Source organism: Triticum urartu, chromosome 1A, assembly GCF_056163025.1.
Source record: "Triticum urartu cultivar PI428250 chromosome 1A, HENAU_Tu73, whole genome shotgun sequence".
Classification (NCBI taxonomy): Eukaryota; Viridiplantae; Streptophyta; class Magnoliopsida; order Poales; family Poaceae; genus Triticum; species Triticum urartu.
In genome coordinates this window covers 315,659,695-315,731,783 of record NC_141873.1, presented here as the reverse complement: position 1 = coordinate 315,731,783, position 72,089 = coordinate 315,659,695, and the positions used below count along the sequence as shown (strand labels likewise).

The following is a 72,089-nucleotide window of genomic DNA, read 5'->3' as shown; positions in this document are numbered from 1 at the left end:
AAGATGGGCGGCGCGCCGGCACAACGCCACCCCGATCCCCGTCAGGAGCTGACGAGCGCAGCCTGACAAGATCGGGAGTGGCAAGGCTGCGAAGGAGGAAGATGCGCGGAGCACCTCAGCAACCCCCTGGTCACCGCTTCCAGGACTAAACGGGAAACTCCAGCACAGGCACCGATAGAGGAGGATGCCGGGGCCCAGCCAGAAGACCCCTGGGGCAAGCAGAGGCGCCAGGGGGGCAAGCATTTTCCCGACAGCCGGAAGAAACGATGATGACAACACCGGGAAAAGGGGGAAGAGCCAAACAGACGGGCAGCAGGTCACCAGTACGAGACGAACACGTCGATGCAATCATGCTCCTACTAGACGGTCTGCCTTCCGCCTTGTCCTTCTCCCTGGCTTCGTCTTCATCAACACCGTTCTAGGGGAAGGCCAGAACTCCAGCACAACGCCTTACCCAGGGAGACGGCGAGCGGCAAAGACGGCCCGGGGGCTTGAGGCACACCGCTCCCCACCTTAGCGGGCAGGAAGGCGCGCCTCTCGTCGACATCAGTCCCAAGACTTCCGGAAGGGGCAGTGCTGGTATTACCAACGGTCTCCAGCCCTGCCTCCCAGCCGAGCCTCGAAGGAACCAAGAGATTTGCCACAATAAGGAGCAGGCTCACTCCCTGAGCGCCAGCACCAGCGTTTGGCAACACTAGCCCAACCAAGAGCCCGGAGCTAGCCCTGGCTCTCCTCTTCAGCATATCCAATGAGAAGCAGACGACAGAAGAGGAGGAATGCGAGGATAAGTGGATCCACCCTCCTTCACCCCTCCCTTTTATAGGCAATCCGGGGAGGGGAGCCGCTCCCTCAAACGGACGACCACCGTCCTCCTCCTCCAATTCAAGATGACCGGGCCCTCGCCTTGATACTCTCCGTTACCTACCCCGCGCAATGCATGCAACATACATGGCTAAGGATAAGGGCATGGTGGGAAGAGTGAATTGGCAGTTTCTACCCCGTGCGTTGAAGTCATTCACGGGCCATTACTAGAGCGGCCCCACCACTATTGGCTTTGCACGACGCGCGAAGAAACCGAAAACTGGCCCAGAATCAAGGCTAATGAAGAAGCAAAGAAGACCTCAAGAGACCAACCTCTTTAGCAACCCTGCATGTGCACTTATTAGGCCCTACCCTGACGACGCTCGGCAACACGTTCGGGGCAGGCCCGGAGGCTTCTGTCGGTGCAACAAATCCTGGGTCTGTGGCCCAGACTGTGCATAGGCATGGGAACAAGATTGAAGCACCAGCCCAAGCCAGAGTTGAAGGAGCTAAGATATTCGAAGGACCAACATACAGATCAGAGGGACCAGGACTGAGCCAGAGAAGCAAGATACCACCAAGAGAAAGGCCTCCTTTGCCGGGCAGGCGAGCCCGGCAAAGGGCAAGGCCACGCCCAGAAGACGACAACCAAGGCGTCCCGGCAGGGCCTGCCGGGACTCGTGGAGACGAGACCACCTCACCAACCACTCCACCACGACCCACATCATCGATCAGTGTGGTGTCAAGCCGTAGAATGACTAAGTGGCAGCCATTCGCCACATGGCAGCCTCTCTTTACAGGAAAAACCCACAGATGACACCCATCTTGCGACGTGTCAAGCAAGCAGGCATGGAGCTGGCAAGATGGCCCGGCAAGCCTTGCCGGGCAACCAACAATGTGACGTTGAGTAGTGCATTTAATGCGCCCTGTCAGCCCGCGGAGTTAGGTATGATAGCACTGTTTGCTATCTTATCCGTGCATAATGACTACTTTGCCACTGTGGTAACCCCTTGATCTATAAAAGGAGGCCCATGGCAATCGTAGACGATGTTAGAAGGTTGGATAACTCTCACCCTCATACGCGTGTAGCCACTATCGCCCTGAGGCAACCCCTGCCGGGCAAGTGTACTACGCTCCACCACCACCTTTCCACCATAAATCCACCAAAGCAGGGGTAGGGTTTTACGCCTCACGGCGGCCCAAACCTGGGTAAAATTGCCTGTGTGATCTCTGTCGTGCTGCCCCACGCTCGTCTGCTCTTTGTGCAACGCGACGTCCCCCTGCCGAACTAGCAAGGGGCCTTCTGGTCCCATAGGTGGTCGTGGTTTCCCGGGAGACATGCGAGGGAAAGTTCCTTATTGCTATTCTAAATGAAATTAATGATTAGTTTTGAAAAGTAGACTATTGTGTGCTACCGTCTTTATTTTTGTCTTTTAAGGGCTTGTTGAGTTGTGCCATCAGTAGAACTTTTTCATACTTTGTCTGCTAGCTTGGCGTGTGTATGTGCAGTGTGAACATTTGTTGGACCTTGTGGCTCTGGTGTTAAGCCGAGCGAAAACCTTTTTCAATAAAAGTAGACAACTGTCACAAGTTCAACTATGTTACATTGATTGAGATGAAAATGGTTAGAGTACTACCAAATGTTGATATGAAAGTTGATCATCATATCAAGTCAAAAGTGAGATTTTTTTAAGAAGCAACTTTCACATGTTCTTGAAATTATGCAAAATGGCACTAGACTTGGTTGCGACGACTGGATGAAGATAATAACCGGAGATACATAGAAATGTTTCTTGAAATTATGCAAAATGGCACTAGATTTGGTTGTGACGACGGGATGAAGATAATAACCGGAAATACATAGGAATGTGTTGGTTGTGCAAATGTACTTTGTGTTATGTTAATTATGCAAAGAAGCTGCTCTATTTCATTGTTCATGCATTACAAGGTAGTTTCTAATTGATATTCATGCTCCTTTTCTAGTCCCGTGAGGGAGCAGGTCCGGTACACATGAATTATATGGTTAACTAATTATGTGAGGTTTATGCTAGTTATTTAGCTAAAAGAGGTAGTACATAAGGTCCTAAAGAAAAACAAATGACAAAAGGTGAATCAACTATGGATGCAAAACCTACTAGCCAACCAGTCAAGAGGAATCCCCCTAAAGCATACACTCATATGGTAATTAGAAGAGAGCTACGCCCCAAAAGCCCCCCCCCCCCATGCCCCCAAAAAACTACTAGCCCTAGCCTCCCATGTCACATCAGGCGACTAAGGAGGCCTCCTCGCCACACAGGAAAGACCTTGCTCTCGACGCCCCACCCACCTGCCGCCGTCAGAGGAGGCCACCGGGCCCGCATCCTCACGTCCCACTATCCTTCATCCCTATCTTGCCAATCCACAAAAGGCGTCCGAACTCAGGTCTTAGCTACAACTGTCCCAGCTGGCATCTCCGTGTTGAGTTGCGACAATGAATATGCTGGACGACCCCTCCACCTCAAGCCTAGGTTGCGGCTGCTCGGCTGCTCCATACCAGGTCATGCGATGGCTTTGGTATCCCTGCTGACATGTAATCGGTTGGATGTGGGAATGGCTGTGTTCGCTCGTTGGCCCATGGAGTGGCTGCAGCGTGGTGCGCAGGTGTGGGGAATGATCGGATCTGGCCTCCTCATGTACAACAGCTACGGTGGCCGGGCGTGCGTCATGGTTGTGGTCGATGGTCTTCAAAGGGTGGTGGTTGGCTGAACGCAGCTCTGATCCGCTCGGGGCCTTCAGCAGCATCGATGAGATTGTGCAGTGACGGCGGTTGTCTAGCCCGACGCATGTAGTTGCTGGGATCATGGAAAGTGGTGGCAACAACACATAACGGACTTCAATGGTGGTGCTTCTCAAGTGCCCAATCTCGAGATCCAAGGTGAAAACCTTAGACTGGCCCAAGATGGTTATACCTAGCAATGGCGATGTTCTTGCATCATAACCTTGTTGAAGGCATTGCTCAGATATGCTCGGACTGGTTCTTCAGGGTGAAAACTTAGAATTTGGCCTTTGGCGGTCGGATCCGGCAATGGCAACGTTTGAGCATTGTTTCCTTCCTAAAGGCATAGTTGTTGAAGAACATCCTTGTGCTTGTGCTATCATGAAATGGTTGGTGCGGATATGGTCATTGTTTTAGTTTGTTAGGTTTTTTTCTTGCTTAGGCATAGCATTGATCTTATATGAGTCTGCTATTTGCCAACGGGTTTTGTGTGTGTTGGTGTTGATTTTGTACATCCTAGTTATGCAAAGGTCGGGTGTGTACTCATTGTGTTTGCATCCATTTGATGCTCATCTCGAGTCCATAAAATCCATCTTTTATCGAAATAGCACACCATCATGATGATGCAATTGAGTCGTATCTTTAAATGTGCCTAACAAAATTGCAAAGTTCTGGGAAACAAAGCACGAGAATGCAAAAATCATGAATAGTTTACAAAAGGTGTTCATGAATGAACCTAACATTTCACGATCAAACATCGACCAACATAATCATGTTACTTGATGCATTGTAGAATCTGAAAGGACTCGTTGTTGAAAAATTAGTCATAATTACTCGATGCTTCCTAATTTTTAAGACCTCACAATCAATCAAGGTCTCCAGTTTAAAATTGGCTCGTCTGATTTTGACCCAATCAACAATTTTACAATGAGCACTCTCACTCATCCTTTTAATTCACTATGCTTCCTAACTTTCAAGATCTCCCATTTGATTGAGGAATAAATTTTGGATTAGGTTCACATTTTGACCGGGTTAACGACTTTCCAAACCAATTGGCGACAATTGGTATATAAAACATATCAATCTCATGCATTGTAACGCCCTCGATGCGGCTATATCTCCCACGTGTTGAAGCACGACTTAGAGGCATAACCGCATTGAAAGCAATGTCGCAAGTGAGGTAATCTTCACACAACCCATGTAATACATAAGGGAAAAACTTACATAATTGGCTTACAATCGCCACTTCACACAATACATGAATAAAGCATTACATCATCCAAATACAATCAAGGTCCGACTACGGAACCAAAATAAAAGAAGAACCCCAAATGCGACAAGGTCCCCGATCGACCCCAACCGGGCTCCACTACTGATCAACTAGAACGAAACAACATAAAGGACAAGATCTTCATCGAGCTCCTCCTTGAGCTTGGTTGCGTCATCTGCACGGTTCAATGGCACCTGCAAGCTGGTTTTGGAAGTATCTGTGAGTCACGGGGACTCAGCAATCTCGCACCCTCGCGATCAAGACTATTTAAGCTTATAGGAAAGACAAGGTAATATGTGGAGCTGCAGCAAGCGACTAGCATATATGGTGGCTAAACATACGCAAATGAGAGTGAGAAGAGAAGGCAAAACACGATCGTGAAACTATGATCAAGAAGTGATCCTAGAACAACCTACGTCAAACATTACTCCAACACCGTGTTCACTTCCCGGACTCCGCCGAGAAGAGACCATCACGGTAACACACGCGGTTGATGCATTTTAATTAAGGTCAACTTCAGGTTTTCTACAACCGGACATTAACAAATTCCCATCTATCCATAACCGCGGGCACGGCTTTCGAAAGTTCAAATCCCTGCAGGGGTGTCCCAACTTAGCCCATCACAAGCTCTCACGGTCAACGAAGGATATTCCTTCTAGCGGGAAGACCTGATCAGACTCGGAATCCCGGTTACAAGACTTTTCGACAAGGTAAAACTAAACCAGCAACACCGCCCGAATGTGCCGACAAATCCCGATAGGAGCTGCACATATCTCTTTCTCAGGGCACACTCAGATTGTCTTAGGTACGGGTAGGCCAGCCCAGAGTTGCCCCTGGTGGCCACCGGCAGCTGACAGGTTGGACCAACACTCAGAGGAGCACTGGCCCAGGGGGGTTAAAATAATGATGACCCTTGAGTCTGCAGAACCCAAGGGAAAGAAAAGGCTAGATGGCGAATGGTAAAACCAATGTTGGGCATTGCTGGAGGAATTTTATTCAAGGCGAACTGTCAAGGGGTTCCCATTATTACCAACCGTGTAAGGAACGCAAAATCCGGGAACATAACACCGATATGACGGAAACTAGGGCGACAAGAGTGGAACAAAACACCAGGCATAAGGCCGAGCCTTCCACCCTTTACCAAGTATATAGATGCATTAATTAAATAAGAGATATTGTGATATCCCAACAAGTAAACATGTTCCAACAAGGAACAACATCTCCATGTTCCAACAAGGAACAAACTTCAATCTTCACCTGCAACTAACAACGCTATAAGAGAGGCTGAGCAAAGCGGTAACATAGCCAAACAACGGTTTGCTAGGACAAGGTGGGTTAGAGGCTTGGTTCAATAATATGGGAGGCATGATAAGCAAGTGGTAGGTATCGCAACATAGGCATAGCAAAAGAGCGAGCAACTAAGCAAGCAAAGATAGAAGTGATTTCGAGGGTATGATCATCTTGCCTGAAATCCCGCAAGGAAGAAGAACGAGTCCATGAAGAAGACAAACTGATGTAGTCGAACGGTTCCTCACAAACGCGACGTTATCGGAACCAACCCGAAGAAGCCACACCGGAAAGAAGCAAACAATCATGGTAAACAACCACCACATAAGCATGGCATGATGCACAAACAATTATGATGCATGTCCGGTTTAATGAAGCATGGCATGGCAAAGTGCACAAACAACACTACAAGTTAAGTGGAGGTCAATATGCAACGGGTTGCATATTGACGGAGCACCACATGACTTATTTAGTTCTCTCTCAGTTATGTACCCAACAATATTAAATGTTGTTAAGCATGTCAAGAGGTGAAACATAAAGGAATTATCTATCTAAACAATTTTAAATGGGGCCGGATATAACAAACAACAAATCTGGTAAATCCCCATATGCCTTAGTAATTTATTGCAACAACAATTTAAACATTTTAATTGTTGTTATCATGATGCGGATGACATGAACAAGTTTATGCAATTTTATGAAAAAGTTGGCATGAGCATTATGAAGCATTTGTCACCGTGGTGGAAAGGAAAAGGGGTGCCACGGCAACAGTAACGAAAACGGTGCCACGGCAATGTTCCGGTTCCGGTAACTCGATTGAGATACCGATGCAAAGGAGAAGTGTGCGGATGCGTGCAGAAGATGGTGGGGCGCTCCCGGATTCCAGGTGTCCCACGAGTTGGCGACAAGGAAACGAGTGACAATGGACACGGTGCAGACACGAGCATCTCAAACATCGCAAGCATTCGTTCACGGACGTCGTCTCGAGGTTATACCTTCGAAGCGTGCAAGCGGGACAGATTCAAGTTCATAGAGGAAGTAGGCGTTCTCGCGACGGTAGAGGTTCTCACAAACTTGGCGACGGTAGTGGTACATGTTTATTGTTGCACGAGTTTCCATAGACGTTCATGTCATCGGTGTCATGGTAGTCGTATTCGAGGTGGTCTTGGTGAAACCAAGGCCGACGGTGTACTTGGCGTAATCCGAGTCGACGGTAGTTGTATACGGCAATCTTGGTCGAACTTGGAGAGACCTCGGTAGTCGTTCCCGTTTGTCTTGGTACTTTTGGCGCCATCTTGGTCTTGGCGACGGTAGTGATACTACTATGTAGACAGCCCCGGAACTTGATGCATCACCCTATGTAGTTGTACTCGGTGTCCTCGGGGTATTGGCGATAGTCATACTCGAACCGGTTCTTGACGAATCCTGGACGGTCTTGGTGGTTCTGGAGCAGGGCTAGCGCAAAGGCGAACGAGGCCGCTGGGACTTGAGGTATGTGTGACGTGCGGCTGCTGGCGAAAGGGACCCACACCGACGTGGTCAACGCGGGCTCGCGTGGCCTCCTGCGGGACTTGGCGAACAAAACAGAAACAGGGCAGCGACGACGCGGCTCCTGCGGTGGAGGTCAGCACCGATGGTGACGGGGCACCGGAGTTGGGTCCGGCCGTGACCTCGCCGGATCTTGGGACAAACAACGGAGGCGGAGGACTTGGAGCTTCGGACGTCGGCGCAACTGGAGCACGGGGAGGTGAAGCAGGCGGGAGCAGAGGAGAGGTAGAGGCGCCGGGCTCCGGCGACAGGATGGACGATGGCGATGGGGTCAGCGCGGGACGCCGGACCGAAGAGCGGGCGTCGCTCGGCGGCAGGGCCGGCGCTGGACGTGGCTGCCGGAGGGAGATCGGGCGCGGGCGTTGGAGACGGGTGCTCGCGGCAGGAGGGGATCGGATCGAGGCGCGATGGAAGGAGGGGCCGGCGCGGGATCCGGGCAGCAGAGGGAGGAGGCCACGGATCGAGAGAAAGGGTTCGAGGGGAGATCGAGGACATGGGAGTCGGACGGCGCGACCATGCGGTGCTCTCCTGGCGGCGCTGGGAGGAACGAAAAAGGAGGAGGGGTTCGAGGGGAGATGTGGGTCGAGGCTAGGTTAACAGGGCGGGATGGGCCTGGGGCGACTGGGCCTTAGAGCCAGCCCAATTGCTGCTGGTGCTGGGCTGCATTGCTGCCGCTAGAGCTGGGCTCTCCCTTCCCCCCTTATTCCTTCTATTCACAATTTCCTCAAACAGAGAATAAGTGGGAAAAGCTCAAAGATAAAGCGAAGGCGTGAGAGAGATATGAGAATGTATCTGGAGTCCTTGCATTATGCACAATTTGAAAAAAAAGGACTTGGCAAATATTATAGATAGAAAAATAATTCAAGTTTGAATTAAATTCAAACTTGAGCCATTTTTAAACCCTACCAAAACAAGTCCAAAGGATCTGAAAATTGGAGGAAGTGGTCCTGGCACGGTCTAGAATTTATAGGAAAAGAATGGACACTAAAAGAGAAGGGGAAAATGGGACTAGCAAAAGACAGGAAATATAAGGAAAAGAGAAGGAGATGATGCATGGGACGAAGGCATGGGGAAAATATTTTGCAAGTGTGTCAAGGTAATTCCACACGAATGGAATATTTTATATAGCTCCCTACTATCGGGAGGGTATGTTATAAAGAGAAGTCACTCTTCCCTCGATTTAAATGGATCGAAGATTCACACAAATTATTTAGTTGAGATGCAAAAGATTATGACATGATGATATGATAACAAGATGCAATGCAAAAAAAATTTAAAAGAGCAGGCACAAATGAAAACACACGGAGAAACCCGGAACATAAGAAAGTCTTCTCGAGCATCGGTCTCGGGGCGTCACATGCATCCTCTCACCACCAAGAAAGAAAAGCAACACCATGTGATACTGTAGCACCAATATAGTACATGCAATCACCGACGTAGAAAATTTCACCACATAAATGTGGATTGGTTAGCACTTAACATAGAATACACTGTGAAAGGCTCATCAAACACCACATTATAAATAGAGAGAAAACACACTCCACCATCTCCCTCACTAATCAAACCAAATATTCCCTCAATTTCAAAATATAAGGTGTTTGAAAAGTCAAATTCCTTTTACTTTGATCAAATTTAGAGCCAAAAATATCAACATCCATAATACTAAATATATATAATATGAAATTATTTCATGATGAATCTAATGACGCCGATTTGATAGTATGAATATTGATATATTTCTCTACATATTTGATTAAACTTAAAGAGGTTTGATTTTTCAAAAAAAATACACATGATATGTTGGAATAGAGGGAGCAATTTTTTTATGAAAATCCAACAACACCAACGACACAACAAAGCGCATCCACCCCTTCTTGTTGGTGTTGACGCTTGAAAAGACAGTGTTTTCTCTCAAGATGTGTGATGATTACGAAGTGTTATTTGTTCGAGACGTGTGATGACTACAGGGTGTTATTTGTTTGTTGAGATCAAGTCAACAAATAAACAAACGAATGTCCAAATTTAAAATTCTAGCTACATTGGTAGCGTGCATTTTTAATTCAAGAATGGTAGTAGTTCAGTAATTGTATTGATTTTGAGCACATCGCTTCACACATTTGCATTACATCGAATTATTTTTCTACCAAGTTATGCATTAGATTACGAGATGTAGTTGAAACAAAGCTTTGAACTCGATTTGCACTTCATCCTTTAGCGAGAAAAACAGGCCAAGGATTCAATCCAGCCACATGTTCCCGTACGAATTATTTTTCTACTGTGGCCAATTGTGCTTCCCTAAGATTGCCCAACACACTGCAGGCTTGCTTCTTTGCAATACCACCCACCGTATAGCTTCAAATCATGTCTGACTTTTTTTTTGAGAATGTTATTTCAATTTGCAAAGAGAGCCTTGGCTCAATGGTTGGGCATGCGGTTGTGCAGCCTAACGATCCGAGTTCAATTTCTAAAATTGACAGGTGATGCACAGGGGTTTTCCCCATTATTGAGGATCAGGTTTAATGTGTGGTGGAACCACTCATAAAAAAATATCTTGATACTCATTTAAAAAAAATCTGAGGACCATGTTTATCTTGGTACTCATACTAAAAATGATCGTATGCATCCTTAGTTGGTGCAGAGGCTGGGGAAGTGAAATTCTCCCCTATTTTTAAGAGATCCCATCCCGTCCCGTACGTCTCCCTCCCGAGCCGCCACCCGCGTGGGCGACCGGGAGGCCCCAGATCCCATCGTCGCCGAACCTCCCCCACTCCTCCTCTTCCTCCCTCGCCGCCGTCCAAGGGCGCGGCCAGGCGAAGCCTAGCCGTCGCCGGCGGCGGCGGGGACTCGGGCCCTCTCGCTCGGGTGGGGCTGGCGCGGGCCGGTCGCCACGGCGGGTGGTGGCGGCGCCGGTGACGTCAATTCCCTGTGGCAGGAGGCCTTGCGATCTGGTGCGTCGCGGCCGCCAGGGACGGCGGCGGCGTGACCGGATCGGTTCACGGCGGCGTGGCCGGATTGATCGCTGGTCAATCGTCGGCACGGTGGTGGGTGCGACTCGTCGGCAGCTGGGCAGATCCGCAGGATTCTACCCTTGTCTGGCCCTTGACAGCGCGGACAACTACGGGGGAAACCCTATATCTCCTTGGGATCGAGCGATGGCGGCGCTTTTGCGGCGTGGTCCCTCTTTAGAGCATTGTTTTGGAGTTTGCTACGGTTGAAGGGACCAGCGACGTCGGCGCACGTCTGGTGGAGCAACTGCCGATGAAAATCGCACCGACTACGGTCATGGCGGACGATGGCGGCGTCTTAGATGTCGTGCCCTTGTCAAGGCATCGTCGTTGCAGTCTGCGTCATCAGGCTCGGGATGCTCTGGGGGAAACCCTAGATCTGGGTCTTCCGGATCGGACGATGATGGCGTTTTATTGCTTTCCCTCCTGAGGGCATCGTTTTGGAGTAAGTGCTGGCTGGGGGGTGGTGCAGCGGTGCTTCATCTCACACATCGATGGCGGCGGATATCGGCGGCATGGCATTGTGGAGGCTCGGCGTCCGATCCACGGAGATGGACTCGCGCAGGAGGAGGTTGCTGTCTGGCGTCATGGTGACGTCGATGGCAAAGTGGCCAGACAAGGTACAAGCCTCAATATGATCTGAAGACGGACCTATGGAAGATGGCGGCGGCGACACACGAATGCGTCTGACCGGATTATGCCCCAGACCCGGTATGTGGCTCGGCTGGGGCTTCCAAATATGTTTCGGCTTCCGGCTTTTGATGTTAGGCTTAGGTGAGTGGTTTGGGTAGTGGCGCAGCTAGCACCCATTCATCATTTTGGATAGGAGTAGTGGCATGTGTTGACAAGATGGTGGATTCAGGCACATTGTTGTAATACTTTGTAAGGTCCTTGAGAATAATCAATAAAATGGCCGTATGCATCTCCCAGATGCAGAGGCTGGGGGTCATCCTTCTTTTTAAGAAAAAATAAAGTTATTTCAATTTGCCATTAGTGGTGCTATAAACGCGTACACACAGAGTGCAAAAAGAAATGATACTGAAAGGCCATGTCCCAGTTTGAAGTTACTGCTCAACAAATACGGGTAAGGAAATTAACAAGTGAACAATACATGAAGGAGTACATTACTAGACTTGGTCGATAATGATCATCCGAGCTCTGAGCTAGTTCGTACTACTTAGAAGAAGCATGTAGAGACGCTTTTCTCTCATTCGACACCACGGCCTGACCACGGTTTAGCAGCCAGAAGCAGAGGCGTCTTCAGGCGCACGGAGAGCCCGTGCAGCTCGGTCATGTCCACGGGCGGCTTCCTCCCGCCGGCTAGCTCCCAGTCGAAATGGTACACCAGGCTCGCGAGGGCCAGCTCGTTGGACGGCATGGCGAACTTGACCCCGGGGCAACCTCTCCTCCCGGCGCCGAAGGGCAAGAACGCGAAGTCTTGCCCCATCTCGTGGGTGTACTCCAAGAACCTCTCCGGCACGAACTCCTCGGCGCGGTCGCCCCACGTCGCCGGGTCACGGCCGATGGCCCAGGCGTGGATCAGCACCCGCGTGCCTGCCGGGACGTGGTAGCCGAGCAGCTGGGTGTCCTCGACCGTCTCCCGGGGCAGGAGGAGCGGCGTGGGAGGGTGGAGCCGGAGGGTCTCCTTGACGACGGCCTTCAGGTAGCGTAGATCCGGCAGATGATCCTCGGTGACGTGGCCGGCGTCGCCGACGGCCGTGCGGACCTCGTCCTGGAGCTTGCGCATTTCTTGCGGGTGGTTGATGAGCTCCGCCATGGCCCATTCCAGCAACGTGAACGTTGAATCCGTGGCGGCGGCAAGCATGTCCAGGATGATGGCCTTGATGCCGTTCGTGTCGAGCTCGTTGGCCCCTAACAGCACGTCCACGAAGTCACGCTGGTCGTTGTCCCCGGCGCCGCTCTTTTGGCGATGGTCCGTGATGACCCGCTCGAGCAGTCCATCCATCTCCTCGAACGCGCGCCTCGTCTTCCGCTCCAGTCCCGTCAGGACGTCGACCCACCGCAGCCATGGCACCTTCTCCCCCATGGGGGCCGTGCCGAGAAGCTCCTCGATCTCGGCGAACACCTTCCTCAGCCTCGCTCCCCCCTCCTCGCCGTCGATCCCGTAGTCCGTGTCGCCAAAGGTGGCGCGAGAGATGGCGGTGAAAGAGTAGACGATGAGGTTGTCGCTCAGGTTCACGACGGTACCGGCGCGGCGGACCCGGTCGACGAGGGCGGCGACCTCCTGCCCCCGGACGCGCCTGAAGGACAGGAGGCGGTGCGGGTTAAGCATGTGGGTGACGCAGACGCGGCGGGCCTGGCGCCAGTGCTCGCCGTACGGCGCGAAGCCGATGCCGCCGGTGCCGTAGTAGAACCGGTCGACCATGAACAGCTTGGGGCGGCTGGCGAAGGCCAGGTCGCGGGTCTTCATGGCCTCCTCCGCGGCGGCCGCGGAGCACGCCACGACGGTGGGCACACGCCCGAGGCGTAGGTACATGACCGGGCCGTAGGACGCGGCCAGTGACCGGAGGCTCCTGTGCGGCAGGCTCCCGAGTAGACGAAGGTGGCCGAAGACTGGCAGGCTGGGCGGCGACGGAGGCAACGTTCCCCGGGCAGCAACATTGCTGCGCGTCTTGGAGACGAGGAGGGTGAAGAGGAGGAAGGCGAGGGTGGTGAGGACGAAGGGCGAGTTGAACAGCGCGACAACAAGCGGGACGGTCATCATGTCTGCTGCCTAGCCTAGCGCCCTAGCCTAGCTGCACTGGACGGAGTGTAATCGAAACGTACGAACTCCCGAACGAGAACCTTTTTGTAGCGATCGATTTTACTCCTTGCTAGTACGGTACAAGTTGTAGGCGCCACACCTGCAGTACACGGAGGAAGAGAGCCCGACTTAATTAACCCCTGCGTTTCGAGCATTACGGCATGGCTAAAGATCACCCGTCAACCACATCGCATGGTATCGGTGAACTTCCAACGGTACCAAACGCAGTTAAAGCATGTGAGCTGGTTCATCGCGCACGTTTCGTTTTTGAATACTGTGTGCACTGTAACGACCAGCACAACTGGGCTGTTTCCATAATTTAATTCCTACAATTGGAAATTCTTCAGAATTTGTATTCGAAAATAGGCAATCGCATGTTTCATATTCAGCATGCATATTCAATCTACACAGGTTCAACCACCATTGCATAATTCAAATCACAATAGCATACATTCAAACATTACAGGAGCACCAAATTAAAACAAGGACCATAGCAGCATTAAAGAGACGAAAAACGTTGTGTTTTTTTAAGAAAGGCCATCATGGCTAGCTTTATTGATTAATCACTAGAGATACATCATCTACGAGCTTGCTCACCAGACAATATGAAGACTCGTCGGTCCAACTAGAAGAAACTTTATTACAATAACTAAACCTAGCTAGAACATGTGGCGCTTGATTTGATGATCGAAAACAATGCTTAAACTTGACCTTCTCAATCAAGGTAGGTCCATACATTCTGCAAATATCGCTGCCGCCGCGTCCTACCAAGTACTCTGACCGAAACAACAGTTGATCACCGTTAGCGAGTCGGATTCCGCTTCAACTCGCTGGAACCCTAGGCTATTTGTCAAGTTTAGTCTGTCTCTCATCGCCATTGTCTCTAATGACATTGCGTCCGCTGCATAGGGGATAAAGTTACATTGAGCTGTGAGAAAAATACCTCGTTTATCTCTAATAATTGCTGCCGTAGCTCCAACTCCTTCGTCCGTAAAAAAGGCTGCGTCCACATTAAGTTTGACAAACTTTGGGTCCGGCTTCAGCCATCTTGCCTCCTCTGTCACAACTATCTTCGCCATGGCTTGCTGATAGTTGCTTGTGATCGCTAAGACCGAGAAAGACCATCTTACCAGTGTGGGTAACTCTCATTATGTGTTGTAAGGCGGCGTGTATACCAGAAAAACGTTGTGTTGTTGGTCTAGACGAAGAAGTTGAATGACCATATTGTGCGCTCCTTCATACCAAAGGCGCACATAACTTTAATGCAACCCCTTGTGATGATCGTCCGCTCATCCTTCACCATCTTGAGGAATACTTCTAATTCATTATAGTCATCAAGTGAAATATTTTAGTTTTGTTTGCGTCAGCACCAATCATGTTGTTCAAGGTAACCTTCAGTAAACTGGTTTGAGAATCAATATAATGAAAATATTCAGATATTGTTGCCTAAATACTCATTGTGGGCAGGAAAAAGAAAGTTCATAGTTTTTATCATCCTAAAGTTCACATGGTCTTGGATAAAACGTAAACAAAGAGTTTAATTGTCATCATCAGTGTCTCATACTTACCATCTTTCTTAGTTTCCTTAACTGATTTATGTTCATTAATATCTCATTGCCTTATGCATAAAAAAGGTCGAGGGGTGGATCTCGAGTGTGGATCTATACCTCTGACATATGTACACACATGCAAACAGTATGTATTACAAAGTAGATTGTAATTGCACAATGATTTAGTATAAGCCATTTGATGAAGCTAATCTCGATGGTACACTACATCTCCCATTGTCGCCCCACATAAGTACAAACTGAAAGAAAATAAAACTGCCACACTATCATTAATAGATCGATTGTGAATATTTAACATCCCAGTAAGCCAACAAAGTTATTAAATATTAAAAGGCATGTTAACTACAACAGGTTTAACAGCAACCACATAGCCATTGAGTCTGATTTGGATAACTAAAGTGGATAGTGCATGTTTAAACATCACATTATGCATAACTGAAATAAACATAACATAGTTAAACATCGCATGGTATCAACTACTAGAGAAAGTAGGGTAATTAGCAAAAACGAACTACTACTCATCGCCGGAGATGATCACGGGCTCCTTGCCCTTGGAAGACCCCTAGGACAACTCATGGATGATGCCCTCCCCGTTGCCGCACATTGGTTTCTTCCCCTTGGACGACCACCCTCCTCATAATCATCATCGTCATCGAAGCAAATGAGCTCTTCCTCGACGAATGAAGAGCCTGGACCGCTGGTAGTTACTATGGTGTGTATAAGACATTCACCTTCCTCTACAGTCAAAGACATGAATAGTCCTATTGCTACAATCAAGAGCATATTTTTTAAACACCCCATATATTAATTAATTAATAAAAAGGTTATTACAATCATGCGTTATAGCATACGCCATGCAGGGTGGGACAGAGTTAACACATCTGACCTACTACTAAAACTATATTTTGAAAAACTCAAACTTTGGAACAACTTGGCGATACTCAAAGACTTTCTTCAGATCAACGAGAGGGGATCTGTCAAGCTTTTCATTTGCAAGAAAAGAAGGTACAAAAGCATAGTCATTCTCCAAAATAATAGACTGGTTGAAGGCAATACCGATATAAAGTCCTGCTAGGCAGGCGTGGAGCTCTGCTTCATTGACACTGGTACACTGGCCAATAAAGTCCCATGAAGAAATGATAATTTCGCCAATCGAATTTCTAGCAATAACCCCCACACTAGTGGCATTAATACTAGCCACAAAACTAGCGTCAGCATTGATCTTGATATAGTCAGCAGGAAGCGATTTCCACACCACATGCTCTTTCACTAGAGCAAAATCCACAATAACACCTCTCACCTTATTCTTACCTTTGTTGCAAGAATCCAATGGAATAGAGTCATGATTGGCTGTGTAAGAGGACCAATAATTTTCCAAGAAGTTTGCCAAGTTAGTAATGGACTCCTTACCGTTCTGAAAATTAAGTCATTTCTTAGATGCCAAAGCTCGCCAAAAAAGGAATAAGATTTGCTCCCGCTGCTGCAAGTTCAACTGATCCAACAAACTCGAAAGCCAATTCGGTTCCAATCAAGAGCATATTTTGATTCACCATTTAGGGTCAGTTCTTTTGGGCGGCTTAAAAAATAAACTGCCTCTCCCTAGCTAAAAATTTAGTTGCCCCCTAAATATGTCGAGACTTCTAAATTAGTTATCTCATTACGATTTTAGAAGCCCGAATGAATAAGATAGGCGGTTTATGAAAAAACCTATGGAAGAGACGGCTTATTTTGTAAGCCGTCAAAAGAATTGGCCCTTAATCCATTATAAATATATGAAGTATACCATGATCAACAAAACCATGAGTCGGGCCATGATTAACAAGTTTAGAAAGCTTTAGATAAGCATTCTCCTAGCCTCTGGGTGAAGTTCGCCATCTCCTGCCGGAGTTGAGCCATCTTGAAGACTTATCAAGTTTTTCTACAGGTTTCATGAGTCTTCCTTCGGTAATCTCTTGAGGTAGTCTCACAAATACGGCCTTCCAGAGTGTGTAGTTAATCTGTGTGAAATAATGAGCATCTACAATAATAATGCATAAAAATTAGTCAAGATATGCCGGATTTAGAACCGACATTGATGCTTTCATTGAAAGCATATTAGGTGTTGCCACGGAACGATGAGATCTTCAACCCATGCCAAATAAGGTGTTCTTTTTTCAGTTAAATTTGTTCCTCGTCAATTATTTTTTGTGAGAATTATTCCTGTTGGTTTGCATGGAGTTTTTGTTTACAGTTCGTGTTGATCTTCCCTACTCTGCCGTTCCAATCTATTAGGCGGCGTCTGATGTCCGGTGTCTTCATGTTTCATGGGTGGTGGTCAAAGAGACGCACACACACGCGGATCTAATCACTCCTCAATGTGCATCAACTGGTGGTAGTACCTGTTGATTCCTTGGAGTCGAGTACTACTAGTAATAATCCATCTTGATCTAATTAGTCAAGAGCCCATCTCGATCCTGTTTATTTATTGATTCCTCCTTACGTGGGAGTCTAGTACTACTAGTCGAATGCCCGTGCGTTGACACGGGCTCTTGAAATATTTTGTAAGAGTTATATAAAGATAATGCATGTTAAATTTTACACATACAAACAATATAACATGGACACAATTAATTAATAATTGAAGTCCACTTCACTTGCAATGTCCACGAACTTGGTTTTCTTGGAGGCAGACATGATTATTTTGATGAGCGTAATATCTCTAGGGATACAAACATAGTCTGTCGACATGATACAAAAATGAGCCAAATTAGTAAACAAAATGAGCCAAATTAGTTGAATACAAAAGGAAATATGACAAAGAAAAGATCAATAATAATATTGAAAAATACCTTGTACGATAACATTGAAATTGGCATCCTTTTTTTTGGTTTGTTATGTGATATCACCGCTTTCACATCATTATGTTGTAAAAACTCGTGAATTTTTGGCCCTTTTCAACGGTGTCTCTTTGGAACCTTTATCGATGGATTCTTTTTGTGCATCTCCAAAATACATATCTATCTCTCCTATATTCTGAAAAAAATATAAAAAATACACCTTTTTGTATTATCATGTATCACTTTCTATCTCCGATGAAATATAAATGAAATTTTCTACTGCATCATATAAATAAAAATATATAATGTATAATAAAAATAAAAGTGAAACTAACACAACTGTTTTATGTTGTAAAAAAGAAAACCTTTTTCATATTATTAAAAAAAGATGTTGCATTTCTCTTGGGGAAAACAACCAACAATGATGTTCATATATAAATAAGTAGTCATCTAAACTTTCTTAAATCATTTTAAATTATTTATATATGCTATGGAAAATTGTCCAACAAAAGATAAAAACATGCAAGCAAACCAACATAAACCAAGTATATTCGGTTTCTTCTCTCAATATTTTTGTGATACTCTCAATATATCTAGTAAGTATAAAAATATTTATTTGTATGAACCATGTTTAATGTATAATTATATATATACTTTAAATTTTTTGTGAGGTATATATATACTTTAATTATCTATATTTTGTCGTAGAGCAAACGTTGCTGATCCAAAGCCCAAATTAGCTATCCAGCACGGCCCTACCAGCCCCCAATCTATAACACCTAAAAAAAGGAATTCTCAGAAAACAAAAGTTTGTTTCATTCGGCACCAAACGGAACGCTACCTTATCCCCCAGTACTCTCTCGGTCTCTCCTCTCCTCTCCACTCACTCAACCTCTCTCGCTCCCGGTCTCCCCTCCCTCCCCCCGGCGCATCCGCCGCGCGCGTCGATGAGCTCCTGCCGCAACCGTGCGACTCCGACCATCGACCACCGCATTTGTTGCATGCATCGGCAGTTGCCGCGCGACGAAGATCGCCGCTGGTCCCGCAACAGCCTCGGCTGGAGGAGGACGATAGGTCCATGGCGAAGGACGCTCAAGTAAGAGGAGCGGCCCCAATGGTGGCGGCCTCGAGCACCGGGATAAGTGTAGGCTGGGGATGCAGGAGAGGTGCAGCGCGGGGCTCGGGGCTCCGACAAGCTGGGTGCGGCGCGCCGCGACGACGGACGCAGGGACTCATTGATCCGGGCGCTGGTGCTCAATCCGGTCCCGTTCCGGCCGGATCCGCGGCGGTGCTCATCTCCGGCGAGGTGGCCGGTGACTCGCGGGCCGACGGCGGCGCAAGACCACGGGAGGAGCTCATCTCACGCGAGGTCCTGTTGGCTTCGGTTGCCGGTGGCTTACGCAGGGGTGGCGGGGGTCCAGCATCATGGAGGCTCTTCGAGGGTGAGGAAGCAGACGGCGACGATAACTTTGAGGCCGGCGGGGGCACCGTCTCCGCGTTCGATGGTCGTGGTGAACGTCGTGGGCTCCAACGCGGCCGCCGTTGGCTCTATCCCCTACCGGTAATTCTCCCTTAATTTTACCCCTTGAAATTGCCATGATTATCCCAGGGAGAGGCACAACCTTTTTCTTTTTGAGATTCAGAGTAGTAAAGCTACTCTGCTGAAACCACAAATTCAGAGATCATAAGCGGGCGGAGGCAGTCCGGTACGTCCGCAATCCTCTCCTGGTGTTCTGAATTCTTGGCCAACGCTGCAAGCTCATCAGCAAGGGCATTGCACAATCTCCCCACGCTACTGATACTATGATCCGAGAAGTTTGTTAGTGCTAGCTTGCTTGATGTCTCTTAGCAGTCCATAGCAGGGGGAGAGGGACTGCTTCCCTGTCATCAGTTCCTTAATCCGAATTTGGCAGTCAAGTTCCAAAATCACGGGGCCCTATAGATCCTTGAGAGCATGCAACCCAATGAGGGCTGCTTTTGCTTCGGCCTCCTCAACACCCGCGACAGCACCTGCAGAATATTCAGAATACCTCGCAAGAACTACACAACATTTAGATAGAAATAACAACATGCCCTCTGCCGTCCCTTGCGACGGCACCTGCAGAATATTTACCCTTTTGCTCCAAGTACGAGGCTACAGAATTTAGTTTGATTGATCCCAAGGCCGGCTCTGTCCAATGCAAGTGCTGCGTGGTGGGGCAGCGGGGCTGCTGTACCACAATTGCACCCACACCTTTTCCTGCTTCATGATCGCCACTCATTGCCGCTGATTTAAATTCTTCAGAATACCTCGCAAGAACTGCACAGATTCTATAATCGATTCTTTGCCCACACTGCGAATGCAGTCCTCACGCAGGCACAACCTTTTTTGTGGTATTCATACAGATCAGTTTGTATATACTTTGCAGATTGCTTGGCAATTTTTGTATCTATTCATGTGACTGTCATAGTGGGTTAATTTCCGATGCTTGACAGATGAATTATCTATATATTTTTCGGTCCAACAATTCAGTGCGCTCTTAGCGCTTTGATGTCTTTGGTTTAATCGCAAAGTGTGTACACTTGGTATCGGTTCTGTCAAAATGAATACAACAATAACTTGGTTGGAAAAGGAACTACAACATAGCAGTGGGCACTCAGGGAATATCAATGCACAAAAGGACACCATTGTTAACACAAAACAAAGTTCTTCTAGTACCTCAACAAAAATGCAACCGATCCTCTAGATTTCAATAGAAGGACTCTGAATTTATGTCACTCTGAAAGTCACATCTCTCCATCTCCATAAACAAATCATATCACAGGAACATACATCTAGTATGGAACTTCAGACAGGGAAATAGATTGAATTAAATTCCAATCCAGGTGGCAGCCACCTCTGAGATATCCACCCTTACAAACGACCAATCCTCTGATTATTGTTGTTGCAAACTGCACTAAAGAGCTTTTTGAATGGCATGGTCGATCAAAAGGCCCTGGAAAAATATCCCAAACAATATCGATAGATTGATGTGCAGACGTGAACATATTTAAAGGGCGGGGAAGACGAACCAGCAGTAGTCTTCTCTGTGATCATTTGCGTAGCCACCTTCTTGACCTCATCTTCTGTGAGCATCCCATCAATGTTCATGTTCCACCTGTTAATGTGAGACACCCAAAGGATTTTTTTTATCAGTATGTTAGATTGACTTAAACTGAACATAGCTTAGTCCAAGATGTGGTCAGTAATCTCCGTCTAGACCTCTCTGAGCCGATCCTTGTTAATGCCTTCATCCGGCTCAATGTTCCTCTGCCTCGACATATCCCGAACAGCTTGTCAGCAAACTCCTTGGAGTTCTCCATGCCTTGGATCTGAGAAGCATGCCCAATAGAAAATTTAACAATTAAATGGCACTGCAAAAGTAATTAGAAAGTATAACACATTTGCACAATTACTGTATCATGAAACCTGTAAAAACTCAGTTACTGGACAGGCATACAAACTGAAAATCCTACTGTTTTATATAATCTTCACATTCCATTCATCAAGCAGATAGTAGCAATCATTCTAATAAATTGAATCAAAACTTGGAGACTCCCAATTACGAAAAGCACAAGCGTTGAACAAATTGAAAGTTAAGTTGGCTGAGATGGTTGTGCCCTCCAATTGCAGTCTGATGGATCGTGGGTACTATTACCCTTGTTCGCAACATATTTTTCTCAATCCCCACCTTTGTTTTCCGCCATCAATCATTAAAAAATCAGGAGTGCGGGCAATCAAGGGATTTGGCGGGAGTGTGGGCGATCACTGGATTAGTGGGGACATAAGCAAACAAGGAATAAAAAGGCAGTTCGAGCGGACGTACAACCAACATAGGATTCAGATCCAATGGCAAAGGATCCGTTCGGATCTATTGCAAAATTCCTGTGTTTAGATTTTTTGCGTTTTTGTATAAAAATATTTTATATATTAATATTAAACATATATAAACAAGAGTGGAACAACGAACTATTTTTTCCACCCACACAGCCTTGCCCCCTCCTAAAAAAAGTCTTATCCCCTAAAAAAGCATGCTTATCCTCGATGCACAGGACATCGGCTAGTTCCTCTCACTCTCTCCCCCTCATAGCCACTCCAGTCGATGGCGCCCCTCCCATCGACGGCGTCGCCCGACCCTTCCTCTCCCCGCCAGGGCGTTGCCCCGCCATCTCTCCTCCACGCCACAGCTCCGCCCGCACAATCCTCTCCCTGCGACGGCGTCGCCGGCCTCCTTCTCTCCCCGTCAACATCTCACGCCGCCGTGTCGACGCCAATCCCGCGCGCCCGCCGGTCTGGCATCCTGGGCAGCCAGAACCAGATGGTAGTTGCAGAAGGGCTCACGGCTCTCCGTACATGCCGGCCACGTAGCTGTACCGTCCGGATGTGGGTGGGAAGACCACGGCGCCCTTGTCGTCGAGCCCTGTCTTCTACCCCACTCAAACTGCGCTGAGCACAGTCGCGCTGCTGCCTCGTCGATCTCCATGATAGGCCACCCCAGGCCGATAGGTATTGCACCAATGTAGCCAATTAACCTCTGAATTTCCAAAGTGTAGAATACTTCTTTTCATGCCTTCATATTTTTGGAGAATACAATGTTGTTCTGAAGTACCACCAGGCTAGTTCAGAAAACTGGTGTCAGTTATTTGCGCAATGTATTCACATATGCCTCTTCTACTGTACAATGTTCTTTTTCCTTGTGAGCTATTGATCGCAATGTTTGACTAAAATGGATTCAAGGATATACATAAGCATATGAATGCAGACATACAGATGCATTATCCGGAAAAAGAAAGATTCAGAAGTATTAGAGATGCCATCTGTTGAAGCTAGACATAAGTACCTGAAATACATTGGAGCCATGCTCTTCATGATATAATAGACAGCTATGTATCATCTTCCAGACACAACTAAAATTTATTTGCTAAACAAGCAGGGCATTACTCAAGTGAGCTGATGAAGTAAGAGGAATCCAGAGGCGTGGGATTTGCACTGTGTATCATTTTAAGCATGGTTGGCCGCATCGTTGGCTCCTCTTGAAAGCACATGTACTACTTGCACCAAGAGGTAATTTCCAGTTAAATTCTCTCCCTTACCTTAGTTAATAGCCTGGGTTAAAACCGTAGTTCCTGTTGTTAGCTAGATTTTTTTGTGCTAACACCATTGTGTTTAAGAACATGTTGTGATGTTCATTCTGATTTGTATATAATTTTTGTATTTCTGCAGCAAGAATTTAACAGTAGAAAAGCCGTATCAACTATATGTATGCCCCAATGAGATCAACAACAAAAAATTATGCTCGCAATTACCTGGCACGGGCACTGGAGTCATTTGGGAAGGATGCTCAAGATTAGGAATGTCACCAAGAGGGGCTCGGCTAGAGTTATCACCAAGAGGGGATCGGCACAGATTTGTCGCCTCCATATCTTCAAGCGTCATGGTCTGTCGGCGCTTGTAACGAAATAAAATAAACCATTATTATTTCTGTGAACTGTACACATTAAATATATACTGGGCCAAAATCTAACTTTGAAGCATGCGATCAGGTTAGGCGAGATAATCTACATCTGCACTATTAGATTAGTACATTGTCATACTTTGCTTCAATGAAAAACACAGCATCAGTGATACAACTTTGTTTCACTAATTGATCAGTACATATGTTTTTCAACCATTAGGTTTTTGACCAGGTATATTTGTCTTGAATGGAAGGACAAACACAAAGAACCATTACATCAAGAAGCTATCAAGCTTGAGGGTCTCACATATTTTCACGACGCTTTCTGAAGTGTAAGTTACTAAGTTGAAATCTGTTCTCTCAGCACTATTTTATCATGTATGATATTTTTATTCTTTCTTTCCCAGAACTTATCTCTTTCCTTGTGTTGGAAATGATATTTTATATGGTTACTTGACGGTATGAGCCAGAGCTATTTCCTAGTCTGATTTCTCCTGGGTGTACTCTGCTTTCTGATGTCTGATTTGATGACAAGAATATTGTGTCGACGGTCAGCGCCTGGATTGTAAATTGGACTTGAAAGCAAATAGCTCTCTAGGCACGTAATGCAGATTATAACCCCAAGGTAAAATCATTAACCTAATGCATTCTTCATGATGTTGGCTTTTTCCCCTAACTGGGCCTGTGATGCTATATTTCCAAAAACATCCAAATTTTATCACTTTGGTAGCATCCACATGGCTTTGTGAATCCTGCTGTGTAGATGGTGGATAGCCTGGTAAAAGAGTAGAGACTTTGTACATGGGCTCTTTTGTGTACGTACCCTTCTGAATTTGTGCTCATTCGCTGAGAAATTAGAGAACAACAACTTACTAAATAGTTTTTGATCGAATGGTGACTTGAGACTCTCTACCTGACTACCTTTTAGGCTTTAGCATGACGGTAAAGGTAATTCAAACATGTAAACGGTCAACTAATAATATGAAGGTTTTTTTTTGCGGGTAATAATATGAAGGGTTATACCACAGAAAAGTCATTATACCTGGAAGCTGACAATCAAACAATAACCTTAGGGATTATACAACTAAAGCATGCGTGACATCCACCTAAACAAAATTTAGACATGTACATTGCACACACAACCAATTGCTGCAGGTCAAATGTGATGTGAAGACGTGACTGCAAAGTTAATGTGTATGACCGCAAGAAACAAGACCATAATGTATATAACAATAATAATAAAACAAAATGTGAAATACAAACCATCAATGCATCCACAGACGAAAAGAAATATGAATAGCTTACTCACCCCCATCGCTATTGGCGTCGATTTGTTTTAATTTAATTTTTGGGCTCCTTGTTTCCTGCATCCCACCGTAATTCTGTTTAGATGTATATATGCATGCACGCAGCACCAAGCATTTGCATCAATATGTTTCAGATGATGATTGTGCACATGCATACCTCGTTGGGATAAATCTACCCGTGGTACGCCACAGCAGCTGGAGGTTGGTCTGGCTCGCAGGGCCATCCGCTTGTGCAGGTAGCAGTCATACGTCCGCCGCTGCACAACCTCATTAGCGTTTTTTTACTATCTATCATTTTTCAAAGTCAGCAAACATCTTATACTGCTAGTAGGAGTATTTGACTGACTCACTCCGGCAGGAAAGGAGTGACATCAAACTAAAGAGAACCAAGTTGTGTCCAGAACAATAAATACGTCCAGAGAAATCTAGATTTGATGAGATTAGATGAGATGTGCACAGGGGTAGGAAGCTCACCACACCCACGTGAGGGGGGCAGGGTAGGAGGAAGCAGAGCCATGAGGGAGGGGGGCGGCGGCGGGGTTGGGTTGGGGTGCGGCGGCGGCTGCGACTGGAGACGGGAGATGAGGTAGGGCTAGCGAGGGATTGGTTCTGTCGCGACGGAAAACCCAGCGGAGGGGAGGTGGTGGACGGAACCAAAATAACCTACGAAGGTTAACCTATGGAAAAAAACCGGACGAAAATGATGGGATAAAAATTGATCAGCGGAGACTACCAACTGCTTCATTAGGAGTAGAGACTGGAAAAATAATACTCATGACTAGGAGATCGGGGTGACCCAGGCATGCATGACGACATCCGTTGTCGATTTCTCTTCAAATTGTTACGTCTGCCATCGAATAATTTAGATGTTATTTTTTCTCTTAGATCTCATAGGCTCGTCCAAGATTGATTTCGACCTTAGATTGGATCAAAGAATTTATACGTCGGACGCTGCTAAGCATCATGTTTTGCCGAACAGGTCGGCTCAGCGTTGGCCTTGTGCCCCACGCGATCCCGGGTCCTGAGCGACCCGAGCAGCCTGAAGCAGCCCACGTCAGACAACGCGTGGGCAGGGATGATCATCTGCTCTTCTCATTATTATTATTATTATTATTATTATTATTATCATCATCATCATCATCATCATCATTATTATTATTCAAGTGGTGTCTAATGATCCATTGTGCTGGTTTTCCTCACAATTATAAAGTATAACTACAAGTCCCAAGGTTGTTGCCGCTCCTGTTCTACCAAGCGTCGGGTGTTGTTGGAGCATCGTAATGATAGAGCTAGTTTGGTTTTACTTTCTTGTGAAACAAAGTACAATAGTACAATTCACAGGAGAAGATCAATCACACCCGCCCATGAAATGTAGTTTTCCAAAACTAGTATTAGTACTCTACGTACATATTATTACTGCTTCACGCGAACATTCAAGTGATATTTGTCCTTGATAAGATTGCTTAGTTAAAGTGCTCTTGAGTACTTTTGGGACTTTCATTGTACCGTTGTTCGTAAAAAAATCAATTGGTGACACAATTGTGCGGCGTTTGTGGTGTACCTAACCGTGTCCATACTACAACCGTCAATTCAAGCCGGACCCTTTATCTGTCGTCCGGCAAGCACTACTCCACAATATGCTCTGCTCTATAAATAAGGACCACGCGGTGCTAACATTATCGAGCGGAGCTTGTCGCCCAGGCTATATCCCTTTAACCCTTTTTTTACTCTGCTTAAATTAATTAAGTAGAGATTATATATATATTACTATTTTTTTATTACTTTCAACCGGCACTATTTTATGCTGCAGGTAATCGGCTTTGGCTCCGTCAAGCGTTCACCTCAGCGCGCCGACGTCGCCGTCCCGCCTCTGTCGACCAAGTTGTATTGTCACCTTGGCGCATCGCCTCGGCTAGACCGAAGGCTTCGACATCACTTTAGCGACCTACTCCGAGGGCTTCGGCGTCACTCTGCTGACCTGCTACTTCACCTCGGCTAGACTAGTGGCTTCGCTTTGACACATAGGTAGTGTTGTGATGTCGCTTCATCAAGCCGAGCTCTTCGCTCGGGCATATCAGGACCGACTTGGGGGCTGGGACCTCGACCCGCTACAAGCTCGGACCATGTCATCAACATCGAGCACATTAAGCAGCTAAGTCGCTTTTGTGCTCAAATTTTTAAAATTTATTTATTTTGGTTCAACCAAGCATTACATTTGTGTTAAACAAAAGGTTGCTTGTTAAAAAGTTAGTTGTTAAAAATGATGTTTGTTAAAACACTTTGTTTCCCATGTTAAGTGGGGCTCTTAAATTTATATGAGTCGTTTTATAATAAATGTGTTTTCTTCTTGATCGTTGCAAACTCTTTTTCCACTACTCTTTTTTCCGACGCGAGTGTGTAGTCAATAGCCGGATAGTCTGATTTGTCTCTAAAGCCGCTCGAGTTCAGTTCACTGAACTAGCGTGAGGAGCACTACGCGTTCAAGATAGGAGGTTGAAGCCGAAGGCTGACCCGCTTGAAGTCTGGAGATCGGACGTATCATGCTAAAGCACGACGAAAGCACAAACTAATTTTAAGACCAATTTTCAGATTGGCACCAAAAAACTTGATTTAGTTCGGACGTAAAGTTTTTGCTATTTTTTTTGGGTTTTCCAAGCTTATGACACTTTTAACCTATTTGTGTGTCTCCGGCATAACACTAACAGTGCAATGCCAGACGCCTTTAAAGCATCGGCAATATCAATAGGGGGCTGCAGCTAAACCGAACCCACCAAAAGCCCATGTGCTCCATGGAGTCATCGGCAAAACGCTCTCGGATATTGCTTCATATGCATCGGTTTTGAATTGTGCCTTCGGCCAATAGTTGGGTTGCCCGGCTCCTGTGCTTACCCCTTACGCTCCCGATTGTTCGGCTAAGGGTAAAGCGAGAACCTCTGCGATTGTACTTCGGGTTTAACTCGTCAAGTAGCTCAGTGGAGAAAGCTGAAAACTGACTGTCACAATGAGCGCAAACTGGTCAGCGATCTGATGACCGTGTCAAAGTATACATCGATAGAGGTTACCCCATGTTAACGATGGCCTTTCATAAAATTGGCCGGAGTGTTAATGGTTTGACCTCAGCTGACGCCGAACACTAACAGGGGGCTAGTAACTAGCCTCCCAACTTTAAGCTCCTATGACTAAGTGAAAGTTATAACTCCCATATTTGGTTGCCTCGTTTCCGCTAACTCAACCGCCTTCGGGCACCGAGACATCGGCTAAGGGTTGTCTTGTTAGTACGGAAACACCCTGCATAGCATCTACAAAAGGGTGGAAGCCGACGATGGGCCACTTTCCGATTATAAACAGTCGCAATGGAGTCAAAATAATATACAACATAAAGCACTATCCTAACATGTGTTGAGGGCCCCTTGAGGCACCTCAGCACGATTACATCAGGACTCCTAGAGAGCCCAACATATCATTAGCATTTGTATTCAATATACGAGCGCTGCCTTTCGTAATCATCTTTATAAAGCCGTAAATATATGCATCAATTTGACTTAAGATTTTGGCCAAGCTGGTTGCCTAGCTCCTGTGCTTTTCCCCTACGTTCCCGATAGTTTGGCTAGGGGGTAAAGGGAGCACCTCTGTGATTGTTACTTTCGGATCATCCAGGTTAGTACCTCGGACTGGGTGAAACCGAAAGCTAGCCATCTTAAGAATATAATTGGTCGGCAATGACGGAAGTGAAAATTTCGGTTCATTAAAGACCACAGAGTTCAAGAACTTCCCCCAAACTAAATCCTCAATATTTTCCTCCCATATTGATCGGAGGTGAGGTTTCATGATCATGGTCAACATGATAGCCTGGGAAAAGGAACTTATAAAGGAACTATTTTTCCCAGCAGGTGTTTCTTACGTTAAATAATAATATAACCTATCTCTCTACGTACCTTTATTTATAAAACCGTATGGCCGGATTGCCTCATTTGCCGTAAATATTTGCCCTCATAAAGGCTTTATAAAGTAGGACAAACACTCCTTGGCTACTGGCCGAGGAGGTTGAAGCTGATGGTCGGTCAACAAAGTTTTGTACAATGCGGATCCGAGCATTAATGATGTAAAGTACTTGGATACATAGAATCATTACACATAAATTGTGATTAAAGTCAATTTACTCCTGATATCGATCCTTAATTCAACCACCCTTGTCAAAAATAAGGCTCGGGGGCTACTGGGCATCGCGCTTCTCACTTAAAAGCCATCAAGGGGTTACATCCATCCCCTAATCTAGTGTTGCCGCCCGACCAGTAGCTTGGGGGCTACTGGGATCACTGGTTTTGTTTTATCCTTCAGATGCATCCCGGATTTTAGGCCGGCACGCACCTTGAGGGCTACTATTATACATCTCGGCAGAGAATAAAATTGCACCAAGTAGAAATAAAATCCACAAAAAATCAACCCACGACAAAGGTGGTGCACCACCTCAGAAGCAGTCCAGGGTAAAGCTCGGATGCAAGTGGTTGGAGCCATAGAGGGCATTTCCGGCATTAAGCTCGGCTGAAATCCTTCAACCTTTTCAAACCAATGTGGTCTATGACACCTCGGATGCCGACTGGTGTTGGATCTCGGCTGTAAGAAGAAACCTTGAATGTCGCCGGTGTTGGAGCTTGGCTGCAAAAAAGACACCTCGGATGTACTCCGGCGTTGGAGCTCGGATGCAAGAGGACACCGCCGCATGGGGAAAACTTCAAACCCAAGGTGTGGTGTAAAAATAACAAGGCATTGATAAAGGCCGAGAACTTAAAGGGGCTCCTTGGATACCCGATGTGTAAACTCTTTGGATTCACTTCGGCGATCCTCGAGATCGAAGATGAGAAGATTGTTGAACCAGTTTTTCAAGACTGACGACCGAAGATGAAGAACAGTTCGAAAGAACCGAGGAGCGTCCCCAACTTGAAGACCGGTTCAGGAGGTTACTAACAGTGTCCTAGGCTAGGGGGTACTCATCACGTCGTCTCCCGACCAGGTGGATCAGGCCGAGGACCCCCATGGTGGTTCACTCATGGGCCATTTCGGGCCGCCCATGACACATACAAGGAAGACTCCACAAGACTTGTCCCACAATACGAGGACTCTTCTAAATTCTAGGCCTCCGGTGCATTATATAAACCGTGGCCAGGATAGTCAATAGATATCTTGGAATCATACACAACAATCTCGTGGTAGATACAAGTACTATGTACTATACCCATATGTATACAATCAAAAGATGGACGTAGGGTATTATCTCTTCAAGAGAGCCTAAACCTGGGTAAAATCTCGTGTCCATGTTACCATCGGTCCAAGACACCTAGTTTAGGACCCCTACAACGAGATATGCCGGATTTACAACCGACACTTGTGCTGACAACTATCACCTAAGAGGTCACAGATTCATAAGACAATAGGTGTTTACACATGTAGGTTTGTGGATTATGTTGTCTCGGCCCTTAAATTGGACAACAAGCATTATACATGCCATAAATAATCAACCTAGTAACCGGTCATTGCTACTTCTTGAGTTTGCATTGGTTTTTCCCTTGAAGAAGAAAGGGTGATGCAACAAAGTAGAGATAAGTGTCTCCCTCGGTTGAGAACCAAGGTATCAATCCAGTAGGAGGAACACACAAGTCTCCAATAGTTGTACCTGCACAAGCAAACAAATACTTGCACCCAATGTGGTAAAGGGGTTGTCAATCCCTTCACAGTTACTTGCAAGGATGAGATCTGATAGTGGTAGATATAAAAGATAAGTAAAGGGTGAAATAAAAGTAAAATAAATAAATTGCAGCAAGGTATTTTTGTGTTTTTGATTTTGTAGATCTGAAAATAATATGATACAAGATGGACCTAGGGGCCATAGTTTTCACTAGAGGTTTCTCTCTTGAAAGAAAGCATACGGTGGGTAAACAAATTACTGTTGAGCAATTGATAGAAAAGCACATGGTTATGACGATATCCAAGGCAATGATCATGTATATAGGCATCACATCCGAGACAAGTAGACCGACTCCTGTCTGCATCTACTACTATTAGTCCACACATCGACCAGTATTCAGCATGCATCTAGTGTATTAACTTAACAAGAAAGGGGTAATGCCTTAAGCAAGATGGCATGATGTAGAGGGATAGATCCAATCAATATGAACAAACCCCATCTTTTTATCCTTAATGGCAACAATACAAATACGTGTCATGTCCTCCCTTTGTGTCATTAGGATTGAGCACCGCGGGATTGAACCCATTACAAAGCACCTCTCCCATTGCAAGAAAAATCAATCTAGTTAGCCAAACCAAATCATTAGATCGGATAGAAATACAAAGCTATATAAATCATGCATATAAAAGTTTAGGGAAGACTCAAATAATATTCATAGATAATCTGATCGTAAACCCACAATTCATAGGATCTCAACAAACACACCACAAAATAAGATTATATCAAATAGATCTCCAAGAACATCGAGGGGGACATTGTATTGAAGATCAAAGAGAGAGAAGAAGCCGTCTAGCTACTAGCTATAGACTCGTAGGTCTGTGGTAAACTACTCACACATCATCGGAAGGGTAGCAAGGTTGGTGTAGAAGCTCTCCATGATCGAATCCCCCTCCGGCAGAGTGCCGAAAAAGGTCCTGTGACGCCCCCGATTCAATCGTACACTAATCATACACACAAATGTGTACGATCAAGATCGGGGACTCACGAGAAGATATCACAACACAACTCTAAACACAAATTGAGTCATACAAGCTTTATATTACAAGTCAGGGGCCTCGAGGGCTCGAATACAAAGGGTCAGCGGAAGCAACAATATCTGAGTACATACATAAGTTAAACAAGTTTGTCTTAAGAAGGCTAGGACAAAAGCAACATCGATGATCGGAAAGGCAAGGCCTCCTGCCTGGGAGCCTCCTATCTACTCCTGGTCATCAGCGGCCTCCACGTAGTAGTAGGCACCCTCAGGGTAGTAGTAGTAGTAGTCGATGATAGTGGCGTCTAGTTCCTGAGATCCGTCATCTGATCGCAGCAATCGGGTATAGGGGGAAAAGAGGTAGCAAAGCAACTATGAGTACTCAGCCAAAGTACTCGCAAGACTTACATCAGATCTAAACTAAGTATGCATCTGTATCCAAGGGATGGGATGTGTATCTGTGGACTAAACTGCAGAATGCCAGAAGAGAAGAGGAAAAGCCTAGCCTATCGAAGACTAGCATCTTGCAACATCAGAAGAGATAAGAGTAAAATATTATAATAGTAGTATGTTGTAACATCACCCAGAGATTACTTCCTCGACTCCCTGCGAGAAAGCAATCCTGGAGCCATCATATCCATTTCATGCCTCAGCATCCAGTTCTAGCTGTATCGATAGGGATACAACTCTGAGCGTCTGTTACCATGGACACAACTATTTGAATAGATATACTTCCCTGCAGGGGTGTGTCGGTGTCAAAACCGGCCGATCTCGGGTAGAGGGTCCTAAACTGTGCGTCTGAGGATCGAAGGTAATAGGAGACAAGGGGGAGACGACGTTTACCCAGTTTCGGGCCCTCTTAATAGAGGTAAAACCCTACGTCCTACTTGATTATATTTGATGAGTATATGGGTTACAAGAGTTGATCTACCTCGAGATCGTAATGGCTAAACCCTAGATGTCTAGCCTGTATGAATTCTGATAACCTCTACAAAGTAAACCCTCCGGTTTATATAAACATCGGAGGGGCCTAGGGTTGTATAGAGTCGGTTTACAGAGAAAGGAAATTATACATCCGGACGCTAGGCTTGCCATCCACGCAAAGGAGAGTCCCATCCGAACACGGGGGAAGGTCTTCTGCCTTGTATCTTCATGGCCCATCAGTCTAGCCCATATCAAATAGCCCGGGCACCCGAGGACCCCTTAGTCTAGGACTCCCTCAGTAGCCCCTGAACCAGTCTTCAATGACGATGTGTTCGCCACGCAGATTGTCTTCGGTATTGCAAGGCGGGTTCCTTCTCCGCATACAAAGCAGTCTTCTGAACAAGAGAACTATATCCGGCTCTGTATAATAGTCACAACCCTCAACCACAAGGGTATAATACTTAATAATGCATATCTACTGACAGCTTTTTCGGCGAAACGTCATATCTGGCCTTTTATTAATTCGAACTGTTTTTTGGCCTCCCACTTTGTGCTTCGAGGCGCAGCCTCTATTGACACGTCTTGTCAAAACAGAGATCGTACCCCCTTATTGCGGGATTTCCATCAATACGGGTTTGGGTAATCTAACCGTGCCATACGCATGACCCCTTGGGAATAGGCGAGTTTTAAGGCTAGTGGGGGGCGTTTGATCTGCACTACCTATATAAGCGGATAAAGATCCATCTTTTTACCCCCACTCCTTCCTTCCTATGCCTTCCCATCCTCAAGCTCCAGCGCCCAAGTTTCCACCTTTCCCACCGCCCAATCCTTGCAACCATGTCCGGATCCGGCTCTCAGGGCAAGTGGGTGGCCTCCTCCGTCACGGAGAAGGACATTAAGGAACTCCGGGAGGTGAAGTATTTGACCGCGGAAATCGCACACAGGCCCCCGACGAAAGAGCAAATCATCCCTACTCCAGAGCCCGGCGAGAGGGTTGTGTTCATCCCTCATTTTCTCCGCGGCCTAGGGTTTCCACTTCACCCTTTTTTCTGCGGCCTCATGTTCTATTACGGGCTAGATTTCCACGATCTAGCCCCAAACTCCTTCCTTCACATCTCGGCGTTCATCGTCGTGTGTGAGGCGCTCCTCCGTATTCCACCGCATTTCGGCCTGTGGCTCAAAGTCTTCAATGTGAAGCCAAAGGTGGTTGACGGGCAGCACGCCGACTGCGGCGGCACCATGGTGAGCAAACTCCCCAACACCACTTGGCCCAAAGGAGCCTTCGTGGAGACCGTGAAGGTGTGGCAGCAGGAGTGGTTCTACATCACTGAGCCCCGCAGGTACCAAATGGGCGGTTGTTCCTGAATTTAGATATGGGCCCCCTATGCGGCTCATGTCTTGGACCAATAAGGGTCTAGACTGGGGGTCGACTGACGAAGTGATGACGCTGCAAAAGCGCATCAAGAGTATGATAAAGAAGCACACCCGTCTCACCGACGTGATTCAGGTGATGCTCTTCCGCCGGATCCTCCCATGCCAACGCCGACCTCTCCGCATGTGGGAGTTTAATCCAGACAGCCCCCGGACCCTGCATCGCTTCTTCAGTACAACGCACAAAGAGATCTGGAAATCGCTTTTTAAGGCCCAGAAGTCGTGGTCGGAGAAGAGCGAAGACATTGGTCTCGACAGCGCACATCCGGCTACTGAGGTAAGCTTCTTACCTTCGAACATAGTTCGGTCCATAAGTCGAAGGATATACTGAGATGCCCATTCCTTATTCAGGGCTGGATAGAGAAGGCGGAGTGGATCAGGTGTCCAGCGCCGCTACCTGAAAACCCAGCCACTCCTCTATTAACGAGGATGTTGGTCCCGGCGCCTTATAAGGCGTCGGAGAAGAAGGCCAAGAAGAAGATCAAGGAGGCCAAAGGTGGCCTCCGTAGTAAAGGTACTTCGGATGTCGTGTCTGGAGATACCAAAGGTCTCTCCTCGCATGAGGGAGATGAAGACGAAGAGGAGGAGGAAGAAGAGAGCAATTCTCCCCCTAAGGGGAGGAAGAAGAAGAGGGCAGCCTCTACAGACCCAGGAGCGGAGGCATCCAAGAGGGAGAAAATAACCCTCTCGTGGTTTGGATTCAGATGCCGAACCCCTCCCCGAATGGCGCCCCGGGTCGAAGCCCCTGGCCGCATCGTAAGTACCCAAGGACACTATATGTATGTCCAGTTTTTATGATTGTAGTTATAACATATTTGTGTTGTGTGGCTCAGTCCGGCCCGCGATCTTCCCCAATCATCGTCTTCGGGGAATTAGCTGGAGCCAGGGATGGTGGAGAGCGAGACGCCTCCACGAGCCTCCCCGCCAACCGCTATGGACAACACCGAAGTGTTGTCCCGAGAAGCCTCTCCAGGCCATGGAGAGGTTCGGGAGGCCATCAAGATGGCGCCAGAGAGTAACACCTCGGCCGTCGGGAACATGGGGAAACTAACCCCTATGGAGACTGATGACTGGGGCCATGAGCAATCCGGCCCCCAGTCGAACACCATTCCGGAGACCAATATGGCTCTGAAATCGAGCGGGTAACCCCCTTTGCAGGAGGAGGGAGTGCCGACTCCACCGGCAACCTCCATCAATCCGGAGGCGTCGGACACCCTGACGGAAGCACTTCGACGCGCTTCCATCATGGAGGAGCACCGTACCTTGATGGGTGCGGTGGTTAAGAAGATTCAGTCCGCCAAGAGTGGGCTGAATGGAGCCTTTACCAGCCTACTGACAGGCTTTGAGGTATGCGACATAAGACGCCTTTTTATATGAAGAAACTATGCCTGTATATAGATAGTAGCCCCTGAGACTATGTTCGTTTTTGGAAAAAGCCGAACAAAGGATCAAATTAATATCGCAGAGGTGACGTACATATCTATTAAATGTACACGCTTCACTGTTGGCGGTGACCGTCCAGACCGCTGAAGTTTCCGAGCTCAAACGCAAGATGTTGGCCAATAATGACCTCGACCGCATTAACAAGCGGTTCGATGAGGCATAACGTACGTATTTGTAGGACTGAAATTATAGTGCGGAGTTTAAGCTAACACACTTTCTTGTGTAAATGATTTGTAGGTAGTGCGGCCGAGGTTGAGACCCTTAAGGGTGCCCTGTCGCAAGTCCAAGAGCAGGAGAGGGTGAGTAGAGCGGCTGCTAATAAAGCGGCTGCTGATTTAATGGCCGAGCAGGCCACCCGCCGCCAGTATGAGGAAAGGGTGACCGAAGTTGAGTAAGAGCTCAAGGACGCTGCTCTTAAGTGTGAGGCCTTGGAGGAGAATAATAAGGCTCAAGCAGTCGAACTCTCCAAGGCTCTCCAAGAGGCCAGGGAGGCGCAGACTGAGTCCCGGGAGGCTCGGGAGGAGATTAAGCAGGATGAACTGATAGCGGCTGGTAAGCCCTTTCTTTTGCAGAGTAAATTCGGCAGTCAAGAATATGCCCCACTTACTCGATTATGGAGTTCTCCAGATGCATTTGCGGATCTTCCCAAGAGCGCCGCCGACACTGCGAAGTTTTTCCGGGCCCAAGAGGGGAACACGATGGAGAAACTCTTCTGGTCGCAGTACCTGGCGCCGGAGCGTCCAACGCTATTGAATGACCGGATGATGCAGGTGGCGGAGCTGCATAGGATGTCTGGACTGGCCATGAAGGACATCATAATCCGGTTATGGCCGGCCAATCCTATTCTCGACAGCTACTTCAGCTCAGTCAAGCGGCTCGTCGATGCCCTACCACGATTTGAAGCTGTTAAGCGCTCCTCATGTATTGACGGTGCCCGGATGGCCTTTGCACATGTCAAGATGCACTGGGTAAAGATGAAGGCTGTCGTCGTAGCGGTTGAGGGCCCACCCAAAGGCAAAGACTATCGCAAGCCGTAGCGCTATTTTGAGGACGTCCTAGATGGTGCCCGTTTAATAGAGGGTCAATGCTGGAAGGATCTTATGTTTGAATGAATGTATCCGGGCTGCTGTGACGCCCGGATAATTAAGCTACAGTAATACCCTCCTAATGATGCCACATCATCATGATTACTGTTGTTAAACTCACGTTGGTTCAAAACTGGTTCAAATTTCAAATTCAAATCAAAGTCCAAAATTCAAATTGCCAAACATGAAGAACAAAATGTTCAAAGTGTTGTAAATAATCCCTGGGTATTTGTCATGTTGAAACCCATATTTTTTATAAATTGTTTAAATGCCCTTAAATTAATAAAACAAGGGGACAAAACAATATTTTAAATCACTTTTAAAGTTATAAAGATTCTAAGGCTTTTCAACTGCTTCTCAAACTTCTTGAGGCAGTGCTAAATATTACATAATAATTATTGAGAGAAGCTACACTTTTTACAAAAGTCTTTTGGAGCAAAAGGAAAATGCAAAGTAGAGAAGACAAAAGAAAAGGAGAGGGGAGAGAGAAGCCCCTTCCCCCACTGGGTCATGGCCCAGCTGGACCACCAGACCATCTGGCCGGCCCACCTCTCCCTCTCCCTTATCTCCCCATGCACCCAAAATATCTGGACAGATCGCCCCACTCCCTCCCCACGTCTCCCTCTCGTTCCCCTCCTCTCGATTGGATCGGGATCGGGCCCGATCCCGTCTTCGGCACCATCGCTCCGCGCTCCCGACACCGCCGACCGGCGCATTCCCCCACCACCTCGTCGAGCGCCGCCCCATCCTCGTCGCCACGCCGGACGCCCCGACCTCGCCGATGGACGCTGCTCGTCGGAGCCGCTCCACGTCGCCTTGCCTCCTCATCGGCTCCGTCGAGCCTCGCCGGACCTCCTCATCCTCTCCATCGTCGGACCACCCCAACCTTCCCCGAGCCCGCTACCTTGTGCCCTACGTTCCCCTCGTGAGCGCCTTCCCTCCTCTCTGCTCTGTTCCGTCGTAGGGCCCCGTCCCCGCCTCGCGCCTCGCCCGCCGTCCCCTGCTACTGCTCGGGACCGCGTCACTGCCGACCGCCGCCCTCGCGCGCTCGGCACCGCCCGCGCCTCTGTCCGCTCCCGCCCAAGCCCAATCGAGGCCACGGCCTCACCCTCGATGGGCGCTCGCGCCCGATGCCCGCCTCGTCCGCCATTGTCCCGCCTGCCGCGCGCGCCTTTGCTCGTCGCCGTCCTGCACTGCCGTCCCTCGCCGCTGCTGGCAGCTGCCGGTGCCCCGCCGGCCTCGCCCCGCCCCAGGTAGGCTGCGGCCTCCACGGCCGCCCTCCCCGCTTCTCCGCCCGGAGGCCTGCGCCCGACCCCGGGGTTCCGCCCGTTAACCCGCCCCACTGAGTTGGCCTAGTGCCACTGACGAACGGGCCCCACAACCCTTGTCCTTTAAAAAAATAGGTGTTTAAAAAAAGATTTAAAAAAATAAATAATTAATCAATATAATTAATTAATTAACTTAATTAATTTGGTTAGTTAAACTATTAAAGTTAATTAGCTTAATAGCCTAATTAGACCGAATTAACTAGTTAGTTAACGAAACAGTCAATGACAGGAGGACCCCACCCCGTGTTGACCAGTCAAACATTGACTGGTCAACTGGGACCCCCTGGCCCACCTGTCAGCCACTGGGTACAGTTCTGTGTACCCTGTGTTGGATGCGCTTAGCATTTTAGCAATTATTTTCGAATTAATATTAATTTCAGAAAATGTTTAAAACTTTGAAAAGTCATAATAAATAATCTGTAACTCGGATGAAAAAGTTTTCTACATGAAGGTTGCTTAGAACGACGAGACGAATCCGGATACGCGGTCCGTTTGTCCGCCACACATCCCTAGCATAGAGAACCTGCAGCTTTCCCCCTCCGTTTTATCTGTCCGAGAAATGCAAACTTCAGGAAAACTTTCCTGGATGTTATCCTCCTTCGCCAGTATCGCCTAGCGCTGCGTTAGAACACCTCCAGCACCGCTTATTGTCTTGTTATGCTTATGCTTTCGTGTATTTATTGTTTCTCCCCCCTCTTCTTCTCCGGTAGACCTCGAGACCGCTGCTGATGCCCCCTGTGATCGACTACGTCGACGACGACCCCTCCTTGCTAGAGCTTCCAGGCAAGCAGACCCCCCTTGAGCATTCCGATATCGCCCATTTCTTCCCTCTCATGCTTGCATTAGAACTGCTACTGCTTTCTGTATGATCCTACTCTGATGCATAGCCTGTTGTTGTTACCTGCTTTCATACCTTACCTGCTTATCCTAAACTGCTTAGTATAGGTTGGTTAGAGATCCATCAGTGACCCCACCTTGTCCTAGTTGCCTCACTTTATGTTCGATGACTCGATCACATGATCGACGTCCAGGCCCCGACACCGCACATCACCCCCTAGTTGTAGGACTCTACAGAGTTACCATCGAGTGTCGAGGGTGGAACCTCTTACATCACTCCTGATAAGATCTCTGTAGTGTGGCTATACGGTCGAGGTCATCGAGGGTGATTTCCACCTTAACCACTTCCGTTACGGCTCTGTCGTGCAACCCATCAAACGTGAACCTCGAGGGTGGATCCTCTTACGTTCACCTTGATGACAACATCGAGTGGAAATTCACCGGGGGTGATTCCTCGGATTTTTCCCTTTGGTGTTAGACACACAGTTACTATGGTTACTATGACTTTACACTAAACCATGCTACTAAAGATGGGTAGACCCTGAGGGGTACCCACGCGAGCTTAATAGCGAGTGATGTGGAGTCGGTTTGACCTGGAAGGTGCCCGCGAGATAATTACGAGGCATGGCCGGGCATTCCTAGCCCTTGCCGCAAGTCCTCGAGATGGGGCAACGGGTTCACATCTTTCGTGAGTCTCTGCTTGTTACTGCGTGCTCCTAATCCACTACGATTTGGATATTTGATCCGAGGGGCCTCTGGCCTGATAGCACTAACCATCACGTGGGCATAGTATGGGCGTTCTGCGTCGTATGCATTAGCTGAAGCTTAATAGACGTCAGCGACTGAGCGGCGCGCGCCGGGTTGGACTGGTAAGAACCTTCCTTTTTTGAAGGAGGTAGCTAGGTCTGCACACCGACCGCCCTCGCAACGTGCAGGAGTTCCTGGGGAGATGGCCCATGACCCCTGGGGGCATAGGTTTAGTCTGGCGTGCTTGACCTCTCTATTAAGCCTAGGTCGGGTTGCGGCGTATTGTTTGGCCGAGGCCGGGCATGACCCAGGAAAGTGTGTCTGTCCGGAGTTAATCGAGCGTGGTGGGTAAGTTGGTGCACCCCTGCAGGGAAGAAAACATCTATCGATTGCCTGTCCTACGGTAACGAACACTTGGAGTTGTATCCCGATCGATACAACTAGAACTGGATTGTGATGAGAAATGGATTGTGATGAGAAATGAATGGTGATGAGAAATGGATAGTATGGCTCTGGGATTGCTTTCTCGCAGGGAGTCGAGAAAGGATCTCTGGCCGAGGTTGATAACACTACTGCTACTTTACTTTATGCTACTCTACTCCCTCATGTTGCTGCAAGATGGTGGTTTCCAGAAGATGCTAGTCTTCGATAGGCTAGGCTTTCCCCTTCCCTTCTGGCATTCTGCAGTTTAGTCCACAAATACAACCCTTTTCCTTTGATACAGATGCATACTTAGTTTAGATCTGATGTAAGTCTTGCGAGTACTTTGGATGAGTACTCACGGTTGCTTTGCTACTTCTTTTCCCCCATACCCGATTGTTGCGACCAGATGACGGACCCTAGGAGCCAGGCGACGCCACTGATGACTACTACTACCCGGAGGATGCCTACTACTACGTGAAGACCGCAGACGACTAGGAGTAGTTAGGAGGCTCCCAGGCAGGAGGCGTTGCCTTTTTGATTGTTGTTGCTTTTGTGCTAGCCTTCTTAAGGCAAACTTGTCTAACTTATGTCTGTACTCAGATATTTTTTGCTTCCGCTGACGCTTGTGCATTCGAGCTTATGTATTCGAGCCCTCGAGGCCCCTGGCTTGTAATATAAAGCTTGTATTATTTTAATTTGTGTCTAGAGTTGTGTTGTGATATCTTCTCGTGAGTCCTTGATCTTGATCGTACAAATTTGCGTGTATGATTAGTGTACGGTTGAATCGAGGGCATCACAAGTTGGTATCAGAGCCGATTGCCTGTAAGAATCCCCCCTTCCAAACTCCTTGGCCGAAGTTGAGTCTAGTCACTGAAAAACTTTTACTAACATGGCTGTGTGCCTTATGGGCCCACGTTGCCATTTGGGTGGTATTAGGATCTTTTACTCCTTGTCTATACTCTGGGACTCTGATCGCTCTTCTATTCGGTTTAAATGGTTTTACTAACTCGAACAATAGGATCTCGTGATCACATCCGCCCGGAGAGCCCCTTATTTTAGATGATCGCCTGCTGCATCAGAAGATTCCGAAGATACTCGACGATTTTCTCTCGAGACTTTGTGCCTGTTGCCTTTGCAATTCCCTACCACCGAAATATCCTTATGGCTAACTACACACACTTACCAATCTTACATTCTATCCGATTGATCTTGTTATTACAAGATGCCCTGAACTGCTCTCCTTTTTCTGAGAATCCTTTGAGCTTACTGCCTTGCAGTTCCTTGCCATCTGAATACCCCTATGGATAACTTTGTGCACCTTTCGGGTATCAGCTCATCCTCAGTTGATTCTTGTACTTCACAAAGTCTTCGTAATACCATTCATTCTTGTGAAAATCCTCAACAGCCTATTGTTCTTGAATTTCTTGCTTTCTTGCATTATGGTTAATACCATAAGTCTAGTAATCTTATTGTCAGCCTTTGTCATTATCATTTTGAGTCCGTTGATACAATATGTTGCGAATGCTCGCAATCCTCAATCAGATCCTAGAATTCATCCTTCTGGCTCAGACGTCATTCTAGCATGTGCTGAATCTCGATCAATCAAATCACCATCGATTGTACCCCTAAGGCTATTCTACCTATCCATCCCTTATCAGAGCATTGCTTCTGATCCCTTGTCTTGGAATTCATAATTCCTTTGCAATTGAGCTTTGAGTTAGTCAGTTGTTTCTATAATCTGATCTCCTTGCATTCTTTCTTCCTCTGGTTGAATATTGATGCTCACATCAGATCCATTGTGGACCACCAGATCCCTTTTTCGGATTTTATCCGACAATGTCCTTCATATTCAATAAGCTTGTGAGCCTTTCCTCGGATACATAATGCCTTTGGTAAATTGTATCCTCTGCCTTCTCAAGCATGCTCTGCCTTCGAGCTTGTGTTATATTACTCATGAGGTTTGTGGTATATGTTCCTAAGATGCCCCTATGGGTTGAACCTATGCCTTCCCTAATCCGTGTGAACCCGAGAGTTTTCACGAGTCATACTCTTCTGGTGTTTTGCCAGATATAATTTCAACACTAGAACTTCATCGAAAGAGAGAAGTAAATGAAATGATATGCATTGAAGAAGTGGGAGTCGACCTTGAACTTTGTGTTCATGCCCGTGGGCACGATGTAGATCTTATCATGGAAGCTTCTTGTGATAATAATAATCCCCTTGTTATAACTTCATCTGGTAACTATGTTTGTTCCTTTGCAACCGTGGTTCTGACCATGATTGTTCCCCTTTGTTTCCATTTCTCGGACAAGTTAAAGCACTTGTCTTCTACAGATCAATGCATCTTTGCAACCTCTATCTTGACCTTCCTTCGAGTATTACCCTCCGTATCTCGAGAATAACAAAGAACTGTGTTGCTTCCTATGAGTCTTCATCTGGTATTGCTCCTCAGCGATTTCAGATTGCCCTGGGTTCCGAGTTATTAGTCACTTGAGAACACCGATAAGTGAATCGATTCCGCACTCCGACTCAATAACTCTAAGCTATTTCCGTTGCTTACGAGTTTAATAATCCTTCAAGTCATTCATAGCCTGATCGGCTATATCATTATCGAGCTAATTTTAACTGTGCTATACGGTCCTTCTTTTCGGAGCACAACTTTCGATGATGAGCTCAACTTACGTCGATCTTCCTAGTCATATCATTTCACCTTAAACAACAAGTTTGAATTCGAGTTTGTGTCATATTCGTGGTTCCGATAACCTTTTTGCTTCAAAATTCCTTTGACTTGATGTCATCGCCAATCGATTACATCTTCATGAAACCTCTCGACAAAATTATCAACATTCTGAGCTCTTCCAGGATATCAATCAAATTCATGATGAGAAATACCATCATTGCCCCTCGATGATTTGTGTTATCATCGAAGACATTCTTGCCCCCCCAAACACGAACTTGTTCATACAATTTTGGAATACATCCTTTTCTTTTTGACATGTCGATGGATTGCCGCTGAACCCATCGGCCACATCCTCATCTTTTTCCTGATAAAATTGCATGAGATGTCCTATAAATTCTTGATTGATCCTTTGTGTTCCCAAGGTTCGACCTTTACCTGATGACCATGTCAATGCTGCCCTGAAGCATGATTGTGGTACTCTAAACATCATTAAGAACATTGAGGAGCAATGCTAATTGTTTCTTGATCACTTATCCAAACACTGTGGTATGGGTAATGTCATGAACATTCCTCTCCCCTTTACCCAAATGGTAATCTACTTACTATCCTGTTGTGGATATCATCATCTGCTTGTCCTTTGAAAGGATATACTCTTGATATTTGTGTTTAAACACATTTTTCCTTTCCATTGTTCTGATTAAATTAATAGTCACATTTTTCCTTTCCATTGGTTTCTTTAAACCTTTCTCGTAATCTAACTTATCCGAGCAGAGTTAATTCTCTGCTTAGGTAAACACCTCGGTGTACAACTCTGTCAGTAAGACCTTGTTACTATTGTTGATGACATTCTAGTAGCCACCGATGGATGAGAACTTTGCCTATTGGTCCGCCTTGTCTTAACGAGCAGGAAAATGGTTCTCTACGTCCCTCGCCCTTGGTACCAATGTCGTTGCCAACATAACTGACAGGTTGTCCTCTGACATGCCTTGCTACCTTAGCCGTACAAAATGTTAGCACCCTTCCTGCTTTTAACCCACATGGTGGGCCCATAACCCATAGTTCCACAGGATCGAAACCTAATTCTCCTATGCATCCTTGTTTTCCAAGTTATCCCTCGGGCTTGGCTTCGTATGTAATTCGCGAGCCATCTTCCTTGTGATCTGTTCTGGTATCAAATGCAATACTTATTCTCGATGCTCTGAGCCTCTTTCGCACTCTGTTGCAGACATCAAGCAATTTCCTACCCGGTTGAAACTTCTTATTGCACCTTCTTACCTTGCTCTCGATGACTTTCTTATATTTCAAACTCGAGAGATGCCTCTATGCCACGTTCACTAAGATAGCCCCCTGGTACCTACCTTGTGTTGAGCTTCGTCCTTCCCGAGTCTTTCCCTCCTTACTCCCCCTTAAATCTCGGGACGAGATTTCTTGTAGTGGAGGAGAATTGTGACGCCCGGATAATTAAGCTACAGTAATACCCTCCTAATGATGCCACATCATCATGATTACTCTTGTTAAACTCACGTTGGTTCAAAACTGGTTCAAATTTCAAATTCAAATCAAAGTCCAAAATTCAAATTGCCAAACATGAAGAACAAAATGTTCAAAGTGTTGTAAATAATCCCTGGGTATTTGTCATGTCGAAACCCATATTTTTTTATAAATTGTTTAAATGCCCTTAAATGAATAAAACAAGGGGTCGAAACAATATTTTAAATCACTTTTAAAGTTATAAAGATTCTAAGGCTTTTCAAACTGCTTCTCAAACTTCTTGAGGCAGTGCTAAATATTACATAATAATTATTGAGAGAAGCTACACTTTTTACAAAAGTCTTTTGGAGCAAAAGGAAAATGCAAAGCAGAGAAGACAAAAGAAAAGGAGAAGAGGGGAGAGAGAAGCCCCATCCCCCACTGGGTCGTGGCCCAGCCGGACCACCAGACCATCTGGCCGGCCCACCTCTCCCTCTCCCTTATCCCCCCACGCACACAAAATATCTAGACAGATCGCCCCACTCCCTCCCCACGTCTCCCTCTCGTTCCCCTCCTCTCGATTGGATCGGGATCGGGCCCGATCCCGTCTTCGGCGCCATCGCTCCGCGCTCCCGACGCCGCTGCCCGACGCGTTCCCCTGCCACCTCGCCGAGCGCCGCCCCATCCCCGTTGCCACGCCGGACGCCCCAACCTCGCCGACGGACGCCGCTCGTCGGAGCCGCTCCACGTCGCCTCGCCTCCTCATCGGCTCCGTCGAGCCTCGCCGGACCTCCTCATCCTCTCCGTCGTCGGACCACCCCAACCTTCCCCGACCCCGCTGCCCTGTGCCCTACGTTCCCCTCGTGAGCGCCTTCCCTCCTCTCCGCTCTGTTCCGTCATAGGGCCCCGTCCCCGCCTCGCGCCTCGCCCGCCGTCCCCTGCTACTGCTCGGGACCGCGTCGCTGCCGACCGCCGCCCTCGCGCGCCCGGCGCCGCCCGCACCTCTGTCCGCTCCCGCCCAAGCCCAGCCGAGGCCACGACCTCACCCTCGATGGGCGCTCGCGCCCGATGCCCGCGTCGTCCGCCATTGCCCCGCCTGCCGCGCGCGCGTTTGCTCGTCGCCGTCCTGCACTGCCGTCCCTCGCCGCTGCTGGCAGCTGCCGGCGCCCCGCCGGCCTCGCCCCGCCCCAAGCAGGCTGCGGCCTCCACGGGCGCCTGCCCCGCTTCTCCGCCTGGAGGCCTGCGCCCGACCCCAGGGTTCCGCCCGTTAACCCGCCCCGCTGAGTTGGCCTAGTGCATCTGGCGAACGGGCCCCACAGCCCCTGTCCTTTAAAAAAGTAGGTGTTTAAAAAAGATTTAAAAAATAAATAATTAATCAATATAATTAATTAATTAACTTAATTAATTTGGTTAGTTAAACTATTAAAGTTAATTAGCTTAATAGCCTAATTAGACCGAATTAACTAGTTAGTTAATGAAACAGTCAATGACAGGAGGACCCCACCCCGTGTTGACCAGTCAAACGTTGACTGGTCAACTGGGACCCCCTGGCCCACCTGTCAGCCACTAAGTACAGTTCTGTGTACCCTGTGCTGGGTGCGCTTAGCATTTTAGCAATTATTTTCGAATTAATATTAATTTCAGAAAATGTTTAAAACTTTGAAAAATCATAATAAATAATCTGTAACTCGGATGAAAAGTTTTCTACCTGAAGGTTGCTCAGAACGACGAGATGAATACGGATACGCGGTCCGTTTGTCCGCCACACATCCCTAGCATAGAGAACCTGCAGCTTTCCACTCCGTTTCATCTGTCCGACAAATGCAAACTTCGGTAAAAATTTCGCGGATGTTATCCTCATTCGCCAGTATCGCCTAGCGCTACGTTAGAACACCTCCAGCACCGCTTATTGTCTTGTTATGCTTATGCTTGCGTGCATTTATTGTTTCTTCCCCCTCTTCTTCTCCGGTAGACCTTGAGACCGCTGCTGATGCCCCCTGTGATCGACTACATCGACGACGACCCCTCCATGTCAGAGCTTCCAGGCAAGCAAACCCCCCTTGAGCATTTAGATATCGCCCATTTCTTCCCTCTCATGCTTGCATTAGAACTGCTACTGCTTTCTGTATGATCCTACTCTGATGCATAGCCTGTTGTTGTTACCTGCTTTCATACCTTACCTGCTTATCCTAAACTGCTTAGTATAGGTTGGTTAGAGATCCATCAATGACCCCACCTTATCCCAGTTGCCTCGCTTTATGTTCGATGACTCGATCACATAGTCGACGTCCAGGCCCCGACACCGCACATCACCCCCCTAGTTGTACGACTCTATAGAGTTACCATCGAGTGCCAAGGGTGGAAACTCTTACATCACTCCTGATAAGATCTCTGTAGTGTAGCTATATGGTCGAGGTCATCGAGGGTGATTTCCTCCTTAACCACTTCCGTTACAGCTCTGTCGTGCAACCCGTCAAACATGAACCTCAAGGGTGGATCCTCTTACGTTCACGTTGATGACAACATCGAGTGGAATTCATCGGGGGTGATTCCTCGGGTTTTCCCTTTGGTGTTAGACACACAGTTACTATGGTTACTATGACTTTACACTGAACCATGCTACTAAAGACGGGTCGACCCTGAGGGGTACCCGCGCGAGCTTAATAGCGAGTGATGTGGAGTCGGGTTGACCTGGAAGGTGCCCGCAAGATAATTACGAGGCGTGGCCGGGCATTCCTAGCCCTTGCCGCAAGTCCTCGAGACGGGACAACGGGGTCACATCTTTCATGAGTCTTTGCTTGTTACCGCGTGCTCCTAATCCACTACAATTTAGATATTTGATCCGAGGGGCCTCTGGCCTGATAGCACTAACCATCACGTGGGCATAGTATGGGCGTTCTGCGTCGTATGCATCATCCGAAGCTTAATAGACGTTAGCGACTGAGCGGCATGTGCCGGGTTGGACTGGTAAGCACCTTCCTTTTTAAAGGAGGTAGCTAGGTCTGCTCACCGGCCGCCCTCGCAACATGCAGAAGTTCCTGGGGAGATGGCCCATGACCCCTGGGGGCATAGGTTTAGTCCGGCGTGCTTGACCTCTCTATTAAGCCTAGGTCGGGTTGCGGCATATTGTTTGGCCGAGGCCGGGCATGACCCAGGAAAGTGTGTCCGGCCAGAGTTAATCGAGCGTGGTGGGTAAGTTGGTGCACCCCTGCAGGGAAGAAAACATCTATCGATAGCCTGTCCTACGGTAACGGACACTTGGAGGTGTATCCCGATCGATACAACTAGAACTGGATTGTGATGAGAAATGGATTGTGATGAGAAATGGATGGTGATGAGAAATGGATAGTATGGCTCTGGGATTGCTTTCTCGCAGGGAGTCAAGAAAGGATCTCTGGCCGAGGTTGATAACACTACTGCTACTTTACTTTATGCTACTCTACTCCCTCCTGTTGCTGCAAGATGGTGGTTTCCAGAAGATGCTAGTCTTCGATAGGCTAGGCTTTCCCCTTCCCTTCTGGCATTCTGCAGTTTAGTCCACAGATACAACCCTTTTCCTTTGATACAGATGCATACTTAGTTTAGATCTGATGTAAGTCTTGCGAGTACTTTGGATGAGTACTCACGGTTGCTTTGCTACTTCTTTTCCCCCATAATCGATTATTGCGACCAGATGACGGATCCTAGGAGCCAGGCGACACCACTGATGACTACTACTACCCGGAGGATGCCTACTACTACGTGAAGACCGTAGACAACTAGGAGTAGTTAGGAGGCTCCCAGGCAGGAGGCCTTGCCTTTTCGATCGTTGTTGCTTTTGTGCTAGCCTTCTTAAGGCAAACTTGTCTAACTTATGTCTGTACTTAGATACTTTTTGCTTTCGCTGACTTTTGTGTATTCGAGCTTATGTATTCGAGCCCTCGAGGCCCCTGGCTTGTAATATAAAGCTTGTATTATTTTAATTTGTGTCTAGATTTGTGTTGTGATATCTTCCCATGAGTCCTTGATCTTGATCGTACACATTTGCGTGTATGATTAGTGTACGGTTGCATCGAGGGCGTCACAGCTGCCCAGACTTTTGTGTTATGAAACAAGGCTTGTGTAATATACTTGTGCTTTTATCTAAAAATATTTTCCTCCTACGCAACCATTCTTATATCTGAAAGTTTGCCAGTCGTCGGCTTCAACCCCCATGTAGATACTATGGGGGTCTTCATAATAGCACTTGACCACTCTTGACCCAACGTCTTGGTCCATAAAGGAGGTGATCGTGCGGCGAACTAGGCAATCAAACTATGTAGCTTTATCACTCTCACTTAGCCATAGGAGTTTGACAAAGGGACTATGAGCTAGCCCCTCGTGCGCGTGTGGCTTTCTGAACTTGGATGCTTTAGGCGCGTGACCGGGTGATGCCAGTCCTTCGTGCAATACGGAAAAAATCGCAAAAGATTTAGTAAATTACCGAACCGCTGACTAGTTCTTGTTATATCATGACAGTCAGTTTTCGGCTTTCTCTTCTGAGGTGTTTGACCGGACGAACCAGAAACACAATCACAGTAGTTGTCCCTTTACTACCTTAGCTGAACAAGCGGAATGTAAGGTGGTAACCATAGGAGCCGAGCAACCCAACTATTGACCAAAGACATGATTCAGAGCCGATGCATATAACGCGGTATTCGGGACACCGAAGTGTACTATAAAAATGTTTAGACTTTTTATTTTTGAAAAATATATGTGGCCGAATAGAGCACCTGGCAATTTATGTTGAGGCGTGTTTGTCAATCTATCGTGAAGACGGAATACAGATTATGAAATAAGCCAATACCGAATAAGGTTGGTCAAAACTGTTTCTGCTATAGTGTGATTGATACGTCAAACGTGCTCTTACAGAGAATGACATAATCATCAAGGCTATTTTACGTGCCAAGAATTTGAGAACAAGGGAAAGTTGTATGCAGGTCCTGAAAAAGAAAGGGTGGTCTTGAAGATCCTTTGGACACCCTGCCGCACGTCTGCGCCGCTTTTCACCTTGGTGTAGGATCCTTTGAGAGGATCAACGATCGCGTATACATAAGGGGCCTGGAAAAGGGCCCTTGGTACCATCGAAAAGTTATTTGGGTTGTAAAGAACCTGAAAAAAAATAAAAATAAAAAGGGAAAAAAAGGAAGAATATGAAGGTCCAAATAGGGTCGAGCCGTATTGTGGACTTTGCCTTTAGTGTGCCTCTATCCTTGTCCATGCTATTTGTAGTGCGTAGTTATGTACGTGTAGTACGTATGCCGCGATTAAGTGGGGGTATTGACGGCGGCTGAATTGCTAATCTAGTTCTGGATGAACCGGACTGTCGTTCTGCAGGGTAGACCAGACTCTTTTGACAGTGTTTGGGGGCTTGATGGTCGATGAAGTATTCGCCTTGATAAGGCCACCCTGTACCTCAGCTGCGAGGGCCGCGGTATGCTCCTCAATACGGAGGGAGCGCTCCATGTTTCCATTGACTGTTATAACACCGCGTGGTCCGGGCATCTTGAGCTTTAGATATGCATAGTGTGGGACTACATTGAAACGGGCGAAAGCGGTTCGTCCAAGCAGTGCATGATAACCACTGCGAAAGGGGACGATGTCGAAGATTGAATCTTTGTTTCGGAAGTTATCCGGTGAGCTGAAGACTACCTCCAGCGTTATTGACCCTGTGCAGCAGGCCTCTACGCCTGGTATTACTCAGTGGGCTTGATGCTTGAGGGATCAATACCCATTTTACGGACAGTGTCCTAATAAAGCAGGTTAAGACTGTTGCCTCCGTCTATGAGGATTCACGTGAGGTGGAATCCGTCGATGATTGTATCGAGGACCAATGTTGCCGAACCTGCATGACGGATACTGGTCAGATGGTCTCTGCGGTCCAAAGTGATCGGACAAGCTGACCATGGGTTGAATTTTGGGGCGACTGGCTCTATGGCGTAAACGTCCCTTAGTGCGCGCTCGCGCTACCGCTTAGGGATATTAGTGACGTAGATCATATTCACTATTTTTTACCTCGGGGGGGGGGGATTTCTTTTGCCCCCCTATGTTTGTTGGGCGAGGCTCATCGTCATCCTCACTGGGCGGCCCTTTCCCCTTATGTTTGGTGTTTATCTTACCAGCCTGTTTGAAGACCCAATAGTTTGTGTTGGTATGATTGGCAGGCTTGCCCGGGGTGCCATGGATCTGGCAAGGCCGATCCAGTATTCTGTCCAAGCTGGATGGACCATCTTTGTTTCCTTTGAATGGCTAGTTTCGCTGACCGGGTTTAGAGCCACTGAATCCGGCGTTGACCTTTCGTGTCTTCGGCATCTTCATTGTTGCTTCGACGCTTGTGTTTGTTGCGTCGTGGCCTGCCGTTGCCATCTCTGGCTTCGGAGGTGCCAGGGTCGCTGGTGCTGTTTCTTCTGCGAGCTAGCCAGCTATCTTCTCCCGCGCAAAAGCGGGTCATGAGTGCGGTGAGAGCTGCCATGCACTTCGGTTTTTCTTGGCCGAGGTGTCAGGCGAGCCACTCGTCACGGACGCTGTGTTTAAAGGCCGTGAGGGCTTCGGTGTCCGGACAATCGACAATTTGGTTCTTTTTAATTAAAAACCTAGTCCAGAGTTTTCGGGCTGACTCTCCGGCTTGCTGAACTATGTGACTGAGGTCATCGGCGTCCGGAGGCCGGACATAGGTACCTTGGAAGTTGTCTCTAAAGGCATCATCCAAATCTTCCCGGCTACCAATAGAGTTCTCTGGGAGGCTATTTAGCCAGTGCCGTGTTGGTCCTTTCAGTTTTAAGGGAAGGTATTTGATGGCGTGGAGATCAACGCCGCGGGCAATGTGGATATGGAGAAGGAAATCTTCAATCCAGACCACGGGATCTGTCATGCCGTCGTATGATTCGATGTTTACGGGTTTAAACCCTTTTGGGAACTGGTGCTGCATTACCTCGTCGGTAAAGCATAAGGGTGTGTGGCGCCTCTATATCGGGCAACGTCACAACAGAGTTCGGATGACATCCATATGCGGTTTTCGGCCCTGGTGAGGTTATGCCTGTCGCGCCAAGCTTGACGGTCGTCTTCTCGCGTTAGGGCGCGTCCCCTTGATCCATAGATTGATCTTGTTTGGCCTGCTCTATTGTTCAGGTCTTGTCATAAGTCATAGGTGTATCCTGGAGTCGCTGTCTCTCTGCCCTTACGTCGAGGTGGTGCAGGTTGATGTTCGACGTAGGTGGCCGCTTTATCTCGCCCACATGGTGGTCGGTCTGGTTCATCAGCACGGTCATGTTTCAATGGGATTGTCTCGAAGGCCTCGTCGTCGAATTGTGGCAGTAGTCGACGCTTTGGATAACTCTTTGTTGGGCGTTGTAGGCCATATTCTTCGACAGCTAGGACCTGGGTCCATCTGCCGTTGAGTGTATCATGTTCGGCTTGGAGCCGTTGCTGCTGCTTTTTAAGGCTTCTTGCAGTGGCGATTAGTTGGTGCTCCTACTCGAGGGGTTCCTCTAGCACGATGAAATCTTCATTACCGAGGCTGACATCATCCTCGGAGAGCGGTGGATAGTTACTATCTTCCAAATCCTCATTCCCGACCGAATCGTCGGGGTTAACTCACCCCTCCTCCACATCATCCTATTCAGATGTGGGCTCGACGGGGGCTTTGGGGTCTTCGGCGTCCTCTGGAGTGTTATTGTCTCCGATGCCGGTATTACTGTATTTTCCACGACGTGATTTTGAGCGGCGTCGTTGGCGTTGACGCTTCGGCGGTGCCTCATCAGGTTTATCCTGCGTCGGATCCATCCTGTCTGCACCGTCATCCTCTTTGGGTGTGTCCACCATATACACGTCGTATGTGGAGGTGGCCGTCCAACGTCCGGTAAACGGCGGGTCTTGGCCTTGTGCATCTCCGGCATCATCGTCCATGCCGTAGATATCTTCATAGGTGTAATCCAGCATGTCGGTTAAGTCCTCGACGGTGGCTATGAAGTTAGTGGTGGGTGGGACGTAAAATTCCATGTTATCAGCCCCTAGTCCAGGCTGGGCATAGTTCGGAGGCGATTCCTCTGTAATGGCGAGGGACTACATCAAGTCTAGAGCCTCGTTTAAGAGCGAGGGTTGGACGGGGAAACGAGAGTCCGCGGGGCTGGCCAGGGCAAAGGCATCCTGGCCACGCTTGCTGGGCGCGGGCTTCGAGAGTTTGGAGCTAGAGTCCGGAGCGAGTCTGGTCTTTCCATGATAGGGGGAACCCAGCCTGACTCCTGGCTGGCTGAAGACAAAATTGCCTCCGGATCCCCGATTGTGAGTTTGGTAGTTGAGAGTCCGGCGGGCTTCAAACTCACATCTTCAGACCCGGCAGTTTGCTCCGGATCTAAGGCTAGGGCGGTGGTCGGGGCCGAGAACCCTTCGAATATCAAGTCTCCTCGGATATCAGCGACATAATTTAGGTTCCCGAAACTGATCTAATGACCAGAGGCATAGCTGTCAGCCTGTTTGAGGTGGCTAATCGAGTTGGCGCACAGAACGAAGCCACCGAACACAAAAATATGGTCGGGGAGGAAAGTTTCCCCGGAAACGGCATCATCATTGATGATTGAACGAGCCATCGAACCTTCTATCGACGACACAGTGGAACTCTCAATAAAAGCACCAATGTCAGTGTCAAAACCGGCCGATCTCGGGTAGGGGGTCCCGAACTGTGCATCTGAGGATCAAAGGTAACAGGAGACAAGGGGGACACGACGTTTACCCAGGTTCGGACCCTCTTAATGGAGGTAAAATCCTACGTCCTGCTTGATTATATTTTATGATTATAGAGGTTACAAGAGTTGATCTACCTCGAGATCGTAATGGCTAAACCCTAGATGTCTAGCCTGTATGAATTCTGATAGCCTATATGGACTAAACCCTCCGGTTTATATAAACACCGGAGGGGCCTAGGGTTGTACATAGTCGGTTTACACAGAAAGGAAATTATACATCTGGATGCTAGGCTTGCCATCCACGCAAAGGAGAGTCCCATCCGGACACGGGGGAAGGTCTTCTGCCTTGTATCTTCATGGCCCATCAGTATGGCCCATATCAAATAGCCTGGACACCTGAGGACCCTTAGTCCAGGACTCCCTTAGGGTGCACCAACTTACCCAACACGCTCGATCAACTCCAGCCGGACACACCATCAAGTCATGACCAGCCTCGGTCGATCAACACGTCATAGTCCTACCTAGGCTCAACAAAGAGGTCACATGCCAGTCTACATCCTAAATGTGAAGGGGTCATGGGCCAACCGTCCTTTGCAATCATGTGTGTTGCGAGGATGGCTGGGATCAGTCCTGGCTACCTCCTTATACAAGGCAAGTGCTTATGCAGACCACCCGGGTGCGTGCCGCTCAACTGTGGCATCTGAAGAGCTTTCAGGAGAAACGTACGACGCAGAGTGCCCATACTTATTCCCGCGTGGTGGTCAGTGTGAAAAAGGCCAGAGGCCTACTCGGATCACATATCCAAACCGTTAGTGTCGTGGTAGCACGCGGTAATGAGCAGAGACCCGCAATCATGTGACCCCATCTCCCCGTCTCGTGGAATTATGACAAGGGCTAAGAATGCCCAGTCGTGCCACGTAGTTATCTCGCGAGTACTGAAGGAGTCCGGGATTAGGGATCTCCGGACAGCCGGACTATATCCTTTGGCCGGACTGTTGGACTAGGAAGATACAAGATTGAAGATTTCGTCTCGTGTCCGGATGGGACTCTACTTGGCGTGGAAGGCAAGCTAGGCAGTACGGATATGGATATCTCCTCCTTTGTAACCGACCTTGTGTAACCCTAACCCTCTCCGGTGTTTATATAAATCGGAGGGTTTTAGTCCGTAGGACAACATACAATCATACCATAGGCTAGCTTCTAGGCTTTAGCCTCTCCGATCTCGTGGTAGATCAACTCTTGTAATACTCATATCATCAAGAATAAATCAAGCAGGACGTAGGGTTTTACCTCCATCAAGAGGGCCCGAACCTGGGTAAAACATCGTGTTCCCTGCCTCCTGTTACCATCCGCCTTAGACGCACAGTTCGGGACCCCCTACCCGAGATCCACCGGTTTTGACACCGACATTGGTGCTTTCATTGAGAGTTCCTCTATGACGTCGCCAGAAGGAAGGATGTCTCATCTCGTCTTTAAAGACGGTACTACTGTTGGGGGAGCTTTGGCTGTCGGCCAAACTCTCCGGCTAGGCGGTTTCATCATGACCGCCTGTTCGGCCGTCGCGCCGACGATGACTTCTCGGGTCATCGAAAACACCCTCCACGTTAAATCGGCACTCGTCGAACAGATGGATCCGGTGGAGCTCGCCTCCCTAAATGAGCTCTTGGGTCGCATCGCCGCCCTGGGAGTCGCTATGGACTATGATCGGATTAGGCTTAAACCTGATCAAAGGGAGATTAACTCTCCGCCGGTCACCCATCATATGCAGTGGTGGAGGAACAATGCGGCGACCTCTCCTCCATATTGAGGACCAACTATGTCCGGATTCCTGAGCTCTCCGAGCTGGATACCCGTTCACGGGAGGACATCATCCAATCCCTGAACTTAGAGTCAGGCAGCGGGCTAGGATTATCGGGCAACACCCCGGAACCGGAATTTCCAAAATTGGAAATTCCTCAGGCCCTGGATCCCAGATCGGGTAAGGGTTCGGATTCAATTCCACCCACCCAACCAAACATAAGCGATCTTTCCCACATCAGGCAAGAGCCCCCGGAAACAGTACATCACTATTGGGCCAGATTCCTCCTTGCGATGAACAAGGTTAAGGACTGTCACGAGGAAGTTTACGCAATCTTATTTTTCTGCAATAATTGCACGGACAAGGGAATCCTTAACTCCATAAATCACCGTGAGATATCACGCTTCGCTGACTTGGCGTCCATAGTACGAAAGTACTGTGCGATGGAAAGTGCCTGGAAAACTGAAACAAACTTTTGGGATAATCCAGCCCTAAATACGAACCCAGTCCGAAATAAAGGGTGCACTATCAAAATACACCCAGGTCAACTATCAAAAAGCAAAAACCCTCTATAGGGCATGGAACCGTACTGGAGGGATGGCTCAATGGACCCTGCAAAATTCATAGTACAGCGGATACAATACCAACGCACAGCCTTAGAGCATGTTGGATACTCCGGCAGGTGGCCAAAAGTGGTGAGGATCTTCTTATCCCAAATGTGGCACAGAGCACCATCCCGTGAATAACAATACAGTGTTAACAGTCTTTGAGACATTTGCATCAAATAATAGGCGCAAGCGAACACTACGCAGCATGGCCGAAATCTGCCATGTAGCAGCAATAAATCCATGGAGTGACACGGCTATTACCTTCAATGCCAGTGATGAACCTAAATTCCGAACAGCCCAAGCACCAGCCGCACTGGTCCTCAGTCCAATTGTGGACGGCTTTCGACTCACCAAGGTACTCATGGACGGCGGTAGCGGATTAAACCTCATCTATGAGGAAACCCTTCAAAAATGGAAATAGACTGGAACCGCATTGAGCGAAGCAGCACAACCTTTAGAGGAATAATCCCCAGTCGGGAAGTGCACTGTACAGACAAAATCACACTAGATGTGGTGTTCGGCACGCTGGAGAATTATAGGTCCGAAGAGATTACGTTCCAAGTGGCCCCGTTCAGTAGCGGTTACCATGCCCTGTTAGGGCGGGAGGCGTTCACAATCTTCCAAGCCATACCCCATTACGGGTACATGAAGCTCAAAATGCCCGGGCCCAACGGAATTATCACTCTTGCTAGTGATCCGGACACAGCACTCCGCGCCGAAAACAAGACAGCCGCACTAGCCCTCTGTAACACCCTCGATGCGGCTATATCTCCCACGTGTCGAAGCACGACTTAGAGGCATAACCACATTGAAAGCAATGTCGCAAGTGAGGTAATCTTCACACAACCCATGTAATACATAAGGGAAAGAGATACATAGTTGGCTTAAAATCGCCACTTCACACAATACATGAATAAAGCATTACATCATCCAGATACACTCAAGGTCCGACTATGGAACCAAAATAAAAGAAGACTACCCCAAATGCTACACAGATCCCCGATCGACCCCAACTAGGCTCCACTACTGATCAACTAGAACGAAACAACACAAAGGACAAGATCTTCATCGAGCTCCTCCTGAGCTTGGTTGCATCATCTGCACGGACTCATCGGCACCTGCAAGCTGGTTTTGGAAGTATTTGTGAGTCACGGGGACTCAGCAATCTCACACCCTTGCGATCAAGACTATTTAAGCTTATAGGAAGGGTAAAAGGTATGAGGTGGAGCTGCAGCAAGCGACTAGCATATATGGTGGCTAACCTATTCGCAAAATAGAGCGAGAAGAGAAGGCAAAGCATGATCGAGAAACTATGATCAAGAAGTGATCCTAGAACAACCTACGTCAAGCATTACTCCAACACCGTGTTCACTTCCCGGACTCCGCCTGAAAGAGACTATCACGGTTACACACGCGGTTGATGTATTTTAATTAAGGTCAACTTCAGGTTTTCTACAACCGGACATTAACAAATTCCCATCTGCCCATAACCGCGGGCACGACTTTCAAAAGTTCAAAGCCCTGCTGGGGTGTCCCAACTTAGCCCATCACAAGCTCTCGTGGTCAACGAAGGATATTCCTTCTAGCGGGAAGACCCGATCAGGCTCGGAATCCCGGTTACAAGACATCCTCGACAATGGTAAAACAAGTCCAGCAAGACCGCCCGATGTGCCGACATCCTGATGGGAGCTGCACATATCTCGTTTTCAGGGCAACACCAGATAAACACTACGTACAGCTAAAACCAGCCTTCAAGTTTCCTTGAGGTGGCGCCGCAAGTGGCTCTGTTTCGGACCAACACTTAGACAAGCACTGGCCCGGGGGGGTTAAAATAAAGATGACCCTTGGGCTGGCCTAACCCAAGGGAAAAAAAGGCTAGGTGGTGAATGGTAAAACCAAGGTTGGGCCTTGCTGGAGGAGTTTTATTCAAGACGAACTGTCAAGGGGTTCCCATTATAACCCAACCGCGCAAGGAACGCAAAATTCGGGAACATAACAACGATATGACGGAAACTAGGGCGGCAAGAGTGGAACAAAACACCAGGCATAAGGCCGAGCCTTCCACCCTTTACCAAGTGTATAGATGCATTAATTAGATAAGAGATATTGTGATATCCCAACAAAATAACCATGTTCCAACAAGGAACAAGCTCCAATCTTCACCTGCAACTAACAACGCTATAAGAGGGTCTGAGCAAAGCGGTAACATAGCCAAACAACGGTTTGCTAGGACAAGGTGGTTAGAGGCTTGGCTTAACAATATGGGAGGCATGATAAGCAAGTGGTAGGTATCGCAGCATAGGCATAGCAAAAGAGCGAGCAACTAGCAAGCAAAGATAGAAGTGATTTCGAAGGTATGGTCATCTTGCCTGAAATCCCGCAAGGAAGAAGAGCGAGTCCATGAAGAAGACAAATGGACGTAGACGAATGGGTCCTCACAAACGCGACATTATCGGAATCAACCCGAAGAAGCAAACACCGGAAAGAAGCACACAACATAGTAAACACCCAACACATGAACATGGTATGATATGCGGGATGCGGTATGCGATGCATATGCATGATTTGGAAAGGAATGATTGAACCTGGCCTCAACTTGGAAATCCAAGAGTGCCACTGGAAAGTTGAGGTGATTTCGGTTGAAATCGATATAAAGATCGCCGGAATCGGATGCGCGGTTTGGAAATGGCAAGCAAAACAAATATGGCACCGGTCTGCGATAATTAGCAAGTAGCCATCTAAATGCAACAAAATAAATATGCTACAGCACTCAAACATGGCAACAAAATACATGGCAGGGATCCACTCAAGAAGCTTAACAAAAGATGAACACTGAGCTACGGATAAATCACTCATTAACAGGTTCAAACAAGCATGGCAAAAGTGCAAATGATAACAGGTTTCAGACTTGGTGAAATTAACACAAGTCTGGAATTTATCATGAGGAAGCACACTTTAGAGCATGAAAACTACATGCTACAAGAACTTAACATGTCAAAGCAAGGCATGGCATGAAGATACTCAAAGCACTTAACAAAAGTCCCTTAGTGACCTTGAGCCAAAAGGGATTAGAAAATACAATTGCAAGCATGTGAACATAGCAAAAACATAAACAGATCTCAGACTTGGTGAAAAACTGGAGCATGCAAAACAGTTAACGAGTAGGCATGTTTACGAGCTCGATGCACTCACTAAAGAGCATGGCATGACCAACTAAGCATACACCCATCAAGAAGACATGGCATAGAAGCTAGACATGGCAAGAACAACATCATAGCATGCACGTATCAATAGCAACATCCTCGACAAAATCGCTAACAAGTCAACAATCTGCCAGGATTCACGAAATAGCAAAAGTAGAGCTCGATTGACTCAATCTAGGGTGCTCCATAAATGCAAACAAAGACATGGATGGATAGAGCACCACAATATTAACAAAACATCATTACTGATCATCCTCAAAAGAGGTACGGATCACTAGGAAACAACATGAACATATGGCATAACGACAAAATCAGGACAAGGACTTAGTGAAATTCTAAGTCTCTGAAATCAGCATTACCGATTACGCTACTTTGCAAGCTTGTGCTACTCACCACAAATATCACAAAAATACATGTTAAGCACCACTATAAAGATGGGATGACATATAACAAAACACATGTAGAGCTCAGGATCATAGCATGCACACATTAATCATGGCAAAAATGACAAAATGCCATTTGCTGAAACAGATCTGCCAAATTCCTCACATAGCCCTCTTCCAACAGCATTTCGGGCATCAAGATGAGCTCAAATGAAAATGATGCAATGAGATGAAATGATGTACTCGTCGAGACGAACATTTCAATATGCTACACGCTCAAAACAGAGCTACGATGAGAGATTTACGATGCGATGAAAATGCCCAAAAAAATAGGGGACTTAGAGAAATATACCCTCTCGAGAAAAAAACATCAGGCCGGAGGAAGTGGAGCTGGGCCTGGAGAAGATGGGCCGGCGCTGGGCTGCGGTGGCCCATGCGGGAGTCAACGAGGCTCCTCCTCCAGATCAGGCTCCTCCCGATCCGGCGCAGGGAGCGGCGACTCCGGCGAAGCCGTGGACGGCGGCACGGGTCCGGCGAGGATGTGCTCCGACGAGGGGAGGGCCGGCCGCGAGCAGGAAAGTGCGGATCCTGGCGCGGGATGTCCGGATCTGGCGACAACTGGGCCGGACAGGGACGCCAAGTCGCGGGGCGGCGCGCTCCGGTGATCCCCGGAGAAGAGGACGGCGTCGCAGGCGAAGGGTGGTCCGGCGATGTGCGCGGCCTCCGGCAAGGTCCGGCACGGTGGTGGACGAGGGAGCTCGAGGCGCGGGCGCGTCCGGGCGATGGCGCTGGCGACCCGGTGTAGGATCTAGAAGTAGATGTGTCTAGAGGGGGGTGATTAGACACTTAATGCTAAAGTTGCAATTTTTAAGCTTTTTCGGTTTAAGTGGAGTTTAGGCACAATTTCAACACACACAATACATATCAAGCAAGCATGCAAAGAGTATATAAGCAGCGGAATGTAAAGCATGCAACTTGCAAGAATGTAAAGGGAAGGGTTTGGAGAGATCAAACGCAATTTGAGACACGAATGTTTTTCCCATGGTTCGGATAGGTGGTGCTATCCTACATCCACGTTGATGGAGACTTCAACCCACAAAGGGTAACGGTTGCGAGAGTCCACACAGGGCTCCACCCACAAAGGGTAATGGTTGCGCGAGACCACACAGGGCTCCACCCACGAAGGGTCCACGAAGAAGCAACCACCCACAAAGGGTCCACGAAGAAGCAACCTTGTCTATCCCACCATGGCCATCGCCCACACAGGACTTGCCTCACTAGCGATAGATCTTCACGAAGTAGGCGATCTCCTTGCCCTTACAAACTTCTTGGTTCAACTCCACAATCTTGTCGGAGGCTCCCAAGTGACACCTAGCCAATCTAGGAGACACCACTCTCCAAGAAGTAACAAATGGTGTGTAGGTAATGAACTCCTTGCTCTTGTGCTTCAAATGATAGTCTCCCCAACACTCAACTCTCTCTCATAGGATTTGGATTTGGTGGAAAGAAGATTTGAGTGGAAAGCAAATTGGGAAGGCTAGTGATCAAGATTCATATGGTAGGAATGGAATATCTTGATCTCAACACATGAGTAGGTGGTTCTCTCTCAGAACATATGAGTTGGAATGGTGTATGCGTTCTGATAGCTCTCTCTTCGAATGAAGAGGAGGTGGAGGGGTATATATAGCCTCCACACAAAATCCAACCGTTACACACAGTTTTCCAATCTCGGTGGGACCGAATCACAAACTCGGTCGGACCGAAAAGGTAAACCTAGTGACCGTTAGAGATTTCGGTGGGACCGACTGGATCATTTCGGTGGGACCGATGTGCTATGGTTAGGGTAAATCCAGAACTCGGTTTGACCGATTACTCAAACTCGGTGGGACCGATTTGGGTAATAAGTGAAACTGAGATTTGGCCAAGCAAACTCGGTGGAACCGATTGCATATCTCGGTGGGACCTAGAATATTGCAATGGGTAACAGAGAGTTTGCAAGCCCATCTCGGTGAGACCGAGATCCCATCGGTGAGACCGAACTGATTAGGGTTTGGCAGTGGCTTATGACAAGTGAAACTCGGTGGCGCTGGATAGGAAGAATCGGTAGGACCGAGTTTGGCTTAGGGTTTAGGTCATATGTGGAAGTGGGAAAGTAGCTGAGGGTTTTGGAGCATATCACTAAGCACATGAAGCAAGAGGCTCATTAAGCAACACCTCATCCCTCCTTGATAGTATTGGCTTTTCCTACAGACTCAATGTGATCTTGGATCACTAAAATGTAAAATGAGGAGTCTTGAGCTTGAAGCTTTAGCCAATCCTTTGTCCTTAGCATCTTGAAGGAGTTCCCACAACCTTTAGTCCATGACACTCCATTGTTGAACTTATCTGAAACATGCTAGATCGAAATGTTAGTCCAACAAGAGATATGTTGTCATCAATTATCAAAACCACCTAGGGAGCACTTGTGCTTTCAATCTCCCCCTTTTTGGTAATTGATGGCAACATACATCAAAGCTTTAGATAAAGATATAAAGAGCAACAAGTAAAACTTTGGAAGGACATGTAACAAGCATAGGCTCCCCCTACATGTATGCACTCATGTAAATATGAAATATAGAGGCATGTGGGAGCATAACCATGACAGAGTAGGCAATGTGTTACATGCATCTTGGCCATATGCATCAGAGCAAAAGATTATTAAGCAAAATACCTTCATGCTCATGAGTCCTTCTTGCAAACAGTTTGTACATAAGCAAGAACTCCTCATACTCATGATTTTGATACATATACCTACCTTGTGGTCTTGAGTTGGCTTAGGATGGAATGAACCTGCACAAACAAGGTTAGATAACACAGGTACATCCACTAGCCAGAGCAAACAAAAGAAACCACAAGAATACCAAGACTGGGATGACATGTAGAGAGTGAGTACAAGATACCACATTGGATTCAACATGTCCCCAAGAATAGAGATATGCAATGAATTTGACTGATTTCTTTCCCTTAGGTGTCTTGCTCCCCTTACATGGGATATTGGGAGAAGATAAGAAACAGAAAATCAGGGCTGAAAGATATGAATAGAACTTAATTCGAATGAGTTCATATGAACATGCCTTTCCCCCAAAAAGACACGTGGCATCTCTCCTCTTGAACATCAAGCATCTGGGATCCTTGAGTATTCTCTCCCCCTTGGAGATTTCTTTCTCCCCCTTAATATATGTGACGCCCGGATAATTAGGCTACAGTAATCCCCCGTTAACGATGCCACGTCACTTTGATTACTGTTAGTAATCTCGCGTCAGTTCGAAACCGATTCAAATTCAAAATCAAAATCAAGCAAACAATAAAAGTTTTTCAAATATTAAAACTAAAATGTTCAATAAATAGTAGATAAATCAGAGGCTATGATAAAATTGTAAACAACATTATTGAAATTTGATAAGTGACTTAAACAACCTCAAACAGTGGCTGAAAACATTATTTACTAACCTTTTTATTAAAAAAAATATGAAATGATAATTACCCCAAACTAGTTTTTGGTGGTAGGATATATTGTGTTTTGAATTTTGGGCCAACTCTCATATTTTACAAAACTCATTTGGTGCCCAAACAATTAGCCAAAAACAGAAAAGGAAATAAATAAAAGAAAAGAAAATACATAAAAAAAGAAAAGGAAACAAAACCTCCCCCTGGGCCATTCGGCCCAGCTAGCTACAGGCCGGCCCGGCCGGACCGGCCCACCCCACCACGCCTACTAACCCCCCCAGGGGACACCGAACCCTAACCCACTCCTCCCACTTCCCACATCTCTCCTCTCCTCGTCCCGATCTGGATCAGGGACGAGCGTCCCCTCCCCCCCATCGACGAGCGCCCCCATCCCACCCCTCTGCCGCACGCCCCCGTCGAACACCGCCAGCGCCCCCCCCCCACCGCCGTCCTCCTCGCCTCCCCCCTCTCCCGATCCGGGAGCTCCGACGCCACGCCCGATCCGCCGTTCGCCGCCGCCTCATCCTCGATTCACCGCCGCCCGGAGCCCCACGGACGCCGCCCGGAGCCCGCGCAGTCGCCAGAGGACCTCGCCGGACCTCCTCGCCGGCGTGCCTCCGCCTCCCCGCTGGTCTGCCTCCTCCACGCCGCAGTCGTCCTCGTCCTCCTCCTCACGCCGCTGCCTTAGTCCCTGCGCCCCATCGTGAGCTCCCTCCCTCTTCCCCTCTCTGTCGCACGTCGCGCTCCCGACCGCCCCGACGAGCTCCTCCGCACGCGTCCGTCGCCGTGGCCTCCTCCGGCCTCTCCTCCCGCCCTCTGCACCGGCAGCCCCGCGCGCCCAACCGTCGCCGCCCAGTGCTGCAACGCAGCAGCTGCTGGCGCTGCTACTGCCGCTGTCTGCTGCAGCTCCGCGCCGGCCGCGCCCACCATGGCCCTGGGGCGTCCCTCTTGTGCGCCCCGGCTCCCCCTTCGCGCCCTCCCCGTGCGCTCGTGCGCCCCGCCGGGGCCTCGCCCTCGCCGCGGCCCCACCCGGGTTCGCCCTCTCCGGCCCCTTGCCCCGCCAGCCGCGGTGGCCTCACCGCGCTGGCCGCCCGCACCCGCGTCCCCTCGTTCGGGCGGTTACGCCCGCCCAGATGCGCCCCGCGCCCGATCCGCTAAGGCCCCCGTGGGCCTATGACAAGTGGGGCCCAGCCCCCAGAACGTTAATAAAAAAGAGTTGTAAATAAATAAATAAATAAATGATAAAAAGTATATTGATTAATTAGTTAACTTAATTAATTAAATTAACTTAATTAATTAATGTTTAATTAACCTAATTAACTAGTGTTAATTAACTAAACAATAATTAGATTAGTTAAAACCTAATTAGGCTGAACAGACAATGACACGGGGTCCCACCCCTGTTGACCAGTCAAACGTTGACTGGTCAACTGGGTCCCCCTGGCCCACTTGTCAGCCTCTGTGTACATTCTGTGTACGCAGGGCTGGGTAACCATAGCATTTTGTCTATTAATTTTGAATTAGTAATAATTTCAGAAAATGAATAAAACTTTGAAAAATCATATAAAATAATCTGTAACTCGGATGGAGAAACTTTGTACATGAAAGTTGCTCAGAACGACGAGACGAATTCGAATATGCAGCCCGTTCGTCCGCCACGCATCCCTAGCATAGCAAACACGCAACTTTCCCCTTCCGGTTCGTCTGTCCGAAAACGCAAAACACTGGGAATACCTTCCCGGATGTTTTCCCCCTTCACCGGTATCACCTACTACCGCGTTGGGGCACCTCTAATGCCGTAACTTGACATGTCATGCATCGCTATGCATCTGTTTGCTTAAATATTTATTGTTTATTCCCCCTCTTCTCTCCGGTAGACCACGAGACCGACGCCGCTGCTACCCAGTACGACTACAGAGTTGACGACCCCTCTCTCTTGCCAGAGCAACCAGTTAAGCCCCCCCTTTGATCACCAGATATCGCCTACTCTTCTCTATACTGCTTGCATTAGAGTAGTGTAGCATGTTACTGCTTCCCGTTAATCCTATACTGATGCATAGCCTGTCCTTGCTACTACTGTTGTTACCATTACCTGCTATCCTACTGCTTAGTATAGAATGCTAGTGTTCCATCAGTGGCCCTACACTCTTGTCCGTCTGCCATGCTATACTACTGGGCCGTGATCACTCGGGAGTTGATCACGGGTATATACTATATACTTTATACATGATACATGTGGTGACTAAAGACGGGTCGGCTTGAGGAGCACCCGCGAGTGGATCTTTGAGGCGGAGCGATAGGGCAGGTTCCGACCACCTAGGAGAGAGGTGGGCCTGGCCCTAGTCGGCGTTCGCGGATACTTAACACGCTTAACGAGATCTGGGTATTTGATCTGAGTCTGGCCATTTGGTCTATACGCACTAACCATCTACGCGGGAGTAGTTATGGGTATCCCGGCGTCGTGGTATCAGCCGAAGCCTTCTTGACGTCAGCGACGGAGCGGTGCGCGCTGGATTGGACTGGAACGCCACTAGGCTAGGTCTGCTTCCGGCCGCCCACGCAACGTGCAGGTGTGCTAAGGGCGATGGGCCCAGACCCCTGGGCGCTTAGGTTTAGACCGGCGTGCTGACCTCTCTGTTGGTCTAGGTGGGGCTGCGACGTGTTGATCTTCCGAGGCCGGGCATGACCCAGGAAAGTGTGTCCGGCCAAATGGGATCGAGCGTGTTGGGGTATGTGGTGCACCCCTGCAGGGAAGTTAATCTATTCGAATAGCCGTGATCTTCGGTAACAGGACGACTTGGAGTTGTACCTTGACCTTATGACAACTAGAACCGGATACTTAATAAAACACACCCTTCCAAGTGCCAGATACAACCGGTGGTCGCTCTCTCTCAGGGATACGAGGAGGGGATCGCCGGGTAGGATTATTGCTATGCGATGATACTTGGAGGACTTCATTCTACTCCCTTCTACATGCTGCAAGACGGAGGCTGCCAGAAGTGTAGTCTTCGAAAGGATTAGTTATCCCCCTCTTATTCTGGCATTCTGCAGTTCAGTCCACATATGATACCCTTACTCCATTTGATACCCATGCATATGTAGTGTAGCTTCTTGCTTGCGAGTACTTTGGATGAGTACTCACGGTTGCTTTCTCCTTCCTTCCCTCTATCCCTTCTACCTGGTTGACGCAACCAGATGTTGGGGCCCAGGAGCCAGACGCCACCGTCGACGACGACTCCTACTACACCGGAGATGCCTACTACTATGTGGTGCCCGCTGACGACGACCAGGAGTAGTTAGGAGGATCCCAGGCAGGAGGTCTGCGCCTCTTTCGATCTGTATCCCAGTTTGTGCTAGCCTTCTTAAGGCAAACTTGTTTAACTTATGTCTGTACTCAGATATTGTTGCTTCCGCTGACTCGTCTATGATCGAGCTCTTGTATTCGAGCCCTCGAGGCCCCTGGCTTGTAATATGATGCTTGTGTGACTTATTTTTATTTGTAGAGTTGTGTTGTGATATCTTCCCGTGAGTCCCTGATCTTGATCGTACACGTTTGCGTGTATGATTAGTGTACGATTGAATCGGGGGCGTCACAATATATGGGATCCTTGAGTATTCTCTCCCCCTTAGTACTTTCTCTTTTGTAGGTGATAAGCTTTTGATGTGATCTCTCTCTCCCTGATGATAAGCTTTGATGTGATCTCTCTCTCCCCCTTTGACATCAATTTCCAAGAAGGGCTTTCTGGAATCCGTCGTATAGGTTTGGTCCTTGAGACTCAGCACAAAGCAAAGGATAAAACTTTGATGCTTGTAGAGGACAAGATTCATTGAGTAGAGCTGGAGCAGAAGAAATATAGAACAAGTGGCAAACTGTTTTTCCTGTTGCGAAGTCGGTGGCACCGAGTGGTATGTTTCGGTGGCACCGAAAAGATTCGGTTGGACCGAAAATTACAAGTCGGTGAAACCGAGTTCACACCGAGAAAAACACTTGTCACCTCAGCTCACTAGACATGTAGGATCTCACAAAGATTTGCAATGAATTACCTAAAGGATTTGCAAGGAATTAAATGCAGAAAATGCAGAACATAAACAAAGAGAAGAAACAGAAAGATCTAGATGAAGTTTTTTTTTGAAAAAGAAGGAAACAAATATGCAAGGGACAAATGCAATAACTCCGAAAAGAACACAAGAGAACTTCATCTAGAATTGGGCGGTGACATAGTCACCTATGTTAGAGTATATCAACTTAGGAGTCAAGTGAGGACACTTGATCGTAGGTCATACACATCGTTTTAAGCTCAAAATGGGGTTACCATTTTTCGTTTAAGCATCTTGATGTATTCTCACCTTGTTAAGTTGCTTTGACTCATGTCTTGGAGTAAAGCTTCTCTAAGATGGAATAACATACCTTGGGTGGTGGTGTGGTTCTTGCTCATGTAGTTGAACTTGTGTGGGTGCTCAAGGTTGATGTAGCTCATCAAGAGTTAGGAGCACCACTTGGAGTTTGAGTTCATCTACCTACATGGGTTAGTTCTTGCAAGGAAGAGCACTTGTGTATCCAAAAATGACAATCATGAAGCTTAACATAGAATTTGTCAAAGGATATGTTTGAATGGTTTTGTGCTTCCTTGTCTTCAACCACTATTGTGTAGAGTCTTGGTCTTGTAGAGATTGCTCAATATGTGAGTGAGTCGCAATCTCATGGAATTAGATTCAACCAAGCACCTACATGGGTTAGGCAACATGCAAGGTGCAAATATATCCAAGACATAAGATAGTTATCATAAGAGATACATCATGGATTAGTCATAAGCTCATGTCTTGCATGTATCCAATGGAGTTTCTACTCCAAGTTTGAAGCATCAATGATGTTCAATTCTCCTCTCAACCTGCAAAACACTTTCTCATCAAGTGGTTTAGTGAATATATCCGCTAATTGCTTATCGGTGCGAACATGCTTAAGATTGATGTCACCCTTAGCAACATGATCTCGAATGAAATGATGACGAACTTCAATATGCTTAGTTCGAGAATGTTGTACAGGATTATGACCAATTTTGATAGCACTTTCATTGTCACAAAGCAGTGGAACATGTTTCACATAAATCCCATAATCTTTAAGAGTTTGGGTCATCCAAAGTAATTGAGCACAACATGAACCAGCGGCAATGTATTTCGCTTCGGCGGTGGATAAGGATACCGAGTTTTGTTTCTTGGAAGACCAAGACACAAGAGATCTACCAAGAAATTGACAAGTACCCGAAGTGGACTTTCTATCAACCTTGTCTCCGGCATAATCCGAGTCAGAATAGCCAACAAGATCAAAAGAAGACCTCTTAGGATACCAAATGCCAAAATTTGGTGTATGGATTAAATATCTCACTATCCTTTTCACAGCCTTAAGATGACAATCTTTAGGAGCAGCTTGATATCGTGCACACATGCACACACTTAGCATAATATCGGGACATGAAGCACATAGGTATAACAATGAACCAATCATAGAGCGATAAACCTTTTGATCAACCGGTTCACCATCTTTGGTTAAATCATTATGTCCACTAGTAGGCATGGGTGTAGACATACCTTTGCATTCTTGCATATTGAACTTCTTGAATAAGTCCTTGGTGTACTTTGTTTGAGAGACAAATGTACCTTCCTTAGTTTGCTTGATTTGCAACCCGAGAAAGAATTTGAGTTCACTCATCATAGACATCTCAAACTTCTCTGACATTAGCTTTCCAAACTTTTCACTAAAGAGAGGGTTAGTTGAACCAAATATGATATCATCAACATAAATTTGGCATACAAATAATTCTCCATTAACCCTTTTAGTAAAAAGAGTAGAATCAATTTTACCAATTTCAAAACCACTTGTAGTAAGGAACTTGGTCAAGCATTTATACCAAGCTCTAGGAGCTTGTTTAAGACCATAAAGAGCTTTGTGAAGTTTGTAAACATGATTTGGTTTCTTAGGATTGATAAAGCCGGGAGGTTGTTTGACATAAACTTCCTCCTCTATTTCACCATTTAGAAAAGCACTTTTAATGTCCATTTGGTACAAGGTGATATTATGGTGATTAGCATAGGCAAGTAAGATGCGAATGGACTCAAGTCTAGCAACGGGAGCATGCGTCTCACCATAGCCCATACCTTCGACTTGTGTGTACCCTTGGGCGACGAGACGTGCTTTGTTGCGAACCACTTGTCCATCTTCATCTTGCTTGTTGCGAAACACCCATTTGGTACCAATGATGTTGTGGTTGTTGTCGGGCTTCTCGACCAATGTCCAAACTTGGTTTCTCTCAAAATTATGTAGCTCTTCATGCATAGCGTTTATCCAATCCGGATCTTTCAATGCTTCTTCAACCTTCATAGGTTCAATGCTAGAGATGAATGAATAGTTTTCACAAAAGTTAGCTAAACGAGTTTTTGAGCGAGTGATTCTCCCGGTTTGTATATCATTGAGGATTTGCTCGACGGGATGATCTTTGGCAATTCTTGCTTGAACTCGTGAGAGCTTTTGCTTGGGTCTTCGTTGAACATCTTCTTCATCTTGTTCTTCTTCTTGGCCTTATTCATTGTTGACGTCGTCGTTCTCTTGTCGTGGTGGAGAAGGAGGTTGTTGATGTTCGTCTTGATGCATTTCCTTGTCTTCTTCATCTTGGTGTGTCCCACTTGTGGATGCTTCTGTGTCGATTCTTGGTTCACCTTGTCGTGAAGTAGAAGCTTCCACTTGGACGGATGAAGTACTCTCCTTCACCTCCGTTGGACGAATTTTGCCAATGGACAAGTCTTGGATTGCTTCTGAAGGGTCTTTGTCTCCTACATCAATTGGCAATTGCTCTACTTGCGAGCCATTAGATTCATCAAACTTCACATCTACCGTCTCTTCAACCTTTCGGGTGAAATTGTTGTAGACACGGTAAGTGTGAGAGTTTGAGCCATAACCAAGTAGAAAACCTTCATGAGATTTAGGAGCAAACTTTGAACGACGATGCTTATCAAGAATGTAGCACTTTGAGCCGAATACTTGAAAGTATCCAACTTGGGGTTTGTTACCGGTGAGAAGCTCGTATGTCGTCTTGCCGAGTAGCTTGTGAAGATATAAGCGATTTGTTGCGTGACAAGTTGTCTCAACCGCTTCTGCCCAAAAGTGCTTCGGCATCTTGTATTCATCAAGCATCGTTCTTGCCATTTCGATGAGCATCCGGTTCTTCCTCTCAACAACTCCATTTTGTTGAGGTGTGTACGTAGCCGAGAACTCGTGTGAAATCCCTTCTTCATCAAGAAAGGTGTCCACATTTGCGTTCTTGAACTCCGTTCCGTTGTCACTCCGAACCTTCTTGATCTTCACGTCAAACTGATTTTGGGCCTTCCTAGCGAAGTTTCTGAAGATCTTTTGGACCTGCGACTTGTCATTAAGAAAGAACACCCACGTAAATCTTGAAAAATCATCAATTATAACTAGACCAAAAGAATTTCCACCGAGACTCTTGTAGGCGTTGGGACCAAAAAGATCCATATGAAGTAGCTCGAGTGGCCTTCTTGTGGTCATGATGTTCTTCACGGGATGCCTTCCTCCAACCTGTTTACCTGCTTGACAAGCACTGCAAAGTCTATCCTTATCAAATATGACATCGTTAACTCCAAGGATATGATTTCCTTTAATAAGCTTGTCAAGGTTTCTCATGCCAACGTGACCTAGTCGTCTATGCCACAACCAACCTTTTGAGGATTTAGCAACAAAGCAAGTTTTAGGTTGTGCCTTTTTAGAGAAATCGACAATGTAAAGATCACCTCTACGCATACCGGTAAAGACCATTTTATGATTGTCTCGACGAAATACTTGGCAATCTACCTCAGTAAATAGGACATTCAAACCGAAATCAGCAAGTCTAGATACTGAAAGTAAGTTGTAGCCAAGAGATTCAACGAGCATGACATTTTGAATGGAACTATCATGTGAGATGGCCACCTTACCAAGGCCAACCACTTTACCCTTTGAATTATCACCAAAGGTGACATATTTTCGAGGGCCGTCATTTTCAGCAAGCTCACGAAACATCTCTTCATCTCCGGTCATATGATCAGTACATCCACTATCAAGAACCCATTCCTTTCCTCCTGATTCATATCCCCGAAGATTTGCCATAAGACCAAAATGTCTCATTGCATCATCAAGATCGAAGTCACTATCATCATCATCATAATATTCATGTTCATCATGATCTTGTGACTCATCATTTCCTAGAGAGGGTAATTCATTAGATAAATGATTATCAAAGTGGTCACTTTTATGAATTCTTATAGCTTTGAATATGATATCATTAATGATTCCAACATCTCCTTTAGCGTGCTTAAGATTGGTAAGTTCAAATAGACAATTACCAAAACTAGGATCACTAGAGTTCATCTTACTCAAGGCAATAGATTTATGGAGAATTTCATCCAAAGTTTTCAAGGAATGATCGGGAAATCGTTCCTCGAGAAATTTCCATATAGTATAGGCACAATTAAGAGTAGGCAAACTAGCAATCAAATTTTTGGGCAATCCTCTAATGATGAGCTCAATAGTTCTAAGATTGCGAATCATGTCAATATCTTCATCTAGGGTAGGATGCAAAGGATCAATATGAGGTGCACAAGGACTAGCAATATACTTGTTCAAATGATATTGATTGAAGATTACAAGCATCTCATTTTTCCACTCATGAAAATACTCTCCATCAAGAATAGGCACTCTATGTCTAAGACTCCCTAGAGTAGACACATCCATCTTCCTCCAATGGTGATTAAACCAAGGCAATGGAGACCAAAACTCTGATACCACTTGTAGGATCTAGAAGTAGATGTGTCTAGGGAGCACTTGTGCTCCCTAGACACATCTACTTGTGTCTAGGGAGCACTTGTGCTTTCACCCGGGCGGTGACGGGCGGTGACGGCGCGGGGCCGGCCGGCGGAGCTGACTGGCAGCGAGGTTCCGGCGAAGGGCGGCGGGTGCCAGCACGGCGAAGGAGAGGAAGGGCGCGGGCGGCGCAGATCTGGGCCTGGGAGGGCCTCCCGCGGGCCGGGCGGGCCGCGGCGGAGGGAGGAGAGAGAGAAGACCCGACGAGGTGACATGGCGCGTGCGGGTTGGCTGGAGGCGACTCGGTGGACGTGTCCGGCGGCGCAGGACGAAATGTCCGGCGGCGGCGGGGAAGGTTAGGGTAGGGTTTCGTCCGCGAATTTCGAAGGGGGAGGTGTTTAAATAGGTAGAGGGAGTTAGGAGAGTCCAAATGAGGTGCAGTTTTCGGCCACGCGATCATGATCGAACGATCGAGATGATGGAGGAGGCTTAGGTGGGTTTTGGGCCACTTTGGAGGGGTGTTGGGCTGCAACAGTCATGAGGCCTTTTCGGTCCCTCGGTTAAACCGTTGGAGTATCAAACGAAGTCCAAATGGCACGAAACTTGATAGGCGGTCTACCGGTAGTGAACCAAGGCCGCATGACAAGTCTCGGTCCAATCCGAAAACGTTTAACGCCCGCATACGAAAAGAGGTAGAAAGGAACACCGGGTGACATAGGAGCGCCGGATTGCAAAACGGACAACGGGGAAAATGCTCGGATGCATGAGACAAACATGTATGCAAATGAAATGCACATGATGACATGATGTGCAATGCATGACACGCAAGCAAAGACAAAGCAAACAACAACGAATAACTGGAGGACACCTGGCACATTGGTCTCGGGGCGTTACAACACTCCACCACTACAAGAGGATCTCGTCCCGAGATCTAGAATGGCACCGGAGGGAAAAACGGAAGAGAAAGAGAAGAGGTAAAACTAAGTTGCTCCTTTAACAAACGAGTGAAACCAAAGAACCTTACAAAGGTTAAGCCATCTCGAGAAAAGAATACAACGGAGAAGAACGAAGTTGAAAACACTCCGTTAGAAAAGAGGAACAATGAAGACCAACTTCGGTCAACACTCCGGTTGAAAAGTGATACAAGACTTGATAAGATGAAAAGAACTTGAGCATATGGCACAGCTCCCCGGTTAAATGGATAATCAAGAAAAGATCAAGGTCCTGACAAGAACAAGAAGAAGGGTTGAAGATAGCAACATCACAATGGCTCCGGAACAAAAGAATAGAATGGAACGGGATGAACGAAGGGAAACAAGATCTCGAGGGAGCACGCTTACAACAAAAGCTAGAATGGAGTTGTTGGAAAACCAACAACGAAAAGA

The 72,089-nt window shown here is 47.3% G+C and overlaps 2 protein-coding genes and 1 pseudogene across 9 annotated transcripts; 1 reads left to right on the top strand and 2 right to left on the bottom strand.

Annotated features, from left to right (window-relative positions):
• Positions 1-11,873: 11,873 nt before the first annotated feature.
• On the bottom strand, positions 11,874-13,391 carry LOC125529455 ((+)-menthofuran synthase pseudogene; annotated as a pseudogene).
• A 7,148-nt stretch (positions 13,392-20,539) lies between these two features.
• On the bottom strand, positions 20,540-25,315 carry LOC125506675 (uncharacterized). 8 transcript variants are annotated; one of them, XR_015602162.1, is made up of 7 exons: positions 24,753-25,315; positions 24,598-24,652; positions 23,140-23,272; positions 22,927-23,050; positions 21,056-21,165; positions 20,866-20,951; positions 20,540-20,789 (listed from the first exon to the last, which is right to left on the bottom strand). XR_015602162.1 is itself a non-coding variant. In XM_087519815.1 (6 exons), the coding sequence occupies exons 3-6, from the start codon at positions 24,601-24,603 to the stop codon at positions 20,629-20,631; spliced, it is 363 nt and encodes a 120-aa protein (XP_087375941.1). In that variant the 5' UTR covers positions 24,604-24,670; positions 24,753-24,852; positions 25,070-25,315; the 3' UTR covers positions 20,540-20,628. The 8 variants fall into 8 exon arrangements, 2 of the variants coding, with proteins under 2 accessions (XP_087375941.1, XP_048527391.2); XR_015602164.1 differs by lacking the exon at positions 22,927-23,050 and having other exon boundaries at positions 23,140-23,281; positions 24,598-24,670; positions 24,753-24,852; positions 25,070-25,315; XR_015602161.1 differs by lacking the exon at positions 22,927-23,050 and having other exon boundaries at positions 24,598-24,670; positions 24,753-24,852; positions 25,070-25,315.
• LOC125506576 (uncharacterized) lies at positions 23,277-38,969 on the top strand. The gene is given in 4 exon segments (XM_087519811.1): positions 23,277-24,831; positions 25,575-25,648; positions 26,406-33,573; positions 33,575-38,969. Coding segments are annotated over 2 exon segments (924 nt in total). The 5' UTR covers positions 23,277-24,831; positions 25,575-25,648; positions 26,406-33,072; the 3' UTR covers positions 33,998-38,969.
• The last annotated feature ends 33,120 nt before the right edge of the window (positions 38,970-72,089 follow it).

What these genes read in the sequence shown, in the direction of transcription:
- LOC125506675 (XM_087519815.1), bottom strand. An exon ending in ACAAGGATCGGCTCAGAGAG is followed by an intron (nt 20,952 to 21,055) that starts GTCTAGACGGAG and finishes TCACATTAACAG; the next exon opens with GTGGAACATGAACATTGATG. An exon ending in CACAGAGAAGACTACTGCTG is followed by an intron (nt 20,790 to 20,865) that starts GTTCGTCTTCCC and finishes ATATTTTTCCAG; the next exon opens with GGCCTTTTGATCGACCATGC.